The 71,291-nt window shown below is 42.8% G+C and overlaps 4 protein-coding genes across 4 annotated transcripts; all 4 read left to right on the top strand.

The window, feature by feature from the left end:
- Positions 1-4,859: 4,859 nt before the first annotated feature.
- LOC124128037 (ras-related protein Rap-2a-like) lies at positions 4,860-5,495 on the top strand. The gene has a single exon (XM_046491458.2). It carries the CDS (start codon positions 4,860-4,862, stop codon positions 5,493-5,495), a length of 636 nt encoding a protein of 211 aa, XP_046347414.2.
- Positions 5,496-16,158: 10,663 nt separating this feature from the next.
- LOC124128038 (ras-related protein Rap-2a-like) lies at positions 16,159-17,012 on the top strand. The gene is made up of 2 exons (XM_046491460.2): positions 16,159-16,768; positions 16,978-17,012. Exons 1-2 carry the CDS (start codon positions 16,159-16,161, stop codon positions 17,010-17,012), a joined length of 645 nt encoding a protein of 214 aa, XP_046347416.2.
- A 22,082-nt stretch (positions 17,013-39,094) lies between these two features.
- On the top strand, positions 39,095-55,643 carry LOC124112701 (ras-related protein RSR1-like). The gene is made up of 3 exons (XM_048392019.1): positions 39,095-39,563; positions 43,704-43,769; positions 55,592-55,643. The coding sequence occupies exons 1-3, from the start codon at positions 39,178-39,180 to the stop codon at positions 55,641-55,643; spliced, it is 504 nt and encodes a 167-aa protein (XP_048247976.1). The 5' UTR covers positions 39,095-39,177.
- A 3,990-nt stretch (positions 55,644-59,633) lies between these two features.
- On the top strand, positions 59,634-60,269 carry LOC124112703 (ras-related protein Rap-2a-like). Its single transcript, XM_046472833.2, has one exon. It carries the CDS (start codon positions 59,634-59,636, stop codon positions 60,267-60,269), a length of 636 nt encoding a protein of 211 aa, XP_046328789.2.
- Positions 60,270-71,291: the final 11,022 nt, after the last annotated feature.

Here is a 71,291-nt window from a genome sequence, read left to right as displayed (position 1 = left end):
GAATACAGTGAGTGAGTGAGTTGGGTTTAACGCCGCTTTTAACATTATTCCAGTTATATTGAGGCGTGTCAGCTTAATGTGGGAGGAAAGCCCGAAATGATGCAGGTCTTAGACGTTTACTACTTTTGTGAAGCCCAAGAGCACGGGTATGTTGTTGACAAACCTTGAAACTTAATCGGGGTGAACCAGGATTCGAACCCACAATATAGGTTTCTGGCGTGCCCAAGGGACGCAACTCTGCACACCGAATCGTGGCGCCTTAGACGACTGGGCCACCCGTGCCCCCTGGCTTCAGAAGAATATACATGACAATAAAAATATGTTTTAATACCCGACTGAACAACTGTTCAAAGTCAAACAACGTTGTGTCGAAGTAAAAGCTTGGTCCCTGCGTTTTCCTTCTTTATTCATTATTAGTTGTTGTGTCGAACCTCGGATAGCTCGAAGTATTTACGTAGGTCCTTTCAATTTCGAAGCAACATTTGCCTGTATATGAAGGTTTATTTCAACCGACCCAGCTATGTGAGATAAGAAAATGGAAAAAGGAAACGAATTGAAAAAATAAATTACGATAAACCCCAAAAGAGAATTCGAAGAAAAAACAGCCCAGAAAGCTAAATACTAATTAGGTCTTCAGCAACCCATGCTTGCCGTAAAATGCGACTATACTTGTCGTGAGAGGCGACTGACGGGATCGGGGCACCGTTCCACAAAGGGATCTTAGCGCTACGACGACCGTCAGTCAGAGTTAAAGTATGGGAGTTATGATCACCTTAGCGCTAAAATGGCTTTATGGAACGGGGCCCGGGTGGTCAGGCTCGTTGACTTGGTTGATGCATGTCATCATATCCAAATTGCGTGGATCGATGCTCATGATGACACCCACTGGATTGTCTGGTCCAGACTCGATTATTTACAGACCACGGTCATATAGCTGGAATATTGCTGAGTGCGGCGTGAAACATAAAAGAACAACAGGTTTCAGAAAACCAGTCTTAGTAAAAGATTTGCTCATGCTCAAAATAAGAAATTGCTTCCTGAAAACAACAAACAAACAACATAACATAGCAAAAAGTGGAAACAAAGACTCTGCTTTGACATATTCAGACTATTAAGAAATAGTTATAGCCTCGTTCCGGAAAGTAAAGAAAGTTTATTTTTTCTTAAATTGATGATCAAATCTATAATAACCGAAGTGAGTGAGTGCGTATAGTTTTACGCCGCTTTTAGCAATATTCCAGGAATATCGAATCGAATCTGCGTCTTTGGTGTGACGAACGAAAGCTTCAACCGCGAGGCTACCCCGATTACTGTAGGAGTGAAACGTAGAAGTGTCTACTGAAAAAAACCTATTTAAACAGCTAAAACGGAGCTAAGATATTTCCTTCAATATTGATAATAACCGTAATATTTATGAGATAACAAATCCCTCGCAGATGGGATGAATGGATGAACGATACGGTTCCCTGCCCAAGAACGCCAAACAGAAAGAGGCAACCAGGTATACCTAAACGATATTGTCCTTGTCAAATACCATGTGATGAAGTCAAGGAGCTGTTGTACCTGTGTATCAGCAATAAGGTTCTGCGCATCACCATTGTGTTATTCACTTACACACTTTTAAAATAAATATGTTGTTTCATAGAATCCCTGACATATCGAAAGAGGTTTCAGAGAAAACAACACGCATCCAAATTTTGTGATTTTCAGCCTATCGCTGGTGTAATTCTAGCAAAGCCTGCGTTGATCAACCCTTTGACATGTGTGAGTTTGAATGTTGGTTTATGTCTTAGCAGTGAACCCTTCACAGTTTGCCCAGATGGGATAAATAGGGTTGAGCCCACAACGTCTGACTCGCGTATGTAAGACAACTTGACCGTGTTGTGCCCCAAGGACAACTGTTTTATACTTTACTGGTTTCTTATTCAGGCGAATTTTCTCCATGAGTTTAACTTTCGTTTCAGATGGTCTGAAGTGGACATTGCAAGACGTCAGATATTCCTGCATGGTCTTTAGACTACTCATGGTTGGCACGACAGTATCTGGTTCCCGGAGGTTATGATCACTGGGGGTATCCATGACAGTGACACCGGGGTTGTTCGGACAGGGCAGTAGCTGTTGTTCCAACCAGTCTATGAAAACTATTCATTTCCATTTGATAATAAAGTCCTGGGTGTGTCTTTGGACAACCCCTACATTCTTTGTTATATTTACCGAAAAGTAGACTTGTTGGTATGAAAGTCCGGGTAATTCGGTTTGGTAGCTCGGTGATACATCCTGTCTAAACTACTAAATAGTTTCTCTCTCAAGTGTGAAGGACTTGTATACATTTCCTACTACAGACTCAGTGTCGTGTACCATGGCTATGTCTATGCAAGTGTAATGCAAAATGCAACATTGGAAATAGTGATGATGATGATGATGATGATGATGATGATGATGTACAGATTAAAATACAGAAATGCAGCAAGGAGGGTTTGGGTGATCAGTAACCAGGTCAGGTTGGTTAGGCTCATCTTCAGTTCAGGGCCCTTGCCCCCTCTACACGCAGCCCAGACAGCGAATGGGACTTCTCCCAGGAAGCGCTGCCTGGTCAAACCCACCCAGACCTTTTCGGAGAATGTGAATACTCCCCAACACTGCAGCCTTCTGCATTACCCAGATTGTCAGAATGGCTGTATCCCTGGTAGCAAACCCGGGTACTCTCCCAATGCCAGTCAACAGACTGGGAGGTACCAAACCTAAGGTACCGAGAACAATGAGTATTATTATTATGGAGTCACATGCGCATATTTCTAAGATGAAACTTGGCAAAACTGATCATCAAGGTTGAAATTAAAGTGTCAAATGTTCTTAAAATGAAACACAACACCAGTCTCTGAGAAAATGGCATCACAAGTCAGTATCTCGTGTGTCCGCCATGTGCATTGATGACTGTCGTGCAACGTCGATACATGGAATGGATGAGGCGGTTGATGAAGGCCATGGGCACTTGAGCCCACACTCTGAGGAACGGCTGACGCAGTTCAGCTGCAGTTGTTGGCCTTGGTCGGACGCCATTCAGTCGTCTTTGAATCTCGTCCCACAGGTGCTCAATGGGATTTCAATCGGGCTTTATCATGCTGAAATTCGTGGTTATGCGACGTGCCAAATGAGGTACGGCGTGTGGTCTCAAGACTTGACCGGTTCTGGAAGACCACAGGGTCGACCCTCTGTGCAAGACCAATTCCATCCCACGCCATGATGCTCGGACCACCCTAGTCCTGCACCATGACCGTGGAAAATCAAGGAGGATATTGTGTAATATAAGATTTCAGAGACTAAATGTTAGTCTAGGACCACCCCACGAGTCTCTTTCAACAACACAAGCTTCCGAATGACGTTCCCCACGACGTCGCCAGACTCTCTCTCTCTCTCTGCCATCTGCTTGTGAGATACAGTAACGGCTCTCGTCTGAGAAGAGGACTCTTCTCAACTGCTGGTGACGCAAATGCTGGTGCTGTGTTGCCCACTGGAGAAGGTCCCGGCGATGACGTGACAGAATGGGTCCTCGATGTGGCCTGTGACAATCGTCGACGCACGGTGTCCGCACTTATGTGTCGCTGGTGTCCCCATGGTCTGTCGAGCAGTTTCTGCAGCAGTAACAAAGCGATCTTGAAGATGCTGTCGCACAATCTGACGATCCTGACGTCAGGTGGTGACCTTGTTCTTCCACTACGTGGTCGGCCATCTGTAGTGTTGGTGGTCTGGAGCCTGTATATGGTCCTTACGTGGACTTGAAATGCATTGGCTACGTGCCGGGCGGATTCTGCAGCTTTGCAATCGTCCAAGGGCTGATTTCGTGTCAATCTTGGCATGTGGTAGCAATTTAATAACGAATGAATGTTATCCGATCTGCCTGGATTTGTATAGGGGGAGAAATGGAGGAACGCATGCGCATTTCAATTTGCTCGGAACTCACGTGCATAGGGTTACCATGGCCGTTGCCGTGATGCGTTTAGGCGATCAGTTTTATTGTCATTTGCTTTGTTTTATATCATCAAATTTCATTTCCCCGGACAATGTAATGTTAAATTTTAGAAACTTTGATAAAAGTACCCAGATATTTAACTGACAACTTTTCACATAGTGTTACTTGGGATGACGTTTCTTTTGCGGTTTAGTATATTTTATACCACAGATAGTTAGATCAATAGCAACAGTCTGCAAAAATGTTTGTCCTGTTTCTTTAACGGGCAAAACGCATTTTTTCTAGCAATTCCGTTTATATTTTCGACATAGGGTCCTCATTCAAAGTTCACACATGGCTCCTTGTTATTTAGGAATTCGTTTGAACTCTGTTGGATGGTAATTGAAGAGGTGCTGAAACGTGCAATGCACAAGATGGAAATTTTTCGGGATCGGTTGAAGTAAACATCACCTTCCCCTTCGTGTTTTTGTATCGATGGTAGCTGGTTGCCATGGCATGCGGACACACATGGCCACACGTGGCGAAAATTAGAAGGGAGTGACCAACTAGTTCCGCATGGACTGTCTCAGGCGTTGCCCATTGGTGGAGAAAGAACGTCAGCACAGTTGGAGGTGTGAAAAATACACAATTATATAAACGTTCTATTTGAATCCTCTCCGACGTCTTCCACGCTTCAAATATTTATTAGGCATTACGAACAGTGGGGTTTGCCCAAAATAGATATGAAACAGTCTCCCACTGTAAAAGCTCCCTATAAAAGCCCAGACACTCTATGCAACGCTATTTCCGTAGAAGCATCCATTCGATTAGTTTGGTTCCTGGTTTCGGAACAGAAGCTCCTGGTAGTTCTATAATAGTAGAAGAACGCTTTGTAGCTATAGTCTCGGCCATGGCAGCTGCTCATTCCAACCAAACCTTCAAGATCGTTGTCCTTGGTGCTCCTGGAGTTGGGAAGAGCACCATCATCTCCCAGTTCCTGCACCGGAAGTTCCTCGAGTTACACTGGTTCACCATCGAGCTGGAACAACAGACAACTTTGATCAGTAAGGAAGGACGACAAGTCTCCCTCGAGATCGTGGACACTCCAGGTGGATACTGCTTTGGGTCAAGAAGAAGGATTGCAATTGAGTCGGGTGATGCATTTATTCTTGTATTCTCTTTGGAAGATGATTGCTCGTTTGAGACAGTAGCCATGATCAGGGAGGATATCCTTCGTATCAAGAGGAAGAATAAAGTTCCGATCCTTTTGGTAGGAAACAAGACTGACATTGAGGATGATAAAAGAATCACGGGGCAAACTGGTGCTCAACGTTTTGCCAAGAAAGAATGGAACACCAAGTACGTTGAGGCTTGTGGCAAGGACCACAGCAGTGTGAGACGGGTGTTTCAGAAGCTGCTCAAACTGGCAAAGATTAAGGTCGAACTAAGCTCCCATGAACAAGGGGAAACGCGAAGGTTTACCTTCCCTGGAAGCGTGAAGCGAAAACTTAGGGCCATTGGTGAGAGACGAAGTTCTGTTGCATAGTTATTTCATATGTTGAATAAATTGGTATTTTGGTGCATAATTAAATAATTATGATGCTGTAAGACTTGAAAATCGACTTAATAAATCTATTTCTATCATTTTGTTGTCTCTTTTCAGAACATGCGATATCGTGTGACTGGATTTCTGGTCCATCACCTGATTATCTGATTATTTTATGTGCAGCTGTCGCATGGCAGGAGAAGGACTCTGCGGTATGAGGAAGCAAACGCATACATTACTTCTACAATTGAGGGAGTGATGGGTGCTACCTATAGTTCAGGACATGCTTACCATATTCCCGAAGACCGCCTCCGTGGTCTTGTGGTAGAGCGCCCGCCCGTAGAGCGGAAGGTCCGGGGTTCGATCCCCGGTCGCGTCATACCAAAAGACGTTAAAAGAAGGTTCTTGTTGTCTGTCCCTGTCCCCTGTCTGGGGCTCGACATTAAGGGTCTAAAACAAGGTCTGGTCGGCTCGGAGTCAGCTTACTGTGTCTGAGTGAGGTATTCATGTTAAACTGCGGCATGGTATCTCAGTGAGCTTGCACTATAAATCGGCATACAAGCAGCCACACACATACCCACACATACATTCACGTCGCTATTTGAGTGCAACAATCTTGGACGCGACGTTAAATCCAATTTCACCTCACCGTTTTCCCGAAACGTTTGTGTCACCACTGATTTTTCAGTACGTGTTTTACAATGGAATCTGTTTTAGCGGATAGTCGCAACCCGTTCATTTCTGGATCGATGTATCTGCTGATGGACTGAAGTCCCCGAGTTTCAGCTTGAGCATTGTGCTATTTTATCATTTATACTGCGTCAGCTACAAATGATGCAAGAATGCCTTCCTAAATTGACTTAGGTTTGTACTATGTTTGCTGTTTGAAAACAACGACGACATGCATAGCTTAACGTTTCACTCAGCAATATTCAAGCTGCATAACGGTGGCCTGAAGATATTAAGTCGGAACAAGACAATCCAGTTATTGATATTGTGAGCAATGATGTACGTAACCGGGTACGATGACAGGCAATAGTCTGGTGTTTAAAGCGTACGTTCGTCACGCCGAAGGCCTAGGTTCGATTCCCCGACTCGATTGGTACAATGTGTGAAGCTCATTACTGGTATATTACGAAAAGCTGTGTAAAACCGTAGTCAGTCACTCTCGTGGATGGAGCCTGTCCGGATCTAAACGTCTGGTGCCTGTTCCCCGACCGCGTCATCCCAAAAGACAGTGTCAATCCCTAAAATTAGTCTGTCGGACAACAAAATAGACTGAAAAATGTCTGAATAGCAAACTAGCCTTATAGAGTAAAGTCTGTCACTTTGAGTGGCGACCCGTGAAGATTCCGGTGTAGAATTGGGCTTCAGCAACCCATGCTTGCCGTAAAAGGTGACTATGCTTGTCGTAAAAGGCGACTAACGAGATCGGGTGGTCAGGCTCGCTGACTTGGTTGATGCATGTCATCGATCCCAATTGCGTGGATCGATGCTCATGATATTAATCACTGGATTGTCTGGTCCAGACTCAATTATTTACAGACCGCCGTCATGTAGCTGGAATATTGCCGAGTGCGGCGTTAAACAACAAACCAACCAACTAACCAACTTTGACTGGCCAAGGAAATCCTGAATTACTAAAGATTTACAACCAGATTTGTACAATTGAGGTGGCAAAAACGAAAAATACATGAGAAATATCAAAGTATAAGAAAATCGCGCGGTAGCGCGAAAATCAATCGTACTAAAACATTTCCATACTTAATGAGATAGCAAACATATGATATAACATATTTCAAAGATATACATGATAAAAGTATGCGATTTTTCAGCTGGAGAATAAAATTCCCGGGTCACCAATTCTCAATGAACGTGAAGGTCTGGACAACAAACGACCGCCGGACTTTGCCGAATGGTGACGGAAGCCGGACGATTAAGGGGGAGGGAAGTGGTGCCGTCACTGGACCGTGATGAGACATGTTTCATGTCACGATGACACTGGGTTGATCAATATAAACTTTCATGCGTACAACTGTTAAGTTGGGAATTAAAATGTTTAATGTCTTTTTAATTCCTCTTGAAGCTGTTTCGGGTGTGGTCGGGGACCTGCAAACCAAAAACTAAAGAGTCGCCAAAGTGCTATAGTCAGGAGCGAACATGATACCCCCTGATAGTATACACCTCAAAGTTGACAAATGAGCACCACTTTAATATGTACGTGCGTCTTTTGAAAGAGTCAAAGACAATATTGTGTGAACAAAAATCCGTTGTCATGCGCCACATGGTGCCAAAAAGCATGTGACCATTTATCAGGCAGCATACCCTCCTCATAATGAGAGTATCTGACAAAAACTGAAACGTGAAAAACTCGCGAAAACAAATTCATTGTACCCCCCCAAAAAACACAAAATAAAAAACACAAAACAAAACAAACAACAACAAAAAACAACAATAAACAAAAAAACCAAAAAAAACCGACAAACAACCAGAACAAAAAACAGCTAAAAACTCTCCGTAGCGTATGTGATCCACTTGGTGCGATCACAGAATGGCACCCTCGTATCGTGCTTCCAATAAGTGTCTCGGTGGTTGTCAAGGGAAGATTGTCTAACTCTGCAGCAAGAGCATTGAGCATAAACTTTCATGCGTACAACTGTTAAGTTGGGAATTAAAATGTTTAATGTCTTTTTTTATTCCTCTAGAAGCTGTTTCGGGTGTGGTCGTGGGATCTGCAAACTAAAAACTAAAGAGTCGCCAAAGTGCTATAGTCGAACATGATACCCCCTGATAGTATACGCCTCAAAGTTTACAAATGAGCACCACTTTAATATTTATTACGTGCGTCTTTTGAAAGAGCCAAAGACAATATTGTGTGAACAAAAATCCGTTGTCATGTCATGTGACCATTTATCAGTCAGCATACCCTCCTCATAATGAGGGTATCTGACCAAAACTGAAACGCGAAAACAAATTCATTTTACCCCCCCCCCCCCAAAAAAAACAAACCCCAACAACAACCCAAAACAAACAGCAAAACAAACAAAACCAAACAACAAAACCAAACAAACAACAACCCCCCCCAAAAAAACCCAACCAAACAACAACAACAAAAAACCAACAACAAACAACAACAAACTACCAGAACAAAAAACAACAACTAAAAACTCTCCGTAGCGTATGTGATCCACTTGTTGCGATCACTGAATGGCACCCTCGTCTCGTGCTCCCAATAAGTGTCTCGGTGGTTGTCAAGGAAAGATTGTCTAACTCTGCAGCAAGAGCATTGCCGAGTTCCTGTAGAGTAGCCGGAAGGACGGCGTTGTGAGAGGGCGATCTGCAGCTCGTTCCACGTGTGTTCGATAGGGTTTAGGTCTGGTGACACTCTGGTGCTCTAAGAAAGCACGATTATGTGCTTTGTCACCAATGAGGGTGAATCCCCTCTGATTGCACCAGCATACGGTCTGTCCAGAATGTCATCTCTGTAGCGCACACACACACACACACACACCTGCCAACGTGCCCCGCCCTAGATTTCAGTTTAGACATACAATATATCTGGACACATTTCTTAAATCTTTTAAACGTTTGGGTGAAACAGTTTTGTAGAGTTTAAAAATATTTAGCCACAAGTAGTAGTTTTTATTTTATTTGGAATATACAGAATTCTTTGTTGAAGAGGGGGGCGGTCGGGTAGCCTAGTGGTTAAAGCGTTCGCTCGTCACGATTCCTGACATGGGTACAATGTGTGAAGCCAATTTCTGGTGTCCCCCCGCCGTGTTTTTGCTGGAATATTGCTTAAAGGATCATAGAATCATCCTCACTGTTGGAGAAGAGCTCCGCATCTGAAAAGATAGCGAAACTCATCTACTGACTTTGAATCACAGAGCTGACAAAGTCTTTCTTGTCTTCGTATATTCTGTCATCGGCCAGTCTCAGCGGGCAAACAAGGATTTGATTTACATGGGTGAGTTGGGTTTAACGCCGTTTTTAACAGTATTCCAGTTATATCGTGGCGTGTCAGGGAGGAAAGCCCGAAGTGATGCATGCAGGTCTCAGGCGTTTACCATTTCGGCGAAACCCACGAGCACGGGTATGGTGCTAACAAACCTAGAAATATAATCTCCCTCACCCATTCACTCATTCCACTTTTGTATAAACTGACCCTGAAATCTCTGCTCGTCCTTTGAGACCAGCCAATTTGTAGAGCCTTTGTATGGTTTATGAAATATTTCAGTTAGTCTAACATCATTTAGTATCTTTTAAACTCTCACATTCCATGGTCAATTATATGGCTTAATTAATTATGGCTTTGAGATAATGTTGCGGTACAAAAAATAAATGTGAGATTAGTTATGTATGCTATTTGGGCAATTTAGTTTGGCGTTGATTTTCTTAATCCGGCTGAACTAGTCAATGATTATAAGTGTATTGTTTCTATTACTTTTCAAACCCCCATACATCTGAACTATATAAAATGATCGGAGCAACCATAATAACAAATTCAGTTAGATGACAATCGAGTGGAAGGTTTACATTTCTAGCTCTTTTTAATAAACAGTACATCGCTTTCGTTTCACTTCCATCAGAGCTTCTGTTTCTTTGGAATTGTATTCGTAGATATGTATGTCATCTGTTATTTCCAGGGGCCTTTTATTTAAAGAAAATACATATTTGGATGATTTATGTGGTCCACCTCCAAAAACTAAAACTTTTTATGTTAAGATATAGTTACGTTTAGTTTTCACCTTAAACAATATGTTCGAAACACATCTAGTGAGTTTTGTAGACCTTGGGGACAGCATTTAGGAGTAATTTCAAATGTATCCAAATCCGGGTCTCATTCTCCGTTAAGCAGTCGATATTTAATCCTTCGCATTCGTTGTCGATTTAAAAGATTCCAGATCATTAAGTAAGATTGAAAACAAATGGGGTGACAGATTTGTCCCTGGTTATACAGACCCGTGAAGATCCGGGGTAGAATAGGTCTTCAGCAACCACTGCTTGCCGTAAAAGGCGACCAACGGGATCGGGTGGTCAGGCTCGCTGACTTGGTTGATACATGTCATCAATTCCAAGTGCGTGGATCGATGCTCATGATGTCAATCACTGGATTTTCTGGTCCAGACTCGATTATTTACCTCGGCAAGCCTTGGAGTGTATCGAGGCAAATACTCGGATACTGTATTATTTGATTAAACCAAATATTTTGTTATTCATATGTACATATTTTTAACCCAATTAAAAAATCTTCCCTTTATACCTGTTTTTAACATTTTGGTCCAAAGACCAGTTCTACAGTTTTTTCTTTCGAGTTTAAAAAATTGTGTTAACATATGAATAACAAATACATTATCTGTCGATGAAAACTTGTTTCTAAAGCCAGCTTGCGCTGATATTAAAGATCATTTTCTTCTAAAACGAATTTCAATCGGTCATTTAGGATACTTGCAAATAACCTACCGAAGCAATGTTATCGGTCTATATGAATTTGGGTCAGATGGATCACCTCTATGTTTCTGAATTATTTATTTACCATGATTTAGGGATAATACCAGAGGCGAATACCAGATTAAAAAAATCACTATTTAAAGGAGCTAATAAATCGACACTGTCAATGATATAGTCGTTTTCTACATTACCGAGACAAGCTGCTTTGTTCCGTTTCAGATCCTTTGCCGCCTTTATTATTTCGTCGGTAGTGATATCATCATTCAAAATACTGCAAAGATGTACATTTCATTTAAAATGTAATCATTGAAATTATCTTCGTCTTGTATGGGGTTCTCGTTTATTTTTTTGAAAAGTCAAAGAAGCTCGCAATGTCATACGCAATGTTATACGTTGTTTGTTTCATATTCTCCCAACTAGTTTTTGCGAAACGCTTCGGTAAGTTGGCACTTTAATTTCTTTCTGTATTATTTTTCTTAAAACGACGTTTGGCTTTGTTAAACTTTATTTTTCTTGCCTTTTTACATTCATTTCCGAACCATGGTTTATCAGTTTTACTACTGTACACAGCTTTGCCTCTGCAGCTTCTAAAATACTGCATGCGCAGCGCCAGTTAGAACGTGTGCTATGCTGTCTCCAAGATTGTAGACGGAAAATGGGCCAGAAGTTTGGAAACGCGCCGCGTGGGCTGACTGGGTGAGTTATTTATTTGTTCGACATCAATACTTTGGCGGAATAAGTCAGTTTTGTTGCTATCACTTCTCCATTTCCTTATGTATGCTGGTTGGTTGGGTGGGGTCCGGGTTTTCTAAGTTAGGTTTTGTCACAGTGAACGTGAGTGGAAATGTACATGTGAGAAATTCGGGGAGAACTCCTATTTATCAAATGATTATGAAAAGGGGTAGGCACATAGGAGACGTAATGACATAATCAATTACAGGTTGGTCCTTACCTGATGTTTTTCCACTTAGTCTATCTAGTCAATTTAGTCACTGGCCACTGGCGTTCCCATTTTGCTGATTCTTAGCGAGCTTTGATTAGTATATTTGTCTTTATCACCTCCCCAATGACGTTAAACTGCATATCACACGTTGAGGCCTATCCTATTCGACATGGAACGGGGCCCGGGTGGTCAGGCTCGCTGACGTAGTTGATGGAGGTCATCATATCCCAATTGCGTACATTGATTCTCATGATGACAATCACTGGGTTGTCTGGTCAGACTCGATTCTCTATAGAGCTGGAATATTGCTGAGTGCGGCGTCAAACATCAAAGAACAACCGCTTTAAGAAAACCAGTCTAAGTAAAAGATTTGCTCATGCTCAAAATAAGAAACTGCTTCCTGAAAACAACAAACAAACAACATAACATAGCGACTGGTAGCAACGAAGACCCTGCTTTGACATATTCAGACCATTAAGAAACAGTTACAGCATCGTTCTGGAAAGTAAAGAAAGTTTATTTTTTCTAAAATTGATGATCAAATCTATAATAACCGAAGTGAGTGAGTATGGTTTTACGCCGCTTTTAGCAATATTCCAGCAATATTGACTCGAATTTGCGTCTTTGTCGTGACGAACGAAAGCTTTAACCGCGAGGCTACCCCACCGCCCCAATTACTGAAATAGTGAAACGTGGTGGCGTCTACTATTTAAACAGCTAAAATGGAGCTAATATGTTTCTTTCCATATTAATAATAGCCATAATATTTATGCCGATAACAAATCCCTCACAGATGGGATGAATGGATGAACGATACGGTTCCCTGCCCAAGAACGCCAAACAGAAAGAGGCAACCAGGTATACTTAAACGATATTGTCCTTGCCAAATACCATGCGATGAAGTCAAGGAGCTGTTGTACCCGTGTATCAGCAATAAGGTTCTGCGCATCACCATTGCGTTATTCACTTACACACTTTTAAAATAAGTATGTTGTTTCATAGAATCCCTGACATATCGAAAGAGGCTTCAGAGAAAACAACACGCTTCCAAACTTACGGGGGCACGGGTGGCCCAGACGTCTAAGAGGCCGCGATTCGCTGTGCAGCGTTGCATCCCTTGGGCACGCCAGAAACCTATAATTGTGTGTTCGAATCCTGGTTCGCCCCGATTATGTTTCTAGGTTTGTCAGCACCATACCCGTGGTCGTTGGTTTCACCGATGTGGTAAACGTCTGAGACCTGCATCCCTTCTGGCTTTTCTCCCACATGAAGCTGACACGCCGCGATATAACTGGAATACTGTTAAAAGCGGCGTTAAACCCAACTCACTCACTCACTCAAAACGTGATTTTCAGCCTATCGCTGGTGTAATTCTAGCAAAGCCTGCGTTGATCAACCCTTTGACATGTGTGAGTTTGAATGTTGGTTTATGTCTTAGCAGTGAACCCTTCACAGTTTGCCCAGATGGGATAAATAGGGTTGAGCCCACAACGTCTGACTGGCGTACGTAAGACAACTTGACCGTGTTGTGCCCCAAGGACAACTGTTTTATACTTTACTGGTTTCTTATTCAGGCGAATTTTCTCCATGAGTTGAACTTTCGTTTCAGATGGTCTGAAGTGGACATTGCAAGACGTCAGATATTCCTGCATGGCCTTTAGACTACTCATGGTTGGCACGACAGTATCTGGTTCCCGGAGGTTATGATCACTGGGGGTATCCATGACAGTGACACCGGGGTTGTTCGGACTGGGCAGTAGCTGTTGTTCCAACCAGTCTATGAAAACTATTCATTTCCATTTGATAATAAAGTCCCGGGTGTGTCTTTGGACAACCCCTACATTCTTTGTTATATTTACCGAAAAGTAGACTTGTTGGTATGAAAGTCCGGGTAATTCGGTTTGGTAGCTCGGTGATACATCCTGTCTAAACTACTAAATAGTTTCTCTCTCAAGTGTGAAGGACTTGTATACATTTCCTACTACAAACTCAGTGTCGTGTACCATGGCTATGTCTATGCAAGTGTAATGCAAAATGCAACATTGGAAATAGTGATGATGATGATGATGATGATGATGATGATGATGATGTAAAGATTAAAATACAGAAATGCAGCAAGGAGGGTTTGGGTGATCAGTAACCAGGTCAGGTTGGTTAGGCTCATCATCAGTTCAGGGCCCTTGCCCCCTCTACACGCAGCCCAGACAGCGAATGGGACTTCTCCCAGGAAGCGCTGCCTGGTCAAACCCACCCAGACCTTTTCGGAGAATGTGAATACTCCTCAACACTGCAGCCTTCTGCATTACCCAGATTGTCAGAATGGCTGTATCCCTGGTAGCAAACCCGGGTACTCTCCCAATGCCAGTCAACAGACTGGGAGGTACCAAACCTAAGGTACCGAGAACAATGAGTATTATTATTATGGAGTCACATGCGCATATTTCCATAGTCCGTTTCAAAATTCCCTCACTGTTCTAAATCTGAACTTGCTGTTTTCGTTCGATTTCTTCTAATGTAAATTTGTCCATTGGACTTCCTGTGACTAAAATATTCTGAACCGCAAAAGAAACGTCACCATGGATAGATATATAAGAAACCGTATTTGTCCAAACACTGTAAACATACTTTGAGACATATTAAAAAGATGAAACTTGGCAAAACTGATCATCAAGGTTGAAATTAAAGTGTCAAATGTTCTTAAAATGAAACACAACACCAGTCTCTGAGAAAATGGCATCACAAGTCAGTATCTCGTGTGTCCACCATGTGCATTGATGACTGCCGTGCAACGTCGATACATGGAATGGATGAGGCGGTTGATGAAGGCCATGGGCACTTGAGCCCACACTCTGAGGAACGGCTGACGCAGTTCAGCTGCAGTTGTCGGCCTTGGTCGGACGCCATTCAGTCGTCTTTGAATCTCGTCCCACAGGTGCTCAATGGGATTTCAATCGGGCTTTATCACGCTGAAATTCGTGGTTGCAGCGACGTGCCAAATGAGGTACGGCGTGTGGTCTCAAGACTTGACCGGTTCTGGAAGACCACAGGGTCGACCCTCTGTGCAAGACCAATTCCATCCCACACCATGATGCTCGGACCACCCTAGTCCTGCACCATGACCGTGGAAAATATTTATTTTATGAAAAACAGATTTTATGAGTCAAGGAGGAAATTGTGTAATATAAGATTTCAGAGACTAAATGTTAGTCTAGGACCACCCCACGAGTCTCTTTCAACAACACAAGCATCCGAATGACGTTCCCCACGACGTCGCCAGACTCTCTCTCTCTCTCTGCCATCTGCTTGTGAGATACAGTAACGGCTCTCGTCTGAGAAGAGGACTCTTCTCAACTGCTGGTGACGCAAATGCTGGTGCTGTGTTGCCCACTGAAGACGGTCCCGGCGATGACGTGACAGAATGGGTCCTCGATGTGGCCTGTGACAATCGTCGACGCACGGTGTCCGCACTAATGTGTCGCTGGTGTCCCCATGGTCTGTCGAGCAGATACCCAGATATTTAACTGACAACTTTTCACATAGTGTTACTTGGGATGACGTTTCTTTTGCGGTACAGTATATTTTATACCACAGATAGTTAGATCAATAGCAACAGTCTGCAAAAATGTTTGTCCTGTTTTTTTAACTGGCAAAACGCATTTTTCTAGCAATTCCGTTTATATTTTCGACATAGGGTCCTCATTCAAAGTTCACACATGGCTCCTTGTTATTTAGGAATTCGTTTGAACTCTGTTGGATGGTAATTGAAGAGGTGCTGAAACGTGCAATGCACAAGATGGAAATTTTTCGGGATCGGTTGAAGTAAACATCACCTTCCCCTTCGTGTTTTTGTATCGATGGTAGCTGGTTGCCATGGCATGCGGACACACATGGCCACACGTGGCGAAAATTAGAAGGGAGTGACCAACTAGTTCCGCACGGACTGTCTCAGGCGTTGCCCATTGGTGGAGAAAGAACGTCAGCACAGTTGGAGGGGTGAAAAATACACAATTTTATAAACGTTCTATTTCAATCCTCTCCGACGTCTTCCACGCTTCAAATATTTATTAGGCATTACGAACAGTGGGGTTTGCCCAAAATAGATATGAAACAGTCTCCCACTGTAAAAGCTCCCTATAAAAGCCCAGACACTCTATGCAACGTTATTTCTGTAGAAGCATCCATTCGATTAGTTTGGTTCCTGGACTCGGAACAGAAGCTCCTGGTAGTTCTATAATAGTAGAAGAACGCTTTGTAGCTATAGTCTCGGCCATGGCAGCTGCTCATTCCAACCAAACCTTCAAGATCGTTGTCCTTGGTGCTCCTGGAGTTGGGAAGAGCACCATCATCTCCCAGTTCCTGCACCGGAAGTTCCTCGAGTTACACTGGTTCACCATCGAGCTGGAACAACAGACAACTTTGATCGGTAAGGAAGGACGACAAGTCTCCCTCGAGATCGTGGACACTCCAGGTGGATACTGCTTTGGGTCAAGAAGAAGGATTGCAATTGAGTCGGGTGATGCATTTATTCTTGTATTCTCTTTGGAAGATGATTGCTCGTTTGAGACAGTAGCCATGATCAGGGAGGATATCCTTCGTATCAAGAGGAAGAATAAAGTTCCGATCCTTTTGGTAGGAAACAAGACTGACATTGAGGATGATCAAAGAATCACGGGGCAAACTGGTGCTGAACATTTTGCCAAGAAAGAATGGAAAACCAAGTACGTTGAGGCTTGTGGCAAGGACCACAGCAGTGTCACGCGGGTGTTTCAGAAGCTGCTCAAACTGGCAAAGATTAAGGTCGAACTAAGCTCCCATGAACAAGGGGAAACGCGAAGGTTTACCTTCCCTGGAAGGGTGAAGCGAAAACTTAGGGCCATTGGTGAGAGACGAAGTTCTGTTGCATAGTTATTTCATATGTTGAATAAATTGGTATTTTGGTGCATAATTAAATAATTATGATGCTGTAAGACTTGAAAATCGACTTAATAAATCTATTTCTATCATTTTGTTGTCTCTTTTCAGTACATGCGATATCGTGTGACCGGATTTCTGGTCCATCACCTGATTATCTGATTATTTTATGTGCAGCTGTCGCATGGCAGGAGAAGGGCTCTGCGGTGTGAGGCAGCAAACGCATACATTACTTCTACAATTGAGGGAGTGATGGGTGCTACCGATAGTTCAGGACATGCTTACCATATTCCCGAAGACCGCCTCCGTGGTCTTGTGGTAGAGCGCCCGCCCGTAGAGCGGAAGGTCTGGGGTTCGATGCCCGGTCGCGTCATACCAAAAGACGTTAAAAGAAGGTTCTTGTTGTGACCCTGTCTGGCGCTCGACATTAAGGGGCTAAAACAAGGTCTGGTCGGCTCGGAGTCAGCTTACTGTGTCTGAGTGAGGTATTCATGTTAAACTGCGGCATGGTATCTCAGTGAGCTTGCACTATAAATCGGCATACAAGCAGCCACACACATACCCACACATACATTCACGTCGCTATATAAGTGCAACAATCTTGGACGCGACGTTAAATCCCATTTCACCTCACCGTTTTGCCGAAATTTTTGTGTCACCACTGATTTTTCAGTACGTGTTTTACATGGAATCTGTTTTAGCGGATAGTCGCAACCCGTTCATTTCTGGATCGATGTATCTGCTGATGGACTGAAGTCCCCGAGTTTCAGCTTGAGCTTTGTGCTATTTTATCATTTATACTGCGTCAGCTACAAATGATGCAAGAATGCCTTCCTAAATTGACTTAGGTTTGTACTATGTTTGCTGTTTGAAAACAACGACGACATGCATAGCTTAACGTTGCACTAAGCAAAATTCAAGCTGCATAACGGTGGCCTGAAGATACTAAGTCGGAACAAGACAATCCAGTGATTGATATTGTGAGCAATGATGTACGTAACCGGGTACGATGACAGGCAATAGTCTGGTGTTTAAAGCGTTCGTTCGTCACGCCGAAGGCGTAGGTTCGATTCCCCGACTCGATGGGTACAATGTGTGAAGCTCATTACTGGTATATTACGAAAAGCTGTGTAAAACCGTAGTCAGTCACTCTCGTGGATGGAGCTTGTCCGGATCTGAACGTCTGGTGCCTGATCCCCGACCGCGTCATCCCAAAAGACAGTGTCAATCCCTAAAATAAGTCTGTCGGACAACAAAATAGACTGAAAAATGTCTGAATAGCAAACTAGCCTTATAGACTAAAGTCTGTCACCTTGAGTGGCGACCCGTGAAGATTCCGGTGTAGAATTGGTCTTCAGCAACCCATGTTTGCCGTAAAAGGTGACTATGCTTGTCGTAAAAGGCGAGTAACGAGATCGGGTGGTCAGGCTCGCTGACTTGGTTGATGCATGTCATCGATCCCAATTGCGTGGATCGATGCTCATGATATTAATCACTGGATTGTCTGGTCCAGACTCGATTATTTACAGACCGCCGTCATGTAGCTGGAATATTGCCGAGTGCGGCGTTAAACAACAAACCAACCAACTAACCAACTTTGACTGGCCAAGGAAATCCTGAATTACTAAAGATTTACAACCAGATTTGTACAATTGAGGTGGCAAAAACGAAAAATACATGAGAAATATCAAAGTATAAGAAAATCGCGCGGTAGCGCGAAAATCAATCGTACTAAAACATTTCCATACTTAATGAGATAGCAAACATATGATATAACATATTTCAAAGATATACATGATAAAAGTATGCGATTTTTCAGCTGGAGAATAAAATTCCCGGGTCACCAATTCTCAATGAACGTGAAGGTCTGGACAACAAACGACCGCCGGACTTTGCCGAATGGTGACGGAAGCCGGACGATTAAGGGGGAGGGAAGTGGTGCCGTCACTGGACCGTGATGAGACATGTTTCATGTCCCGATGACACTGGGTTGATCAAAATAAACTTTCATGCGAACAACTGTTAAGTTGGGAATTAAAATGTTTAATTTCTTTTTAATTCCTCTAGAAGCTGTTTCGGGTGTGGTCGTGGGATCTGCAAACCAAAAACTAAAGAGTCGCCCAAGTGCTATAGTCAGGAGCGAACATGATACCCCCTGATAGTATACACCTCAAAGTTGACAAATGAGCACCACTTTAATATGTATTACGTGCGTCTTTTGAAAGAGCCAAAGACAATATTGTGTGAACAAAAATCCGTTGTCATGCGCCACACGGTGCCAACAAGCATGTGACCATTTATCAGGCAGCATACCCTCCTCATAATGAGAGTATCTGACAAAAACTGAAACGTGAAAAACTCGCGAAAACAAATTCATTGTACCCCCCAAAAAAACACAAAATAAAAAACACAAAACAAAACAAACAACAACAAAAAAACAACAATAAACAAACAAACAACAAAAAAACGACAAACAACCAGAACAAAAAACAGCTAAAAACACTCAGTACCATATGTGATCCACTTGGTGCGATCACAGAATGGCACCCTCGTCTCCTGCTTCCAATAAGTGTCTCGGTGGTTGTCAAGGGAAGATTGTCTAACTCTGCAGCAAGAGCATTGAGCATAAACTTTCATGCGTACAACTGTTAAGTTGGGAATTAAAATGTTTAATGTCTTTTTTTATTCCTCTAGAAGCTGTTTCGGGTGTGGTCGTGGGATCTGCAAACCAAAAACTAAAGAGTCGCCAAAGTGCTATAGTCAGGAGCGAACATGATACCCCCTGATAGTATACACCTCAAAGTTGACAAATGAGCACCACTTTAATATGTATTACGTGCGTCTTTTGAAAGAGCCAAAGACAATATTGTGTGAACAAAAATCCTTTGTCATGCGCCACACGGTGCCAACAAGCATGTGACCATTTATCAGGCAGCATACCCTCCTCATAATGAGAGTATCTGACAAAAACTGAAACGTGAAAAACTCGCGAAAACAAATTCATTGTACCCCCCAAAAAAACACAAAATAAAAAACACAAAACAAAACAAACAACAACAAAAAACAACAATAAACAAACAAAAAAAACAAAAACGACAAACAACCAGAACAAAAAACAGCTAAAAACACTCAGTACCATATGTGATCCACTTGGTGCAATCACAGAATGGCACCCTCGTCTCGTGCTTCCAATAAGTGTCTCGGTGGTTGTCAAGGGAAGATTGTCTAACTCTGCAGCAAGAGCATTGCCGAGTTCCTGTAGAGTAGCCGGAAGGACGGCGTTGTGAGAGGGCGATCTGCAGCTCGTTCCACGTGTGTTCGATAGGGTTTAGGTCTGGTGACACTCTGGTGCTCTAAGGAGGCACGATTATGTGCTTTGTCACCCATGAGGGTGAATCCCCTCTGATTGCACCAGCATACGGTCTGTCCAGAATGTCATCTCTGTAGCGCACACACACCTGCCAACATGCCCCGCCCTAGATTTCAGTTTAGATATACAATATACCTGGACACATTTCTTAAATCTTTTAAACGTTTGGGTGAAACAGTTTTGTAGAGTTTAAAAATATTTAGCCACAAGAAGTAGTTTTTATTTTTTTTGGAATATACAGAATTCTTTGTTGAAGAGAGGGGGCGGTCGGGTAGCCTAGTGGTTAAAGCGTTCGCTCGTCACGATTCCCGACATGGGTACAATGTGTGAAGCCAATTTCTGGTGTCCCCCCGCCGTGTTTTTGCTGGAATGTTGCTTAAAGGATCATAGAATCATCCTCACTCCGCATCTGAAAAGATAGTGAAACTCATCTACTGACTTTGAATCACAGAGCTGACAAAGGCTTTCTTGTCTTCGTATATTCTGTCATCGGCCAGTCTCAGCGGGCAAACTAGGATTTGATTTACATGGGTGAGTTGGGTTTAACGCCGTTTTTAACAGTATTCCAGTTATATCGCGGCATGTCAGGGAGGAAAGCCCGAAGTGATGCATGCAGGTCTCAGGCGTTTACCATTTCGGCGAAACCCACGAGCACGGGTATGGTGCTAACAAACCTAGAAATATAATCTCCCTCACCCACTCACTCATTCCACTTTTGTATAAACTGACCCTGAAATCTCTGCTCGTCCTTTGAGACCAGCCAATTTGTAGAGCCTTTGTATGGTTTATGAAATATTTCAGTTAGTCTAACATCATTGATTATCTTTTGAACTCTCACATTCCATGGTCAATTATATGGCTTAATTAATTATGGCTTTGAGATAATGTTGCGGTACAAAAAATAAATGTGAGATTAGTTATGTATGCTATTTGGGCAATTTAGTTTGGCGTTGATTTTCTTAATCCGGCTGAACTAGTCAATGATTATAAGTGTATTGTTTCTATTACTTTTCAAACCCCCATACATCTGAACTATATAAAATGATCGGAGCAACCATAATAACAAATTCAGTTAGATGACAATCGAGTGGAAGGTTTACATTTCTAGCTGTTTTTAATAAACAGTACATCGCTTTCGTTTCACTTCCATCAGAGCTTCTGTTTCTATGGAATGTGTATTCGTAGATATGTATGTCATCTGCTATTTCCAGGGGCCTTTTATTTAAAGAAAATACATATTTGGATGATTTATGTGGTCCACCTCCAAAAACTAAAACTTTTTATATTAAGATATAGTTACGTTTAGTTTTCACCTTAAACAATATGTTCGAAACACATCTAGTGAGTTTTGTAGACCTTGGGGACAGCATTTAGGAGTAATATCAAATGTACCCAAACCCGGGTCTCATTCTCCGTTAAGCAGTCGATATTTAATCCTTCGCATTCGTTGTCGATTAAAAAGATTCCAGATCATTAAGTAAGTTTGAAAACAAATGGGTTGACAGATTTGTCCCTGGTTATACAGACCTGTGAAGATCCGGGGTAGAATAGGTCTTTAGCAACCACTGCTTGCCGTAAAAGGCGACCAACGGGATCGGGTGGTCAGGCTCGCTGACTTGGTTGATACATGTCATCAATTCCAAGTGCGTGGATCGATGCTCATGATGTCAATCACTGGATTTTCTGGTCCAGACTCGATTATTTACCTCGGCAAGCCTTGGAGTGTATCGAGGCAAATACTCAGGTAATGTATTATTTGATTATACCAAATATTTTGTTATTCATATGTACATATTTTTAACCCAATTAAAAAATCTTCCCTTTATACCTGTTTTTAACATTTTGGTCCAAAGACCAGTTCTACAGTTTTTTCTTTCGAGTTTAAAAAATTGTGTTAACATATGAATAACAAATACATTATCTGTCGATGAAAACTTGTTTCTAAAGCCAGCTTGCGCTGATATTAAAGATCATTTTCTTCTTTGGGTCAGATGGATCACCCCTATGTTTGTGAATTGGTTTTATTTACCATGATTTAGGGATAATACCAGAGGCGAATACAAGATTAAAAAAATCACTATTTAAAGGAGCTAATAAATCGACACTGTCAATGATATAGTCGTTTTCTACATTACCGAGACAAGCTGCTTTGTTCCGTTTGAGATCCTTTGCTGCCTTTATTTTTTCGTCGGTAGTGATATCATCATTCAAAATACTGGCAAAGATGTACATTTCATTTAAAATGTAATCATTGAAATTATCTTCGTCTTGTATGGAGTTATCGTTTATTTTTTTGAAAAGGCAAAGAAGGTCGCAATGTCATACGTTGTTTGTTTCATATTCTCCCAACTAGTTTTTGCGAAACGCTTCGGTCAGTTGGTTATTATATTTTCATATGCTGTTGGTAGACACTTTAATTTCTTTCTGTATTATTTTTCTTAAAACGACGTTTGGCTTTGTTAAACATAATTTTTATTGCCTTTTTACATTCATTTCCGAACCATGGTTTATCAGTTTTACTACTGTACACAGCTTTGCCTCTGCAGCTTCTAAAACGCCAGTTAGCACGTGCGCTATGCTCCGAGATTGTTGACGGAAAATGGGCCAGAATTTTGAAAACGCGCCGCGTGGGCTGACTGGGGGGAGGGGGGGGGGGGGGGGGGGGGGGTATTTATTTGTTCGACATCAGTACTTTGGCGGAATAAGACATGGTTATATATGACTCGAGACCCGTGAAGATCCAGGCTCGCTGACGTAGTTGATGGAGGACATCGTATCCCAATTGCGTACATTGATTCTCATGATGACAATCACTGGGTTGTCTGGTCAGACTCGATTCTTTACAGACCGCAGCTATAGAGCTGGTATATTGCCGAGTGCGGCGTCAAACATCAAAGAACAACCGCTTTAAGAAAACCAGTCTAAGTAAAAGATTTGCTCATGCTCAAAATAAGAAAATTGCTTCCTGAAAACAACAAACAAACAAACAACATAACATAGCAAAAAGTGGCAACAAAGACTCTGCTTTGACATATTCAAACTAATAAGAAATAATTAGAGCCTCGTTCCGGAAAGTTAAGAAAGTTTATTTTTTCTAAAATTGATGATCAAATCTATAATAACCGAAGTGAGTGGGTGCATATAGTTTTACGCCGCTTTTAGCAATATTCCAGGAATATCGAATCGAATTTGCGTCTTTGGTGTGACGAACGTAAGCTTCAACCGCGAGGCTACCCCGATTACTGTAGGAGTGAAATGTGGTAGCGTCTACTGAAAAAAACACTATTTAAACAGCTAAAACGGAGCTAAGATATTTCCTTCAATATTGATAATAACCCTTAATATTTATGACGATAACAAATCCCTCGCAGATGGGATGAATGGATGAACGATACGGTTCCCTGCCCAAGAACGCCAAACAGAATCAGTCAACCAGGTATACCTAAACGATATTGTCCTTGTCAAATACCATGCGATGAAGTCAAGGAGCTGTTGTACCGTGTACCAGCAATAAGGTTCTGCGCATCACCATTGTGTTATTCACTTACACACTTTTAAAATAAATATGTTGTTTCATAGAATCCCTGACATATCGAAAGAGGCTTCAGAGAAAACAACACGCTTCCAAACTTACGGGGGGACGGGTGGCCCAGTCGTCTAAGAGGCCGCGATTCGCTGTGCAGCGTTGCGTCCCTTGGGCACGCCAGAAACCTATATTTGTGTGTTCGAATCCTGGTTCGCCCCGATTATGTTTCTAGGTTTGTCAGCACCATACCCGTGGTCGTGGGTTTCACCCAAGTGGTAAACGTCTGAGACCTGCATCACTTCGGGCTTTCCTCCCAGTTAAGAAGTTAACGATGAAGACACATGTGATATGGCAGTCATTTTCCATTCTTGCTCCAATGCTGTTGTGCTCGTGGTATGCTGGATCATCTTCCCGAGACAAGGGAGTTAACAGGCTATATTAGTCCAGTTACACTCTACTACTATACTATGACACACAACCTCAATTCTCAACTCTATGGCAATTCCTTAGACACCACAAAGACTAATCCAAGAATCTTGACATTTGTTCATAATTATATGAAATAGGCAAAACTATTGATAATTGATCAGTAAACAAGATTTATAATTTATTACTCGGACCAACACACATTCGTCATATCTACAAGTTATTGCTACCTTAATGTATTTGCATTTGTGATGTAGCGGTATTTATAGTCGTACCAATCTAAACCAGCATAATTGACTGAAATCCAAATATGTTTAACCATATCTGTCCTTGTTTCTTGATGTGAAAACTTAATTAGGGCCTTTGCACAAGCAATGAACGAGGCAGGATGGCCTCAGGTTTTCGCGAACACCCGGTATTTGACAGTTATTTCATTAACAAGTGATTATGATACAGTGGGAATCATACAATGGAGATCTGATTTCTCCTGATTGATGCGACTGTAGTGTACATATATAAAATGGGTATATACAATTTGTTAATACTCTTCATGAAAGGGGCATAGGCGGCCATCTTGTTGAATCTGAAACGCGTAACCTGTATATCTTTTCGAACTGGAGTCCCCATTCAAAGCTCACTTTGGATGAAATAAAGTTTAAGATTTGCTTGTTGGGGGACTCTTTGTTATGATCCCTTGATGTTGTTTACAAATTTATTTGAACTCTGTAGGAGGGTGGCTTAACAGGTGCTAAAAACACGCAATGCCCAAGATGGAACTTCATCGGGAAAGGTTGTAACAAACACCAACTTCTCCTGCGTGTATGGGTATCCATGGTAGCTGGTTGCTATGTGATAAGCTAGAGGGATGACAAGATATTTTATTTTGACAGAAACAAACAACTCCATATAAATTGAAAAAGAGCCACGGCGAGATGGGAGATTCATTACCTGTGGAAAATCTGGGATATTCCTTAAGCTGACTTACTTTGCTTAAGCTACAGCTTTAAGTAAGGTCTGGGTTGAATGGAAAATAATATGGTTCCGGGACTGTAAGACCGACTATGATTTGCCACTGTGCCAGCATTAAACAGAAAAGGCGCCGGGCCTCCAATACAGTGAGTGAGTGAGTTTAGGTTTAACGCCGCTTTTAACATTATTCCAGTTATATTGAAGCGTGTCAGCTTAATGTGGGAGGAAAGCCCGAAATGATGCAGGTCTTAGACGTTTACTACTTTTGTGAAGCCCAAGAGCACGGGTATGTTGTTGACAAACCTTGAAACTTAATCAGGGTGAACCAGGATTCGAACCCACAATATAGGTTTCTGTCGTGCCCAAGGGACGCAACTCTGCACAGCGAATTGTGGCGCCTTAGACGACTGGGCCACCCATGCCCCCTGGCTCCAGAAGAATATACATGACAATAAAAATATGTTTTAATACCCGACTGAACAACTGTTCACAGTCAAACAACGTTGTGTCGAAGTAAAAGCTTGGTCCCTGCGTTTCCCTTCTTTATTCATTATTAGTTGTTGTGTCGAACCTCGGATAGCTCGAAGTATTTACGTAGGTCCTTTCAATTTCGAAGCAACATTTGCCTGTATATGAAGGTTTATTTCAACCGACCCAGCTATGTGAGATAAGAAAATGGAAAAAGGAAACGATTTGAAAAAATAAATTACGATAAACCCCAAAAGAGAATTCGAAGAAAAAACAGCCCAGAAAGCTAAATACTAATTAGGTCTTCAGCAACCCATGCTTGCCGTAAAATGCGACTATACTTGTCGTGAGAGGCGACTAACGGGATCGGGGCACCGTTCTACTAAGGGATCTTAGCGCTACGACGACCGTCAGTCAGTGTCAAAGTATGGGAATTATGATCACCTTAGCGCTAAAATGGCTTTATGGAACGGTGCCCGGGTGGTCAGGCTCGTTGACTTGGTTGATGCATGTCATCGTATCCAAATTGCGTGGATCGATGCTCATGATGACACCCACTGGATTGTCTGGTCATAACATAACATAGCAAAAAGTGGCAACAAAGACTCTGCTTTGACATATTCAGACTATTAAGAAATAGTTATAGCCTCGTTCCGGAAAGTAAAGAAAGTTTATTTTTTCTAAAATTGATGATCAAATCTATAATAACCAAAGTGAGTGAGTGTGGTTTTACGCCGCTTTTGGCAATATTCCAGCAATATTGACTCGAATCTGCGTCTTGGTCGTGACAAACGAAAGCTTTAACCACGAGGCTACACCACCGCCCCAATTACTGAAGTAGTGAAATGTGGTGGCGTCTACTGAAAAACCCCACTTTTTAAACAGCTAAAATGGAGCTAAGATGTTTCTTTCCATATTAAAAATAGCCATAATATTAATGCCGATAACAAATCCCTCGCAGATGAACGATACGGTTCCCTGCCCAAGAACGCCAAACAGAAAGAGGCAACCAGGTATACTTAAACGCTATTGTCCTTGCCAGATACCATGTGATGAAGTCAAGGAGCTGTTGTACCGTGTACCAGCAATAAGGTTCTGCGCATCACCATTGACTTATTGACTTACACACTTTTAAAATAAATATGTTGTTTCATAGAATCCCTGACATATCGAAAGAGGCCTCCTTCATTCCTATTCACAAAAAGAACAGTATTAGTGCATTTGAATTACTTCAGAGATAACAACATGCTTCCAAACTTACGGCGGCACGGGAGGCCCAGTCGTCTAAGACGCCGCGATTCGCTGTGCAGCGTTGGGTACCTTTGGGCACGCCAGAAACCTATGATTGTGTGTTCGAATCCCGGTTCACCCCGATTATGTTTCTAGGTTTGTCAGCACTATACCCGTGCTCGTGGGTTTAACCGAAGTGATAAAAGTCTGAGACCTGCATCACTTCGGGCTTTCCTCCCAGTTAAGAAGTTAACGATGAAGACACATGTGATATGGTAGTCATATTCCATTCTTGCTCCAATGATGTTGTGCTCATGATATGCTGGATCATCTTCCCGAGACAAGGGAGTTAAAAGGCTATATTAGTTCAGTTACACTCTACTACTATACTATGACACACAACCTCAATTCTCAACTCTATGGCAATTCCTTAGACACCACAAAGACTAATCCAAGAATCTTGACATTTGTTCATAATTATATGAAATAGGCAAAACTATTGATAATTGATCAGTAAACAAGATTTATAATTTATTACTCGGACCAACACACATTCGTCATATCTACAAGTTATTGCTACCTTGAATGTATACCCAACTGCTAAAGAAACGCATAACTCAAAGAAACGCAAAATTAATGTTTAATACTTTAGCATAATCAATTTTGGTCGTTACTAATAGATTTGTTATATTCAACATTTTAGCTTCAATCACCTACAAATAATATCTTTCTAGCTCATATAGTTTCAAAGATATAACCCTTCAAACTGATCCGGCATGTGGGTTTCTTTTTTTAGTTGAGTATATTTGCATTTGTGATGTAGCGGTATTTATAGTCGTACGGCTTGTTAACCAATCTAAACCAGCATAATTGACTGAAATCCAAATATGTTTAACCATATCTTTCCTTGTTTGTTGATGTGAAAACTAAATTAGGGCCTTTGCACAAGCAATGAATGAGGCAGGATGGTCTCAGGTTTTCGCGAACACCCGGTATTTGACAGTTATTTCATTAACAAGTGATTATGATACAGTGGAAATCATACAATGGAGATCTGATTTCTTCTGATTGATGCGACTGTAGTGTACATATATAAAATGGGTATATACAATTTGTTAATACTCTTCATGAAAGGGGCATAGGCGGCCATCTTGTTGAATCCTGAAACGCGTAACCTGTATATCTTTTCGATCTTGAGTCCCCATTCAAAGCTCACTTTGGATGAAATAAAGTTTACGATTTGCTTGTTGGGGGACTCTTTGTTATGATCCCTTGATGTTGTTTACAAATTTATTTGAACTCTGTAGGAGGGTGGCTGAAGAGATGCTAAAACACGCAATGCCCAAGATGGAACTTCATCGGGAAAGGTTGTAACAAACACCAACCTCTCCTGCGTGTATGGGTATCGATGGTAGCTGGTTGCTATGGGAAAAGCTAGAGTGATGACCAGATATTTTATCTTGACAGAAACAAACAACACCATACGAATTGAAAAAGAGCCCCGGTGAGATGGTGGATTCATTACCTGTGGAAAATCTGGGATATTCCTTCAGCTGACTTACTTTGTTTTGGCTACAGCTTTAAGTAAGTTCTGGGTTGAATGGAAAATAATATGGTTCAGGGAGTGTAAGACCGACTATGATTTGCCACTGTGCCAGCAGAAAACAGAATAGGTGCCGGGCCTCCAATACAATGTGTGAGTGAGTTGGGTTTAACGCCGCTTTTAACATTATTCCAGTTATATTGAGGCGTGTCAGCTTAATGTGGGAGGAAAGCCCGATATGATGCAGGTCTTAGACGTTTACTACTTTGGTGAAGCCCACGAATCGTGGCGCCTTAGACGACTGGGACAACGTTGCCCCCCACGTTTTGACATAGGACGTCATTTTCGCCAAGGTCAACCTTTGTTGCACTAGTTATGACACCATTTAATGATATTCCAGATTCAGGTTCATAACAATCAGCAGTGCAGCTGGTAGGGGCCGAGTAATAAACTAAAAAAAACTCTCTACGTGATTCATTCGTTAAATTGAACGAGCAAAACGATGGTTATCCAATAATCAACGACACTCAAAGTTGCGTGAGTGAGTGAGTGAGTTGGGTTTAACGCCGCTTTTAACAGTATTCCAGTTATATCGTGGAGTGTCAGCTTCATGTGGGAGAAAAGCCAGAAGGGATGCAGGTCTCAGACGTTTACCACAGCGGGAAACCCACGAGCACGACTATGGTGCTGACAAACCTAGAAACATAATCGGGGCGAACCGGAATTCGAACACACAATTATAGGTTTCTGGCGTGCCCAAGGGACGCAACGCTGCACAGCGAATCGCGGCGTCATAGACGACTGGGCCACCCGTGCCCCCGTAAGTTTGGAAGAGTGCTGTTATCTCTGAAGCCTCTTTTGATATGTCAGGGATTCTATGAAACAACATACTTATTTTAAAAGTGTGTAAGTGAATAACACAATGGTGATGCGCAGAACCTTATTGCTGATACACGGGTACAACAGCTCCTTGACTTCATCGCATGGTATCTGGCAATGACAATATCGTTTAGGTATACCTGGTTGACTGATTCTGTTTGGCGTTCTTGGGCAGGGAACCGTATCGTTCATCCATTCATCCCATCTGCGAGGGATTTGTTATCGTCATAAATATTACGGTTTATTATCAATATTGAAGGAAATATCTTAGCTCCGTTTTAGCTGTTTAAATAGTGTTTTTTTCAGTAGACGCTACCACATTTCACTCCTACAGTAATCGGGGTAGCCTCGCGGTTGAAGCTTACGTTCGTCACACCAAAGACGCAAATTCGATTCGATATTCCTGGAATATTGCTAAAAGCGGCGTAAAACTATATGCACCCACTCACTTCGGTTATTATAGATTTGATCATCAATTTTAGAAAAAATAAACTTTCTTAACTTTCCGGAACGAGGCTCTAATTATTTCTTATTAGTTTGAAAATGTCAAAGCAGAGTCTTTGTTGCCACTTTTTGCTATGTTATGTTGTTTGTTTGTTTGTTGTTTTCAGGAAGCAATTTTCTTATTTTGAGCATGAGCAAATCTTTTACTTAGACTGGTCTTCTTAAAGCGGTTGTTCTTTGATGTTTGACGCCGCACTCAGCAATATTCCAGCTCTGTGACGGCGGTCTGTAAATTATCGAGTCTTGACCAGACAATCAAGTGAGTGTTATCATGAGCATCGATCCACGCAATTTGGATATGATGACATGCATCAACCAAGTCAACGAGCCTGACCACCCGGGCACCGTTCCATAAAGCCATTTTAGCGCTAAGGTGATCATAATTCCCATACTTTAACACTGACTGACGGTCGTCGTAGCGCTAAGATCCCTTTGTGGAACGGTGCCCCGATCCCGTTAGTCGCCTCTCACGACAAGTATAGTCGCATTTTACGGCAAGCATGGGTTGCTGAAGACCTAATTAGTATTTAGCTTTCTGGGCTGTTTCTAATTCTCTTTTGGGGTTTATCGTAATTTATTTTTTCAAATCGTTTCCTTTTTCCATTTTCTTATCTCACATAGCTGGGTCGGTTGAAATAAACCTTCATATACAGGCAAATGTTGCTTCGAAGTTAAAGGGACCTACGTAAATACTTCGAGCTGTCCGAGGTTCGACACAACCGATAATGATGAATAAAGAAGAAATACGCAGGGACCAAGCTTTTACTTCGACACAACGTTGTTTGACTGTGAACAGCTGTTCAGCCGGGTATTAAAACATATTTTTATTGTCATATATATTCTTCTGGAGCCAGGGGGCACGTGTGTCCCAGTCGTCTAAGGCGCCACGATTCGCTGTGCAGAGTTGCGTCCCTTGGGCACACCAGAAACCTATCTTGTGTGTTCGAATCCCGGTTTGCCCCGATTATGTTTCAAGGTTTGTCAGCAACATACCCGTGCTCGTCTTTGGACAACCCCTACATTCTTTGTTATATTTACCGAACAGTAGACTTGTTGGTATGGAAGTCCGGGTAATTCGGTTCGGGGATACATCCCATCGAAACTACTAAATAGTTTCTCTCTCAAGTGTGAAGGGCTTGCATACATTTCCTACTACAGACTCAGTGTCGTGTACCATGGCTATGTCTATGCAAGTGTAATGCAAAATGCATCATTGGAAATTATGATGATGATGATAATGATGATGATGATGATGACGGCTTATATGATAAGTTCCAATCGGCTTACAGGCCAGCTCACTCAACACAAACGTGTCATGAATGTTCTGCTGGCAGCTGCTGATAAGGGCAAGGTAGAACTTCTTGTCCTTCTTGACTTATCAGCGGCATTTGACACCATAGACTATAGCAGGCTACTACGTCGTCTTGAGTCTAATCTTGGTATAACAGATGTTGCACTTGCTTGGTTTACATCATACTTGTGTAACAGAAAGCAGGCTGTTTTGATTGATGGCATGTCATCTGAAGATTCAATCCTTTGTTATGGAGTCCCCCAGGGTTCTGTATTGGGACCTATGTTGTTTGTGATTTATATTTCTCAGTGAAACAAAGTTACAGACACTTTTGACACTAGTCGTCATGGTTATGCTGATGATAATCAGCTCCTGAAAGTCTTCACACCTGGTGACTCAGCACAGGTGATAGCAGAACTGCGAATGTGCACATCTGCGATCCAGACATGGATGACACAGAATCGTCTGAAGCTCAACCCTGATAAGACCGAGGTCATACTCACTGGGAGTAGCCGATCTGTTGCATCAATATCCGAATCATTCTTGACTGTTGATGGAGTTGATATCCCCCTTTCTTTGACTGTCAAAGACCTTGGAGTCATCATTGACCAAAACCTGACCATGTATTGTCAGGTAAACAATATCTGCAAAAGTTTCTACTTCCACATTCGAAATATCAGTCAGATAAGACCCATGTTGACATACGATGCGGCACATCAGCTCGTGATATCACTTATCTTATCCAGGTTGGACTATGCTAACAGTCTGCTTATTAATATCAAACAGGATCTATGTAGCAAATTGCAACGTGTGCAGAATGCTGCTGCCAGATTGATATGTAGACGGAATAAGCGTGCACATGTCACTCCTTTATTAAAATCATTACACTGGCTTCCAATAAGATCTAGGATTGAATACAAAGTCGTGTGCATTGCCTACCAGTGCTACTATAGTACAGCACCTTCCTATCTGAGTGAACTTCTTACCCTACACCAGCCAGCACGAGATCTCAGATGAGCACATAAACTCCAGTTTAGTGTCCCTATGGTCTCACTCAAAGCATTCGGCAACAGAAGTTTTGCTCACACTGCATCTGTGCTCTGGAATTCCCTTCCAGTGGAAATTAGACAATCTCCAACTCTGGACACTTTCAAGACAAAACTAAAGACTTATCTCTTTAGATGTGTCTATGACCCTGTGTGAGGCGCTATGAGCGACTACGTAGACGGAAATGGCGCTGAAGAAATGGACTTTATTATTATTATGATGATGTAAAGATTAAAATACAAAAATGCAGCAAGGAGGGTTTGGGTGATCAGTAACCAGGTCAGGTTGGTTAGGCTCATCATCAGCTCAGGGCCCTTGCCCCCTCTACATGCAGCCCAGACAGCGAATGGGACTTCTCCCAGGAAGCGCTGCCTGGTCAAACCCACCCAGACCTTTTCGGAGAATGTGAGTACTCCTCAACACTGCAGCCTTCTGCATTACCCAGATTGTCAGAATGGCTGTATCCCTGGTAGCAAACCCGGGTACTCTCCCAATGCCAGTCAACAGACTGGGAGGTACCAAACCTAAGGTACCAAGAACAATGAGTATTATTATTACGGAGTCACATGCGCATATTTCTATAGTCCGTTTCAAACTTCCCTCACTGTTCTAAATCTGAACTTGCTGTTTTCGTTCGATTGTTTCTAATGTAAATTTGTCGATTGGACTTCCTGTCACTAAAATAGTCTGAACCGCAAAAGAAACGTCACCAAGGATAGATATATAAGAAACCGTATTTGTCCAAACACTGTAAATATACTTTGAGACATATTAAAAAGATGAAACTTGGCAAAACTGATCATCAAGGTTGAAATTAAAGTGTCAAATGTGTGTCACATGAGCCTACACTCTGAGGAACGCCTGACGCAGTTCAGCTGCAGTTGTCGGCCTTGGTCGGACGCCATTCAGTCGTCTTTGAATCTCGTCCCACAGGTGCTCAGTGGGTTTTCAATCGGGACTGAGGGCAGGTCACTGCATGGTTCTGATGCAATTCTGCTGGAGGAAGTCTCTTGTTGCTCTCGCAGAGTGGGCACGGGCGTTATCATGCTGAAACTCGTGGTTGTGGCGACGCGCCAAATGAGGTACGGCGTGTGATCTCAAGACTTGATCAAAGTACCGAGGTGCCGTGACACCATTGCCTGTCCCAGGACCGATGTTCTGGAAGACCACAGGGCCACCCTCTGTGCAAGACCAATTCCACTCCACACCATGATGCTAGGACCACCTCTCGAGTCTCTTTCAACAACACAAGCGTCCGAATGACGTTCCCCACGACGTCGCCAGACTCTTTCTCTCTGCCATCTGCTTGTGAGATACAGTAACGGCTCTCGTCTGAGAAGAGGACTCTTCTCCACTGCTGGTGACGCAAATGCTGGTGCTGTGTTGCCCACTGAAGACGGTCCCGGCGATGACGTGTCAGAATGGGTCCTCGGTGTGGCCTGTGGCCTGCGACGCACGGTGTCCGCACTAATGTGTCGCTGGTGTCCCCATGGCCTGTCGAGCAGTTTCTGCAGCAGTAACAAAGCGATCTTGAAGATGCTGTTGCACAATCTGACGATCCTGACGTCAGGTGGTGACCTTGTTCTTCCACTACGCGGTCGGCCATCTGTAGTGTTGGTGGTCTGGAGCCTGTATATGGTCCTTACGTGGACTTCCATTGGCTTTTTGCCGGGCGTTTGTCCAGCTTGCAATCGTCCAAGGGCTTGGTGTCGCTGATTTCGTGTCAATCTGGGCATGTGGTAGCAATTTAATAACGAATGAATGTTATCCGATCTGTCTGGATTTGTATAGGGCGAGAAATGGAGGAACGCATGCGCATTTCAATTTGCACGGAGCTCACTTGCATCGGGTTACCATAGCCGTTGCCGTGATGCGTTTGGGCGATCGGTTTTATTGTCATTTGCTTTGTTTTTTTATCATCAAATTTCATTTTCCCGGACAATGTAATGTTAAATTTTAGAAACTGATGAAAACTACCCAGATATTTAACAGACAACTTTTCATGCAATGTTACTTGGGGTGACGTTTCTTTTGCGGTTCAGTATATTTTAAACCACAGATAGTTAAATCAATAGCAACAGTCTGTAAAAATGTTTGTCCTTTTTTTAAACGGGCAAAAAGCATTTTTTCTAGTATTTCCGTTTATATTTTCGACATGGGGGTCCTCATTCAAAGTTCACCCATGGCTCCTTGTTGTTTAGGAATTTGGGGCGGTCGGGTAGCCTAGTGGTTAAAGCGTTCGCTCGTCACGCCGAAGACCCGGATTCAATTCCCGACATGGGTACAATGTGTGAAGCCCATTTCTGGGCACGGGTGGCCCAGTCGTCTAAGGCGCCGCGATTACCTGTGCAGAGTTGCGGACCTTAGGCACGCCAGAAACCTATGATTGTGGGTTCGAATCCCGGTTCGCCCCAATTATGTTTCGAGGTTTTATCAGCACCATACCCGTGGTTGTGGGTTTCACCGAAGTGGTAAACGCCCGAGACCTGCATCACTCTGGGCTTTCCTCCCACATGAAGCTGACACGCCGCGATATAATAGGAATACTGTTAAAAGCGGCGTTAAACCCAACTCACTCACTCACCCAATTGTTAGTGTCGTTGATTATTTATATCACCATCGTTTTCCTCGTTAAATATAACTAATGAATCACGTAGAGAGTTTTTTTAGATTATTACTCGGCCTCGACACACCTGCACTGCTGATTGTTATGAATCTGTAATATCATTAAATGGTGTGATAACTAGTGCAACAAAGGTTGACATCTGCTCCGTCACCTTGGCGAAAATGACGTCCTATGTCAAAATGTGAGGGGCACCCTGTGGTAACAGTGACCTGCATCACTTCGGGCTTTCCTCCCAGTTAAGAAGTTAACGATGAAGACACATGTGATATGGTAGTCATATTCCATTCTTGCTCCAATGATGTTGTGCTCGTGATATGCTGGATCATCTTCCGGAGACAAGGGAGTAATTAACAGGCTATATTAGTCCAGTTACACTCTACTACTATACTATGACATACGAGCTCAATTCTCAACTCTATGGCAATTCCTTAGACACCACAAAGGCTAATCCAAGAATCTTGACATTTGTTCATAATTATATGAAATAGGCAAAACTATTGATAATTGATCAGTAAACAAGATTTATAATTTATTACTCGGACCAACACACATTCGTCATATCTACAAGTTATTGCTACCTTGAATGTATTTGCATTTGTGATGTAGCGGTATTTATAGTCGTACCAATCTAAACCAGCATACTGGACTGAAATCCAAATATGTTTAACCATATCTGTCCTTGTTTGTTGATGTGAAAACTTAATTAGGGCCTTTTCACAAGCAATGAATGAGGCAGGATGGCCTCAGGTTTTCGCGAACACCCGGTATTTGACAGTTATTTCATTAACAAGTGATTATGATACAGTGGAAATCATACAATGGAGATCTGATTTCTTCTGATTGATGCGACTGTAGTGTACATATATAAAATGGGTATATACAATTTGTTAATACTCTTCATGAAAGGGGCATAGGCGGCCATTTTGTTAAATCTGAAACGCGTAACCTGTATATCTTTTCGATCTGGAATCCCCATTCAAAGCTCACTTTGGATGAAATAAAGTTTACGATTTGCTTGTTGGGGGACTCTTTGTTATGATCCCTTGATGTTGTTTACAAATTTATTTGAACTCTGTAGGAGGGTGGCTGAAGAGATGCTAAAAACACGCAATGCCCAAGATGGAACTTCATCGGGAAAGGTTGTAACAGACACCAACCTCTCCTGCGTGTATGGGTATCGATGGTAGCTGGTTGCTATGGGATAAGATAGAGTGATGACAAGATACGTGATTTTCAGCCTATCGCTGGTGTAATTCTAGCACAGCCTGCCTTGATCAACCCTTTGACATGTGTGAGTTTGAATGTTGCTTTATGTCTTTGCCATGAACCCTTCACAGTTTTCCCAGATAGGATAAATAGAGTTAAGCCCACAATTTTATGACTGGCGTATGTAAGACAACTTGACCGTGTTGTGCCCCAAGGACAACTGTTTTATACTTTACTGGTTTCTTATTTAGGCGATATTCTCCATGAGTTGAACTTTCGTTTCAGATGGTCTGAAGTGGACATTGCAAGACGTCAGATATTCCTACATGGTCTTTAGACTACTCATGGTTGGCACGACAGTATCTGGTTCCCGGAGGTTATGATCACTGGGGGTATCCATGACAGTGACACCGGGGTTGTTCGGACTGGCAGTAGCTGTTGTTCCAACCAGTCTATGATCACTATTCATTTCCATATGATAATAAAGTCCAGGTTTTGTCTTTGGACAACCCCTACATTCTTTGTTATATTTATCAAGCAGTAGTCTTGTTGGTATGAAAGTCCGGGTAATTCGCTTCGGTAGTTTAGTGATACATCCCATCTAAACAACTAAATAGTTTCTCTCTCAAGTGTGAAGGACTTGTATACATTTCCTACTACAAACTCAGTGTCGTGTACCATGGCTATGTCTATGCAAGTGTAATGCAAAATGCAACATTGGAAATAGTGATGATGATGATGATGATGATGATGATGATGATGATGATCTACAGATTAAAATACAGAAATGCAGCAAGGAGGGTTTGGGTGATCAGTAACCAGGTCAGGTTAGTTAGTCTCATCATCAGCTCAGGGCCCTTGCCCCCTCTACATGCAGCCCAGACAGCGAATGGGACGTCTCCCAGGAAGCGCGCCTGGTCAAACCCACCCAGACCTTTTCGGAGAATGTGAATACTCCTCAACACCGCAGCCTTCTATTTTACGCATGTGCATTGATGACTGCCGTGCAACGTCGATACATGGAATGGATGAGGCGGTTGATGAAGGCCATGGGCACTTGAGCCCACACTTTGAGGAACGCCTGACGCAGTTCAGCTGCAGTTGTCGGCCTTGGTCGGACGCCATTCAGTCGTCTTTGAATCTCGTCCCACAGTTGCTCAATGGGATTTCCATCGGGACTGAGGGCAGGCCACTGCATGGTTCTGATGCCATTCTGCTGGAGGAAGTCTCTTGTTGCTCTCACAGTGTGGGCACGGGCGTTATCATGCTGAAATTCGTGATTGCGGCGACGTGCCAAATGAGGTACGGCGTGTGGTCTCAAGACTTGACCGGTTCTGGAAGACCACATGGCCGACCCTCTGTGCAAGACCAATTCCACTCCACACCATGATGCTCGGACCACCCTAGTCCTGCACAATGACTGTGGAATATATTTATTTTATGAAAAAGAAATTTTATGAGTCAAGAAGGATATTTTGTAATATAAGATTTCAGAGACTAAATGTTAGTCTAGGACCACTCCACGAGTCTCTTTCAACAACACAAGCATCCGAATGACGTTCCCCACGACGTCGCCAGACTCTCTCTCTCTCTCTCTCTCTGCCATCTGCTTGTGAGATACAGTAACGGCTCTCGTCTGAGAAGAGGACTCTTCTCCACTGCTGGTGACGCAAATGCTGGTGCTGTGTTGCCCACTGAAGACGGTCCCGGCGATGACGTAGTGTCAGAATGGGTCCTCGGTGTGGCCTGTGACAGTGGAGGTGTCTGCTCGTCAATCGTCGACGCACGGTGTCCGCACTAATGTGTCGCTGGTGTTCCCATGGTCTGTCGAGCAGTTTCCACAGCAGTAACAAAGCGATCTTGAAGATGCTGTCGCACAATCTGACGATCCTGACGTTAGGTGGTGACCTTGTTCTTCCACTACGTGGTCGGCCATCTGTAGTGTTGGTGGTCTGGAGTCTCTAGATGGTCCTTACGTGGACTTGAAATGCATTGGCTACTTGCCGGGCGGTTTGTCCAGCTTGCAATCGTCCAAGGGCTGATTTTGTGTCAATCTTGGCATGTGGTAGCAATTTAATAACGAATGAATGTTTTCCGATCTGGGTGGATTTGTATAGGGCGAGAAATGGAGGAACGCATGCGCATTTCAATTTGCTCGGAACTCAAGTGCATAGGGTTACCATGGCCGTTTCCGTAATGCGTTTAGGCTATCAGTTTTATTGTCATTTGCTTTGTTTTTTTATCATCAAATTTCATTTCCCCGGACAATGTAATGTTAAATTTTAGAAACTTTGATAAAATTACCCAGATATTTAACTGACAACTTTTCATGCAATGTTAGGGGCGGTCGGGTAGCCTAGTGGTTAAAGCGTTCGCTCGTCACGCCGAAGACCCGGGTTCGATTCCCGACATGGGTACAATGTGTGAAGCCCTTTTCTGGTGTCCCCCGCCGTGATATTGCTGGAATATTGCTAAAAGCGGCGTAAAACCAAACTCAATCACTCACTCATGCAATGTTACTTGGGATGACGTTTCTTTTGCGGTTCAGTATATTTTATACCACAGATAGTTAAATCAATAGCAACAGTCTGCAAAAATGTTTGTCCTTTTTCTTTAACGGGCAAAACGCATTTTTTCTAGCATTTGCGTTTATATTTTCGACATAGGGTCCTCATTCAAAGTTCAGCCATGGCTCCTTGTTATTTAGGAATTCGTTTGAACTCTGTTGGATGGTAATTGAAGAGGTGCTGAAACGTGCAATGCACAAGATGGAAAATTTTCGGGATCGGTTGAAGTAAACATCACCTTCCCCTTCGTGTTTTTGTATCGATGGTAGCTGGTTGCCATGGAAATCAAACAGATATTACTGATGTCAGACAGGACAACACCGCTTACACAAATGGCGGACACACATGGCCACACGTGGCGAAAATTAGAAGGGAGTGACCAAATAGTTGCCCACGGACTGTCTCAAGCGTTGCCCATTGGTGGAGAAAGAACGTCATCACAGTTGGAGGGGTGAAAAATACACAATTTTATAAACGTTCTATTTCAATCCTCTCCAACGTCTTCCACGCTTCAAATTATTATTAGGCATTGCGAACAGTGGGGTTTGCCCAAATAGATATGAAACACTCCCACTGTAAAAGCTCCCTATAAAAGCCCAGAACACTCTATGCAACGTTATCTCTGTAGAAGCATCCATTCGATTAGTTTGGTTCCTGGACTCGGAACAGAAGCTCCTGGTAGTTCTATAATAGTAGAAGAACGCTTTGTAGCTATAGTCTCGGCCATGGCAGCTGCTCATTCCAACCAAACCTTCAAGATCGTTGTCCTTGGTGCTCCTGGAGTTGGGAAGAGCACCATCATCTCCCAGTTCCTGCACCGGAAGTTCCTTGAGTTACACTGGTTCACCATCGAGCTGGAACAACAGACAACTTTGATCGGTAAGGAAGGACGACAAGTCTCCCTCGAGATCGTGGACACTCCAGGTGGATACTGCTTTGGGGCAAGAAGAAGGATTGCAATTGAGTCGGGTGATGCATTTATTCTTGTATTCTCTTTGGAAGATGATTGCTCGTTTGAGACAGTAGCCATGATCAGGGAGGATATCCTTCGTATCAAGAGGAAGAATAAAGTTCCGATCCTTTTGGTAGGAAACAAGACTGACATTGAGGATGATAAAAGAATCACGGGGCAAACTGGTGCTGAACATTTTGCCAAGAAAGAATGGAAAACCAAGTACGTTGAGGCTTGTGGCAAGGACCACAGCAGTGTCACGCGGGTGTTTCAGAAGCTGCTCAAACTGGCAAAGATTAAGGTCGAACTAAGCTCCCATGAACAAGGGGAAACGCGAAGGTTTACCTTCCCTGGAAGGGTGAAGCGAAAACTTAGGGCCATTGGTGAGAGACGAAGTTCTGTTGCATAGTTATTTCATATGTTGTATAAATTGGTATTTTGGTGCATAATTAAATAATTATGATGCTGTAAGACTTGATAACGACTTAATAAATCTATTTCTATCATTTTGTTGTCTCTTTTCAGTACATGCGATATCGTGTGACTGGATTTCTGGTCCATCACCTGATTATCTGATTATTTTATATGCAGCTGTCGCATGGCAGGAGAAGGGCTGTGCGGCGTGAGGCAGAAAACGCATACAATATTTCTGCAATTGAGGGAGTGGTGGGTGCTACCGATAGGTCAGGACATGCTTACCATATTTCCGAAGACCGCCTCCGTGGCCTAGTGGTAGAGCGTCCGCCCGTAGAGCGGAAGGTCCGGGGTTCGATGCCCGGCCGCGTCATACCAAAAGACGTTAAAAGAAGGTTCTTGTTGTGAACCTGTCTGCCGCTCGGCATTAAGGGGCTAAAACAAGGACTGGTCGGCCCTGAGTCAGTATACTGTGTCTGAGTGGGGTATTCATGTTAAACTGCGGCATGGTATCTCAGTGAGCTTGCACTATAAATCGGCATACAAGCAGCCACACACATACACACACGTACATGCACGTCGCTATATAAGTGCAACAATCTTGGACGCGACGTTAAATCCCATTTCACCTCACCGTATTGCCGAAATTTTTGTGTCATCACTGATTTTTCAGTACGCCTTTTAAGACAAATGGAATCTGTTTTAGCGGATAATCGCGACCCGTTCATCTCTGGATTCATGTATCTGCTGATTGACTGAGGTCCCCGAGTTTCAGCTTGAGCTTTGTGGTATTTTATCATTTATACTGAGTCAGCTACAAGAGATGCAAGAATGCCTTCCTAAATTGACTTAGGTTTGTACTATGTTTGCTGTTTGAAAACAACGACGACATGCATAGCTTAACGTTGCACTCAGCAATATTCAAGCTGTATAACGGTGGCCTGAAGATATTAAGTCGGAACTAGGCAATCCAGTGATTGATATTGTGAGCAATGATCTACGTAACCGGGTACGATGACAGGCAATAGTCTGGTGGTTAAAGCGTTCGCTCATCACGCCGAAGGCCTGGGTTCGATTCCCCACATGGGTACAATGTGTCAAGCCCTTTTCTGGTATATTACGAAAAGCTGTGTAAAACCGTAGTCAGTCACTCTCGTGGATGGAGCCTGTCCGGATCTAAACGTCTGGTGCCTGATCCCCGACCGCGTCATCCCAAAAGACAGTGTCAATCCCTAAAATAAGTCTGTGGGACAACAAAATAGACTGAAAAATGTCTGAATAGCAAACTAGCCCTTATAGACTAAAGTCTGTCACTTTGAGTGGCGACCCGTAAATATTCTGGGGTAGAATTGGCCTTCAGCAACCCATGCTTGCCGTAAAAGGTGACTATGCTTGTCGTAAAAGGCGACTAACGGGATCGGGTGGTCAGGCTCGCTGACATTGTTGATGCATGTCATCGATCCCAATTGCGTGGATCGATGCTCATGATATTAATCACTGGTTGTCTGGTCCAGACTCGATTATTTACAGACCGCCGTCATATAGCTGGAATATTGCTGAGTGCGGCGTTAAACAACAAACCAACCAACTAACCAACTTTCATTGACCAAGGAAATCCTGAATTACTAAAGATTTACAACCAGATTTGTACAATTGAGGTGGCAAAAACGAAAAATACATGAGAAATATCAAAGTATAAGAAAATCGCGCGGGAGCGAAAATCAATCGTACTAAAACATTTCCATACTTAATGAGATAGCAAACATATGATATAACATATTTCAAAGCAATACATGATAAAAGTATGCGATTTTTCAGCTGGAGAATAAAATTCTCGGGTCACCAATTCTCAATGAACGTGAAGGTCTGGACAACACACGACCGCCGGACTTTGCCGAATGGTGACGGAAGCCGGACGATTAAGGGGGAGGGAAGCGGTGCCGTCACTGGACCGTGATTAGACATGTTTCATGTCCCGATGACACTGGGTTGATCAAAATAAACTTTCATGCGTACAACTGTTAAGTTGGGAATTAAAATGTTTAATGTCTTTTTTATTCCTCTAGAAGCGGGTGTGGTCGTGGGATCTGCAAACCAAAAACTAAAGAGTCGCCCAAGTGCTAAAGTCAGGAGCGAACATGATGCCCCCTGATAGTTTACACCTCAAAGTTGACAAATGAGCACCACTTTAATATGTATTACGTGCATCTTTTGAAATAGCCAAAGACAATATTGTGTGAACAAAAATACGTTGTCATGCGCCACACGGTGCCAACAAGCATGTGACCATTTATCAGGCAGCATACCCTCCTCATAATGAGAGTATCTGACAAAAACTGAAACGTGAAAAACCCGCGAAAACAAATTCATTGTACCCCCCAAAAAAACACAAAATAAAAAACACAAAACAAAACAAACAACAACAAAAAACAACAATAAACAAAAAAAATTTAAAAAATGACAAACAACCAGAACAAAAAACAGCTAAAAACACTCAGTAGCGTATGTGATCCACTTGGTGCGATCACAGAATGGCACCCTCGTCTCGTGCTTCCAATAAGTGTCTCGGTGGTTGTCAAGGGAAGATTGTCTAACTCTACAGCAAGAGCATTGCCGAGTTCCTGTAGAGAAGCCGGAAGGACGGCGTTGTGAGAGGGCGATCTGCAGCTCGTTGCACGTGTGTTCGATAGGGTTTAGGTCTGGTGACACTCTGGTGCTCTAAGGAGGCACGATTATGTGCTTTGTCACCCATGAGGGTGAATCCCCTCTGATTGCACCAGCATTGGTCTGTCCAGAATGTCATCTCTGTAGCGCACACACACACACACCTGCCAACGTGCCCCGCCCTAGATTTCAGTTTAGATATACAATATATCTGGACACATTTCTTAAATCTTTTAAACTTTTGGGTGAAACATTTTTGTAGAGTTTAAAAATATTCAGCCACAAGTAGTAGTTTTTATTTTTTTTGGAATATACAGAATTCTTTGTTGAAGAGGGGGGCGGTCGGGTAGCCTTGTGGTTAAAGCGTTCGCTCGTCACGCCGAAGACCCGGGCTCGATTCCCGACATGGATACGATGTGTGAAGCCAATTTCTGGTGTCCCCCGCCGTGATATTGCTGGAATATTGCTGAAGGGGCGTAGAACCATACTCAACGTTGGAGAAGAGCTCCGCATCTGAAAAGATCATCTACTGACTTTGAATCACAGAGCTGACAAAGTCTTTCTTGTCTTCGTATATTCTCAGCGGGTCTCAGCGGGCAAACTAGGATTTGATTTACATGGGTGAGTTGGGTTTAACGCCGTTTTTAACAGTATTCCAGTTATATCGCGGCGTGTCAGGGAGGAAAACCCGAAGTGATGCATGCAGGTCTCAGACGTTTTACCAATTCGGTAGACCAACGAGCACGGGTATGGTGCTAAGAAACCTAGAAATATAATCGGGGCGAACCGGGAATCGAATATGAACAATCATATGTTTCTAGCGTGTCGCGAATCGCTCTGCGAATCGCGGCTGGGCCACCCGTGCTCCCAAAAGTGGAATGAAGTACTCACTCACTCACTCATTCCACTCTTGTATAAACTGACCCTGAAAATCTCTGATCGACCTTTGAGACCAGCCAATTTGTAGAGCATGTGTATGGTTTATGAAATATTTCAGTTAGTCTAACATCATTTAGTATCTTTTGAACTCTCACAATCCATGGTAATTTTTTTTCTATATTCCGCTGGCTTTGAGATAATGTTCCGGTACAAAATGTTATATTAGTTATTTATGCTATCCGGGCAAATTAGTTTGTGCAAGTAAGTTATCATACGTTTAAACAGTTTGATATGAATTGGTTCCGTCAAGTCCCCATATACCATATACTTTGGCGTTGATTTTCTTAATCCGACTGAACGGGTCAATAATTATAAGTGTATTGTTTGTGAACTAAGCGGCAAAAGAAAGTATAGGTTGGCAATTTGTAATTTTCCTAAAAACAGCGACAATTAGTGGAAAGTGGGTATTGGGAATATGACTGCCCAGGAACAGGTACCAAAAAACACCTCACCCGAACGCGCCACCTTTGACGGCGCTCGTGCGGTGACAAAAAAATTGTGAAACAGGTTTCCCGCCTATGGTATAAACTGCGCGTGCATGTTAGCTGTATAAATGCGTTCGTCTGCAGGGTATAACCACACGTGATGAAAGCACACAAAAGAAATGTCATGACTGTCACAGAAGCAGAGAGAGAGAGAGCCATCGGTATGGTCGAAATGGGGGCAACATAGGTCCAAATTGCCAGAAGGTTTGGTTGTACACCATTGACAGTAGCCAGGCTGATTCAACGGTACAGGCAGACAGGGAGGACACAGGACAGGCCTAGAACCGAACGACCCCGGGTGACAACATCACTGGAAGACGGTCAGATACGGCTCATTCACCTGCGAAACAGATTCGTAACGGCGATGGCGACGGCAGCAAAAGCGTTGGGACATCCCATTAGCCAACGTACAGTACTACGACGACTTCGTGCTGCTGGAATCCGAGCGTTTCGTCCTTTCCGAGGAATGGTACTGACTGCTCAACATCGACGCCTGAGACTGCGATGGGCGAGGCAGGTTCGACGCTGGCAAGTGAGAAATTAGTTTCGAGTGCTGTTTACTGATGAAAGTCGGTTTAACGTGTTTCGAAATGACGGCAGAAAACGAGTTTATCGACGCAGAGGGGAACGTTTGGCTCCGGCGTGTATTCAAAAGGTCCATCCATTCGGCGGGGGTGGTGTCATGGTGTGGGGTGGTATTTGTGGAGATCAGAAGACTGATTTGGTGATTATACAGGGAAACCTGAACGCTGTGCAGTACAGAGACCAAGTGTTGCAGCCAGTTGTGCTTCCGTTCTGACAAAACCAACAGCAGGGGACATTGTTTCAACACGGCAATTTCAGGCCCCATATTGCAAGACTGACTCGGAACTTTCTAAACCAGCAGAACGTTGACGTTTTGCCCTGGCCTGCCCACTCACCCGATATGAATCCTATTGAACATATGTGGGACCATCTTGACAGACAGATTAGAGCACGCCATCAGCCTCCCGTCAACAGACAAGAATTGCAGCAGGCCCTGAGAAACGACTGCCAACGGATTCCAGTCCACATCATCAGAAGACTGATGTCATCGATGAGGCGGCGTATCACAGCATGCATTGAGGCAGCTGGAGGTCATACACGCTATTGAAGGCAACTGTGTCGACAATGAACTTGTAGTGTGTCTGACAATTTTTTGGTGACATTTCAGACAACTTTTGAAAATGAAATTTCTTACCCCACCATTGTTTACCTTGAGCTTACATTACCTGTGATTGCACAATTTCATTCAAACTGTTTATCAATCATTTGTTACCCCTCCCTAGATTATATTATAATTCTCAACAAAACCTCTACTTTCTTTTGCCGCCCAGTTTATTACATCTAACTTTTCAAACCCCCATACATCTGAACTATACTCAACAACAAAAGTTCCTGTGACACCAATATTTTAGTGTATTTTTCAAACAAGTAAAGTTTGGTTTTCAATATTGTAGTACATGTATGGGATCAAGTCACAAAAACGCAACTACTACAGAAAAGCATGCATTCCATGCAAAAGTAGACTTTTATTCAAGCCCCATGCATTTCACTACCTAAGAATGGGTATAAAAACATGTGCGTTAAGGGGATTCCATATGCATTGTTTAGCATCGTGCTAACAACAACCACTCAGAAAAACAACAAAATTACGCAATTATTCAACATTATGAAATGCCACGCCTGTACGAAAATGAGCGTCTGCGAGCCATTGGTATGCTTGAAGCAGGATCGAGTGAACGTGATGTTGCAAGACAATTTAACGTCCACAGAAACACCATTTGATGTTTATGGCAATGTTGGCAACAGACGAATGCAGTCAGAGACCATCCTCGGAGTAGCAGGCCACGCGTAACCAATAATCGAGAAGACAACTGGATTCGAACAACACACCTACGAAATCGATTCCAGCCAGCAAGAGTGACTGCAAGAAGCATCCCTGGCCTTCGACGAATATCGACACAAACCGTACGTCGTCGCCTGAGGTGTGCAGGGATTGTCGCCAGAAGACCCGCCAGGCGTCCCATTTTTGACAGGAAACCACCGTCAAGCACGTCTACAGTTGTGCAGACAGAGCCTACGCTGGACGGCCATGCAGCGGGGACAAGTTCTATTCACTGACGAGTCTCGTTTTCACCTCAGCCACAGCGATGGACGGGTTCGAGTGTAGCGACGTCGAGGTGAACGTTACGTCAATCATTGTGTCATGAAAGAAGATCGTTTCTGGGGGCGGCAGCGTTATGGTATGGGGTGGGATTACAGCAAGACAGAGGACCCGTTTGATAGTGGTAGAGGGAAATCTCAATGGACAGCGCTACCGCGATGAGATAATCGGCCCTGTTGTTCTACCGTTTTTGCGTCGTCATGGCCCAGGCATTAACTTTCAACATGACAACGCCCGGCCTAATATTGCTCGAGTTGTTCAGGATTCTCTTCAACAAAACAACGTGAATGTCATCCCCTGGCCGGCTCGCTCCCCTGATCTCTCACCAATCGAGCACATGTGGGATAAGATGGATCGGTGCCTTCGACGTCAACCACATGTTCTACAGACACTCCAGGCACTTCGAAACATGCTCCAGCAGATATGGACAGATATCCCACAGGACTTTGTGCGACTTCTGGTTCATTCCATCAGACGAAGATGTGTTGCTTGCATCGCAACCAGAGGTGGACACACACGCTATTGATTTGTAAATTGACATTTTGGCATGTTCATGTTCTTTATGAAATCACGCCATTTCTGGTGTCAGTATGACAATAAACCATTTGAACACTAACAGGAGTCTTTTATCTGTTGCAAACCGAAATTGTTTCAGATTTGGTAAAAATCATAACTTTGCATTAAATCTTATTCAATGTCACATGAACTTTTGTTTTTCAGTATATATATTCACACGCAAAAGAAACGCAAGTGGTTTTAAGCAAATAGGTAACAAACACAGAACCTTAAATTGATACGAGTTTCAGCCTGATGGCTTTATCAATATTTTTGATTGCATTTTGGAAGCCCCGAGTAAAAACACAACACCAAAAACGAATCGCCAAAACGTACCATTCCAATGAATATGTAGGTATCATGCACCCATTTCTCGCGAAATCGAAATTGCACGAACTGTCACGAACCGTAGTGGGTATAAAACTGTGGCCGATTCTTGGACCTACCACTCCTTGGTCAACAATGCCACGCCTAACTCAAATTCAGAGAAACCAGGCTATCGGACGTTTGGAAGCTGGAGAGTCTGTCAAAGATGTTGCCCGTCATTTCAACGTTAACATAACCACAATTTACCGTCTCCTGCATCAATACAATGCTACACAGACCACAGATGACCTCCCTCGGAGCGGTCGTCCTAGGGTCACCACAGCTCGACAAGATTGGCAGATTACCCGAGAACACCAACGACATCCGTTCCTAACTGCAAGTGAAAGTGCTCGACAGACCATAGGAACACATAATCGATACATTAGCCGGAACACTGTGATCCGACGTCTCCGTTCCAACAACCGCAGATGTCGCCGACCAGCACGTCGTCCTGTTCTCCAACCACGGCATCGACAAGCACGACTTCAGTGGGCACAGTGTCATCACAATTGGCGTCATCGTGAGTGGAGGCGTGTCATCTTCTCTGATGAAAGTCGCTTTTGTGTCTCCCTTGCAGACGGAAGGGTCAGAATTTGGCGGCGTCGAGGTGATCGTTTCGCTGACAGAAACGTTGTGGAAAGGGATTCATGGGGTGGACCTAGCGTCATGATAAGGGCAGGGATTGGACTTAATGCGAGACTTGGACCCATGTGCTTTCTGAATGTTGGTCAAGGTCGGGGACATTTTTGGCACAACATCAACAACACATTTTCCAGCAGGACAACGCTCGTCCCCATGTTGCCAGAGCTACCATGGCCTTTCTGCAACAACACAACATCCGTGTTCTACCGTGGCCAGCCCTCAGCCCTAAACTGAACCACATCGAACACTTGTTGGGTGAGGTTAAAAGGCGTCTGCACAATGTGCGCCGAGTCCCTAGAACTTTCGATGAACTACGCACAGCTGCTCTGGATGTGTGCAGGAGGATCCCTAGGGCCTTCACAAATCCTCTGATCCACTCAATGTACAGGAGACGTGTGGCAGTGATCAATGCTAATGGTGGTCACAACAGGTATTGACTGACATTTTGGGTATTGACCCGAAACTGTGTAAGCCCTTAACATTTGATTTTTTTTAATGTCATCTGCCTTTTAATCCATTAAACTGTCTTCAGTCAAATTTTTGTCAATCTTGCCCTATTAGTATTTCTTGTCTTTACTGTTGAAAATAAATACCATGTATACTGCATACTCGACTTGCGTTTCTTTTGCGTGTGAGTATATAAAATGATTGGAGCAACCATAATATCAAATTCAGTTAGGCTGACAGGCCAAGAACAGGCAGACCCAGGGTGACCACGCCCCACGATGATCGGTACTTGCGTACCTTGCACCTCCGAAATCGCTTCCTGGCAGTGACGTAATCGGCGACAAATGCCTTAGGTCACAGGGTTAGTCGACAGACAGTGGCCAGGAGACTCAGGGCTCATGAAATCAGGGCTTTTAGACCATACAGAGGACAGCTATTGACAGCGCAACATCGTCGTCTGCGATTGAGATGGGCCCGGACTGTACGACGTTGGCAACGACGTGACTGGCAGAGGGTTGTCTTCACTGACGATTCTGTATGTTTAGGGCTGATGGAAGAGAACGTGTTTACCGCCGAAGGGGTGAACGAACGGCGGCGTGTTGCGTGCAGGAGGTCGTACCATATGGTGGAGGGAGTGTCATGGTGTGGGGAGGTATCTGTGGGCAGGAGAGGACATCGCTGGTCATCGTTGACGGATACTTGACAGCTCAGCGTTACATGGATAACAATCTTCGTCCAGTTGTCCTACCATCTCCCCAACGGCAGCCACGTGGTGTCATTTATCAGCATGACAACGCTAGAGCCCATACAGCCAGAATTGTCACTAACTTCCTCGCAGCCAACAACGTCAACGTCATGCCGTGGCCTGCACGCTCACCCGACATGTCCCCCATAGAACACCTCTGGGACTTGATGGATCGTCGTGTTCGACAACGACCACACTCTCCAGCCAACCGGCAAGAACTGATCTTGGCCCTCCAAGAAGAATGGCGTCAAATCCCACGTGACCTCATCAGGCGACTGACTTTTTCTGTGCGTCGAAGAGTTTTTGCGTGTATTGAGGCATTTGGTGGTCACAGACGCAACTAATGACTTGTTATTGAACGTCAGCGATTGTTTATGTACTCTGCCTGTTGTCCATGATTCTGAAAGCTCGAGTTTTGTACCACACCCAACTTTGGGGGGCTCTGACGTCATTCTTAGTCGCGGTATGATTGTCATTTTCAGTGTTGATTATGTTGATATATTGATCTTCTCAATACGCTTTACTTCATGCATGTATGTTTTATTGTTTTTGAGCAAGAGTGAGTTCAAACTCTGGTAAAGTTTCTTTTGGACGTCAGTTTATTTGAAACACATCTAGTGAATTTTGTAGACCTTGGAGACAGCATTTGGGAGTAATATCAAATGTTTCCAAACCCGGGTCTCATTCTCCGTTAAGCAGTCGATATTTAATCCTGCGCATTCGTTGTCGTCTAAAAAGATTCCAGATCATTAAGTAAGTTTGAAAACAAATGGGTTGACAGATTTGTCCCTGGTTATACAGACCTGTGAAGATCCGGGGTAGAATAGGTCTTCAGCAACCACTGCTTGCCGTAAAAGGCGACCAACGGGATCGGGTGGTCAGGCTCGCTGACTTGGTTGATACATGTCATCAATTCCAAGTGCGTGGATCGATGCTCATGATGTCAATCACTGGATTTTCTGGTCCAGACTCGATAATTTACCTCGGCAAGCCTTGGAGTGTATCGAGGCAAATACTCGGATAATGTATTATTTGATTATTCCAAATATTTTGTTATTCATATGTTCATATTTTTAACCCTATTAACAAATCTTCCCTTTATACCTGTTTTTAATATTTTGGTCCAAAGGCCAGTTCTACAGTTTTTTCTTTCGAGTTTAAAAAATTGTGTTAACATATGAATAACAAATACATTATCTGTCGATGAAAACTTGTTTCTAAAGCCAGCTTCCGCTGATATTAAAGAAAATTTTCTTCTAAAACGAATTTCAATCGGTCATTTAGGATACTTGCAAATAACCAACCGAAGCAATGTTATCGGTCTATATGAATTTGGGTCAGATGGATCACCTCTATGTTTCTGAATTATTTATTTACCATGATTTAGGGATAATACCAGAGGCGAATACCAGATTAAAAAAATCACTATTTAAAGGAGCTAATAAATCGACACTGTCAATGATATAGTCGTTTTCTACATTACCGAGACAAGCTGCTTTGTTCCGTTTGAGATCCTTTGCCGCCTTTATTATTTCGTCGGTAGTGATATCATCATTCAAAATACTGCAAAGATGTACATTTCATTTAAAATGTAATCATTGAAATTATCTTCGTCTTGTATGGGGTTCTCGTTTATTTTTTTGAAAAGTCAAAGAAGCTCGCAATGTCATACGCAATGTTATACGTTGTTTGTTTCATATTCTCCCAACTAGTTTTTGCGAAACGCTTCGGTCAGTTTTCATATGCTGTCGGTAGACACTTTAATTTCTTTCTGTATTATCTTTCTTAAAACGACGTTTAGCTTTGTTAAACTTTATTTTTCTTGCCTTTTTACATTCATTTCCGAACCATGGTTTATCAGTTTGACTACTGTACACAGCTTTGCCTCTGCAGCTTCTAAAATACTGCATGCGCAGCGCCAGTTAGCACGTGTGCTATGCTGTCTCAAAGATTGTAGACGGAAAATGGGCCAGAACTTTGGAAACGCGCCGCGTGGGCTGACTGGGTGAGTTATTTATTTGTTCGACATCAATACTTTGGCGGAATAAGTCAGTCTTGTTGCTATCACTTCTCCATTTCCTTATGTATGCTGGTTGGTTGGGTGGGGTCCGGGTTTTCTAAGTTAGGTTTTGTCACAGTGAACGTGAGTGGAAATGTACATCTGAGAAATTCGGGGAGAACTCCTATTTATCAAATGATTATGAAAAGGGGTAGGCACATAGGAGACGTAATGACATAATCAATTACAGGTTGGTCCTTACCTGATGTTTTTCCACTTAGTCTATCTAGTCAATTTAGTCACTGGCCACTGGCGTTCCCATTTTGCTGATTCTTAGCGAGCTTTGATTAGTATATTTGTCTTTATCACCTCCCCAATGACGTTAAACTGCAAATCACACGTTGAGGCCTATCCTATTCGACATGGTTATATATGACTCGAGACCCGTGAAGATCCAGGCTCGCTGACGTAGTTGATGGAGGTCATCGTATCCCAATTGCGTACATTGATTCTCATGATGACAATCACTGGGTTGTCTGGTCAGACTCGATTCTTTACAGACCGCCGCTATAGAGCTGGAATATTGCTGAGTGCGGCGTCAAACATCAAAGAACAACCGCTTTAAGAAAACCAGTCTTAGTAAAAGATTTGCTCATGCTCAAAATAAGAAATTGCTTCCTGAAAACAACAAACAAACAACATAACATAGCGACGGGTAGCAACGAAGACCCTGCTTTGACATATTCAGACCATTAAGAAACAGTTACAGCATCGTTCCGGAAAGTAAAGAAAGTTTATTTTTTCTAAAATTGATGATCAAATCTATAATAACCGAAGTGGGTGAGTATGGTTTCACGCCGCTTTTAGCAATATTCCAGCAATATTGACTCGAATTTGCGTCTTTGTCGTGACGAACGAAAGCTTTAACCGCGAGGCTACCCCACCGCCCCAATTTCTGAAATAGTGAAACGTGGTGGCGTCTACTGAAAAACCCCACTATTTAAACAGCTAAAATGGAGCTAATATGTTTCTCTCCATATTAATAATAGCCATAAAATTTATGCCGATAACAACTCCCTCGCAGATGGGATGAATGGATGAACGATACGGTTCCCTGCCCAAGAACGCCAAACAGAAAGAGGCAACCAGGTATACTTAAACGATATTGTCCTTGCCAAATACCATGCGATGAAGTCAAGGAGCTGTTGTACCCGTGTATCAGCAATAAGGTTCTGCGCATCACCATTGAGTTATTCACTTACACACTTTTAAAATAAGTATGTTGTTTCATAGAATCCCTGACATATCGAAAGAGGCCTCCTTCATTCCTATTCACAAAAAGAACAGTATTAGTGCATTTGAATTACTTCAGAGATAACAACACGCTTCGAAACTTACGGCGGCACGGGTGGCCCAGTCGTCTAAGACGCCGCGATTCGCTGTGCAGCGTTGGGTACCTTTGGGCACGCCAGAAACCTATGATTGTGTGTTCGAATCCCGGTTCACCCCGATTATGTTTCTAGGTTTGTCAGCACCATACCCGTGCTCGTGGGTTTCACCCAAGTGGTAAACGTCTGAGACCTGCATCACTTCGGGCTTTCCTCCCAGTTAAGAAGTTAACGATGAAGACACATGTGATATGGTAGTCATTTTCCATTCTTGCAATGATGTTGTGCTCGTGGTATGCTGGATCATCTTCCCGAGACAAGGGAGTTAACAGGCTATATTAGTTCAGTTACACTCTACTACTATACTATGACACACAACCCCAATTCTCAACTCTATGGCAATTCCTTAGACACCACAAAGACTAATCCAAGAATCTTGACATTTGTTCATAATTATATGAAATAGGCGAAACTATTGATAATTGATCAGTAAACAAGATTTATAATTTATTACTCGGACCAACACACATTCGTCATATCTACAAGTTATGGCACCTTGAATGTATTTGCATTTGTGATGTAGCGGTATTTATAGTCGTACCAATCTAAACCAGCATAACTGACTGAAATCCAAATATGTTTAACCATATCTGTCCTTGTTTGTTGATGTGAAAACTTAATTAGGGCCTTTGCACAAGCAATGAACGAGGCAGGATGGCCTCAGGTTTTCGCGAACACCCGGTATTTGACAGTTATTTCATTAACAAGTGATTATGATACAGTGGGAATCATACAATGGAGATCTGATTTCTTCTGATTGATGCGACTGTAGTGTACATATATAAAATGGGTATATACAATTTGTTAATACTCTTCATGAAAGGGGCATAGGCGGCCATCTTGTTGAATCTGAAACGCGTAACCTGTATATCTTTTCGAACTGGAGTCCCCATTCAAAGCTCACTTTGGATGAAATAAAGTTTAAGATTTGCTTGTTCGGGGACTCTTTGTTATGATCCCTTGATGTTGTTTACAAATTTATTTGAACTCTGTAGGAGGGTGGCTTAAGAGGTGCTAAAAACACGCAATGCCCAAGATGGAACTTCATCGGGAAAGGTTGTAACAAACACCAATTTCTCCTGCGTGTATGGGTATCCATGGTAGCTGGTTGCTATGTGATAAGCTAGAGGGATGACAAGATATTTTATCTTGACAGAAACAAACAACTCCATATAAATTGAAAAAGAGCCACGGCGAGATGGGAGATTCATTACCTGTGGAAAATCTGGGATATTCCTTTAGCTGACTTACTTTGCTTAAGCTACAGCTTTAAGTAAGGTCTGGGTTGAATGGAAAATAATATGGTTCAGGGACTGTAAGACCGACTATGATTTGCCACTGTGCCAGCATTAAACAGAATAGGCGCCGGGCCTCCAATACAGTGAGTGAGTGAGTTGGGTTTAACGCCGCTTTTAACATTATTCCAGTTATATTGAAGCGTGTCAGCTTAATGTGGGAGGAAAGCCCGAAATGATGCAGGTCTTAGACGTTTACTACTTTTGTGAAGCCCAAGAGCACGGGTATGTTGTTGACAAACCTTGAAACTTAATCGGGGTGAACCAGGATTCGAACCCAAAATATAGGTTTCTGGCGTGCCCAAGGGACGCAACTCTGCACAGCGAATCGTGGCGCTTTAGACGACTGGGCCACCCGTGCCCCCTGGCTTCAGAAGAATAAACATGACAATAAAAATATGTTCTAATATCCGACTGAACAACTGTTCACAGTCAAACACCGTTGTGTCGAAGTAAAAGCTTGGTCCCTGCGTTTTCCTTCTTTATTCATTATTAGTTGTGTCGAACCTCGGATAGCTCGAAGTATTTACCTAGGTCCTTTCAATTTCGAAGCAACATTTGCCTGTATATGAAGGTTTATTTCAACCGACCCAGCTATGTGAGATAAGAAAATGGAAAAAGGAAACGAATTGAAAAAATAAATTACGATAAACCCCAAAAGAGAATTCGAAGAAAAAACAGCCCAGAAAGCTAAATACTAATTAGGTCTTCAGCAACCCATGCTTGCCGTAAAATGCGACTATACTTGTCGTGAGAGGCGACTAACGGGATCGGGGCACCGTTCCACAAAGGGATCTTAGTGCTACGACGACCGTCAGTCAGTGTTAAAGTATGGGAGTTATGATCACCTTAGCGCTAAAATGGCTTTATGGAACGGGGCCCGGGTGGTCAGGCTCGTTGACTTGGTTGATGCATGTCATCATATCCAAATTGCGTGGATCGATGCTCATGATGACACCCACTGGATTGTCTGGTCCAGACTCGATTATTTACAGACACGGGCATATAGCTGGAATATTGCTGAGTGCGGCGTCAAACATAAAAGAACAACAGGTTTAAGAAAACCAGTCTTAGTAAAAGATTTGCTCATGCTCAAAATAAGAAATTGCTTCCTGAAAACAACAAACAAACAACATAACATAGCAAAAAGTGGCAACAAAGACTCTGCTTTGACGTATTGAGACTATTAAGAAATAGTTATAGCCTCGTTCCGGAAAGTAAAGAAAGTTTATTTTTTCTTAAATTGATGATCAAATCTATAATAACCGAAGTGAGTGAGTGCGTATAGTTTTACGCCGCTTTTAGCAATATTCCAGGAATATCGAATCGAATCTGCGTCTTTGGTGTGACGAACGAAAGCTTCAACCGCGAGGCTACCCCGATTACTGTAGGAGTGAAACGTAGAAGTGTCTACTGAAAAAAACCTATTTAAACAGCTAAAACGGAGCTAAGATATTTCCTTCAATATTGATAATAACCGTAATATTTATGAGATAACAAATCCCTCGCAGATGGGATGAATGGATGAACGATACGGTTCCCTGCCCAAGAACGCCAAACAGAAAGAGGCAACCAGGTATACCTAAACGATATTGTCCTTGTCAAATACCATGTGATGAAGTCAAGGAGCTGTTGTGCCTGTGTATCAGCAATAAGGTTCTGCGCATCACCATTGTGTTATTCACTTACACACTTTTAAAATAAATATGTTGTTTCATAGAATCCCTGACATATCGAAAGAGGCTTTAGAGAAAACAACACGCTTCCAAATTTACGTCATTTTCAGCCTATCGCTGGTGTAATTCTAGCAAAGCCCGCGTTGATCAACCCTTTGACATGTGTGAGTTTGAATGTTGGTTTATGTCTTAGCAGTGAACCCTTCACAGTTTGCCCAGATGGGATAAATAGGGTTGAGCCCACAACGTCTGACTGGCGTACTGTTTTATACTTTACTGGTTTCTTATTCAGGCGAATTTTCTCCATGAGTTTAACTTTCGTTTCAGATGGTCTGAAGTGGACATTGCAAGACGTCAGATATTCCTGCATGGTCTTTAGACTACTCATGGTTGGCACGACAGTATCTGGTTCCCGGAGGTTATGATCACTGGGGGTATCCATGACAGTGACACCGGGGTTGTTCGGACAGGGCAGTAGCTGTTGTTCCAACCAGTCTATGAAAACTATTCATTTCCATTTGATAATAAAGTCCTGGGTGTGTCTTTGGACAACCCCTACATTCTTTGTTATATTTACCGAAAAGTAGACTTGTTGGTATGAAAGTCCGGGTAATTCGGTTTGGTAGCTCGGTGATACATCCTGTCTAAACTACTAAATAGTTTCTCTCTCAAGTGTGAAGGACTTGTATACATTTCCTACTACAAACTCAGTGTCGTGTACCATGGCTATGTCTATGCAAGTGTAATGCAAAATGCAACATTGGAAATAGTGATGATGATGATGATGATGGTGATGATGATGATGATGATGATGATGATGATGATGTACCGACTGGGAGGTACCAAACCTAAGGTACCGAGAACAATGAGTATTATTATTATGGAGTCACATGCGCATATTTCCATAGTCCGTTTCAAAATTCCCTCACTGTTCTAAATCTGAACTTGATGTTTTCGTTCGATTTCTTCTAATGTAAATTTGTCGATTGGACTTCCTGTGACTAAAATATTCTGAACCGCAAAAGAAACGTCACCATGGATAGATATATAAGAAACCGTATTTGTCCAAACACTGTAAACATACTTTGAGACATATTAAAAAGATGAAACTTGGCAAAACTGATCATCAAGGTTGAAATTAAAGTGTCAAATGTTCTTAAAATGAAACACAACACCAGTCTCTGAGAAAATGGCATCACAAGTCAGTATCTCGTGTGTCCACCATGTGCATTGATGACTGCCGTGCAAGGTCGATACATGGAATGGATGAGGCGGTTGATGAAGGCCATGGGCACTTGAGCCCACACTCTGAGGAACGGCTGACGCAGTTCAGCTGCAGTTGTCGGCCTTGGTCGGACGCCATTCAGTCGTCTTTGAATCTCGTCCCACAGGTGCTCAATGGGATTTCAATCGGGCGTTATCATGCTGAAATTCGTGGTTGCAGCGACGTGCCAAATGAGGTACGGCGTGTGGTCTCAAGACTTGACCGGTTCTGGAAGACCACAGGGTCGACCCTCTGTGCAAGACCAATTCCATCCCACACCATGATGCTCGGACCACCCTAGTCCTGCACCATGACCGTGGAAAATATTTATTTTATGAAAAACAGATTTTATGAGTCAAGGAGGAAATTGTGTAATATAAGATTTCAGAGACTAAATGTTAGTCTAGGACCACCCCACGAGACTCAGTGTCGTGTACCATGGCTATGTCTATGCAAGTGTAATGCAATAGTGATGATGATGATGATGATGATGATGAAGATGATGATGATGATGATGTACAGATTAAAATACAGAAATGCAGCAAGGAGGGTTTGGGTGATGAGTAACCAGGTCAGGTTGGTTAGGCTCATCTTCAGTTCAGGGCCCTTGCCCCCTCTACACGCAGCCCAGACAGCGAATGGGACTTCTCCCAGGAAGCGCTGCCTGGTCAAACCCACCCAGACCTTTTCGGAGAATGTGAATACTCCCCAACACTGCAGCCTTCTGCATTACCCAGATGGTCAGAATGGCTGTATCCCTGGTAGCAAAACCGGGTACTCTCCCAATGCCAGTCAACAGACTGGGAGGTACCAAACCTAAGGTACCGAGAACAATGAGTATTATTATTATGGAGTCACATGCGCATATTTCTATAGTCCGTTTCAAAATTCCCTCACTGTTCTAAATCTGAACTTGCTGTTTTCGTTCGATTTCTTCTAATGTAAATTTGTCGACTGGACTTCCTGTGACTAAAATATTCTGAACCGCAAAAGAAACGTCACCATGGATAGATATATAAGAAACCGTATTTGTCCAAACACTGTAAACATACTTTGAGACATATTAAAAAGATGAAACTTGGCAAAACTGATCATCAAGGTTGAAATTAAAGTGTCAAATGTTCTTAAAATGAAACACAACACCAGTCTCTGAGAAAATGGCATCACAAGTCAGTATCTCGTGTGTCCGCCATGTGCATTGATGACTGTCGTGCAACGTCGATACATGGAATGGATGAGGCGGTTGATGAAGGCCATGGGCACTTGAGCCCACACTCTGAGGAACGGCTGACGCAGTTCAGCTGCAGTTGTCGGCCTTGGTCGGACGCCATTCAGTCGTCTTTGAATCTCGTCCCACAGGTGCTCAATGGGATTTCAATCGGGCGTTATCATGCTGAAATTCGTGGTTATGCGACGTGCCAAATGAGGTACGGCGTGTGGTCTCAAGACTTGACCGGTTCTGGAAGACCACAGGGTCGACCCTCTGTGCAAGACCAATTCCATCTCACGCCATGATGCTCGGACCACCCTAGTCCTGCACCATGACCGTGGAAAATCAAGGAGGATATTGTGTAATATAAGATTTCAGAGACTAAATGTTAGTCTAGGACCACCCCACGAGTCTCTTTCAACAACACAAGCTTCCGAATGACGTTCCCCACGACGTCGCCAGACTCTCTCTCTCTCTCTGCCATCTGCTTGTGAGATACAGTAACGGCTCTCGTCTGAGAAGAGGACTCTTCTCAACTGCTGGTGACGCAAATGCTGGTGCTGTGTTGCCCACTGAAGACGGTCCCGGCGATGACGTGACAGAATGGGTCCTCGATGTGGCCTGTGACAATCGTCGACGCACGGTGTCCGCACTTATGTGTCGCTGGTGTCCCCATGGTCTGTCGAGCAGTTTCTGCAGCAGTAACAAAGCGATCTTGAAGATGCTGTCGCACAATCTGACGATCCTGACGTCAGGTGGTGACCTTGTTCTTCCACTACGTGGTCGGCCATCTGTAGTGTTGGTGGTCTGGAGCCTGTATATGGTCCTTACGTGGACTTGAAATGCATTGGCTACGTGCCGGGCGGATTGTCCAGCTTTGCAATCGTCCAAGGGCTGATTTCGTGTCAATCTTGGCATGTGGTAGCAATTTAATAACGAATGAATGTTATCCGATCTGCCTGGATTTGTATAGGGGGAAAAATGGAGGAACGCATGCGCATTTCAATTTGCTCGGAACTCACGTGCATAGGGTTACCATGGCCGTTGCCGTGATGCGTTTAGGCGATCAGTTTTATTGTCATTTGCTTTGTTTTTTTATCATCAAATTTCATTTCCCCGGACAATGTAATGTTAAATTTTAGAAACTTTGATAAAAGTACCCAGATATTTAACTGACAACTTTTCACATAGTGTTACTTGGGATGACGTTTCTTTTGCGGTTCAGTATATTTTATACCACAGATAGTTAGATCAATAGCAACAGTCTGCAAAAATGTTTGTCCTGTTTCTTTAACGGGCAAAACGCATTTTTTCTAGCAATTCCGTTTTTTTTTTGACATAGGGTCCCCATTCAAAGTTCACACATGGCTCCTTGTTATTTAGGAATTCGTTTGAACTCTGTTGGATGGTAATTGAAGAGGTGCTGAAACGTGCAATTTTTCGGGATCGGTTGAAGTAAACATCACCTTCCCCTTCGTGTTTTTGTATCGATGGTAGCTGGTTGCCATGGCATGCGGACACACATGGCGAAAATTAGAAGGGAGTGACCAACTAGTTCCGCACGGACTGTCTCAGGCGTTGCCCATTGGTGGAGAAAGAACGTCAGGACAGTTGGAGGTGTGAAAAATACACAATTTTATAAACGTTCTATTTCAATCCTCTCCGACGTCTTCCACGCTTCAAATATTTATTAGGCATTACGAACAGTGGGGTTTGCCCAAAATAGATATGAAACTGTCTCCCACTGTAAAAGCTCCCTATAAAAGCCCAGACACTCTATGCAACGTTATTTCTGTAGAAGCATCCATTCGATTAGTTTGGTTCCTGGACTCGGAACAGAAGCTCCTGGTAGTTCTATAATAGTACAAGAACGCTTTGTAGCTATAGTCTCGGCCATGGCAGCTGCTCATTCCAACCAAACCTTCAAGATCGTTGTCCTGGGTGCTCCTGGAGTTGGGAAGAGCACCATCATCTCCCAGTTCCTGCACCGGAAGTTCCTTGAGTTACACTGGTTCACCATCGAGCTGGAACAACAGACAACTTTGATCGGTAAGGAAGGACGACAAGTCTCCCTCGAGATCGTGGACACACCAGGTGGATACTGCTTTGGGGCAAGAAGAAGGATTGCAATTGAGTCGGGTGATGCATTTATTCTTGTATTCTCTTTGGAAGATGATTGCTCGTTTGAGACAGTAGCCATGATCAGGGAGGATATCCTTCGTATCAAGAGGAAGAATAAAGTTCCGATCCTTTTGGTAGGAAACAAGACTGACATTGAGGATGATCAAAGAATCACGGGGCAAACTGGTGCTGAACGTTTTGCCAAGAAAGAATGGAACACCAAGTACGTTGAGGCTTGTGGCAAGGACCACAGCAGTGTGAGACGGGTGTTTCAGAAGCTGCTCAAACTGGCAAAGATTAAGGTCGAACTAAGCTCCCATGAACAAGGGGAAACGCGAAGGTTTACCTTCCCTGGAAGCGTGAAGCGAAAACTTAGGGCCATTGGTGAGAGACGAAGTTCTGTTGCATAGTTATTTCATATGTTGTATAAATTGGTATTTTGGTGCATAATTAAATAATTATGATGCTGTAAGACTTGAAAATCAACTTAATAAATCTTTTTCTATCATTTTGTTGTCTCTTTTCAGTACATGCGATATCGTGTGACTGGATTTCTGGTCGATCACCTGATTATCTGATTATTTTATGTGCAGCTGTCGCATGGCAGGAGAAGGGCTGTGCGGTGTGAGGCAGCAAACGCATACATTACTTCTACAATTGAGGGAGTGGTGGGTGTTCAGGACATGCTTACCATATTCCCGAAGACCGCCTCCGTGGTCTTGTGGTAGAGCGCCCGCCCGTAGAGCGGAAGGTCCGGGGTTCGATCCCCGGCCGCGCCATACCAAAAGACGTTAAAATAAGGTTCTTGTTGTCACCCTGTCTGGCGCTCGACATTAAGGGGCTAAAACAAGGTCTGGTCGGCTCGGAGTCAGCTTACTGTGTCTGAGTGGGGTATTCATGTTAAACTGCGGCATGGTATCTCAGTGAGCTTGCACTATAAATCGGCATACAAGCAGCCACACACATACCCACACATACATTCACGTCGCTATATAAGTGCAACAATCTTGGACGCGACGTTAAATCCCATTTCACCTCACCGTTTTCCCGAAATTTTTGTGTCACCACTGATTTTTCAGTACGTGTTTTACAATGGAATCTGTTTTAGCTGATAGTCGCAACCCGTTCATTTCTGGATCGAGATATCTGCTGATGGACTGAAGTCCCCGAGTTTCAGCTTGAGCTTTGTGCTATTTTATCATTTATACTGCGTCAGCTACAAATGATGCAAGAATGCCTTCCTAAATTGACTTAGGTTTGTACTATGTTTGCTGTTTGAAAACAACAACGACATGCATAGCTTAACGTTGCACTCAGCAATATTCAAGCTGCATAACGGTGGCCTGAAGATATTAAGTCGGAACAAGACAATCCAGTGATTGATATTGTGAGCAATGATGTACGTAACCGGGTACGATGACAGGCAATAGTCTGGTGTTTAAAGCGTTCGTTCGTCACGCCGAAGGCCTAGGTTCGATTCCCCGACTCGATGGGTACAATGTGTGAAGCTCATTACTGGTATATTACGAAAAGCTGTGTAAAACCGTAGTCAGTCACTCTCGTGGATGGAGCCTGTCCGGATCTGAACGTCTGGTGCCTGATCCCCGACCGCGTCATCCCAAAAGACAGTGTCAATCCCTAAAATAAGTCTGTCGGACAACAAAATAGACTGAAAAATGCCTGAATAGCAAACTAGCCTTATAGCCTAAAGTCTGTCACTTTGAGTGGCGACCCGTGAAGATTCCGGGGTAGAATTGGTCTTCAGCAACCCATGCTTGCCGTAAAAGGTGACTATGCTTGTCGTAAAAGACGACTAACGAGATCGGGTGGTCAGGCTCGCTGACTTGGTTGATGCATGTCATCGATCCCAATTGCGTGGATTGATGCTCATGATATTAATCACTGGATTGTCTGGTCCAGACTCGATTATTTACAGACCGCCGTCATGTAGCTGGAATATTGCTGAGTGCGGCGTTAAACAACAAACCAACCAACTAACAAACTTTGACTGGCCAAGGAAATCCTGAATTACCAAAGATTTACAACAAGATTTGTACAATTGAGGTGGCAAAAACGAAAAATACATGAGAAATATCAAAGTATAAGAAAATCGCGCGGTAGCGAAAATCAATCGTACTAAAACATTTCCATACTTAATGAGATAGCAAACATATGATATAACATATTTCAAAGCAATACATGATAAAAGTATGCGATTTTTCAGCTGGAGAATAAAATTCCCGGGTCACCAATTCTCAATGAACGTGAAGGTCTGGACAACAAACGACCGCCGGACTTTGCCGAATGGTGACGGAAGCCGGACGATTAAGGGGGAGGGAAGTGGTGCCGTCACTGGACCGTGATGAGACATGTTTCATGTCCCGATGACACTGGGTTGATCAAAATAAACTTTCATGCGTACAACTGTTAAGTTGGGAATTAAAATGTTTAATTTCTTTTTAATTCCTCTAGAAGCTGTTTCGGGTGTGGTCGGGGATCTGCAAACCAAAAATTAAAGAGTCGCCCAAGTGCTGTAGTCAGGAGCGAACATGATACCCCCTGATAGTATACGCCTCAAAGTTTACAAATGAGCACCACTTTAATATTTATTACGTGCGTCTTTTGAAAGAGCCAAAGACAATATTGTGTGAACAAAAATCCGTTGTCATGTCATGTGACCATTTATCAGTCAGCATACCCTCCTCATAATGAGGGTACCTGACCAAAACTGAAACGCGAAAACAAAGTCATTTTACCCCCCCCAAAAAAAACAAAACAACAAACCACGACAACAACCCAAAACAAACAGCAAAACTAACAAAACCAAACAACAAAACCAAAGAAACAACAACCCTCCCCCCAAAAAAAACCCCAACCAAACAACAACAACAAAAAACCAACAACAAACAACAACAAACTACCAAAACAAAAAACAACAACTAAAAACTCTCCGTAGCGTATGTGATCCACTTGTTGCGATCACTGAATGGTACCCTCTTCTCGTGCTCCCAATAAGTGTCTCAGTGGTTGTCAAGGGAAGATTGTCCAACTTTTCAGTAAGAGCATTGCCGAGTTCCTGTAGAGAAGCCGGAAGGACGGCGTTGTGAGAGGGCGATCTGCAGCTCGTTCCACGTGTTCGATAGGGTTTAGGTCTGGTGACACTCTGGTGCTCTAAGGAGGCACCATTATGTGCTTTGTCACCCATGAGGGTGAATCCCCTCTGATTGCACCAGCATCGGTCTGTCCAGAATGTCATCTCTGTAGCGCGCACACACACACACCTGCCAACGTGCCCCGCCCTAGATTTAAGTTTAGATATACAATATATCTGGACACATTTCTTAAATCTTTTAAACGTTTGGGTGAAACAGTTTTGTAAAGTTTAAAAATATTTAGCCACAAGTAGTAGTTTTTATTTTTTGGGGAATATACAGAATTCTTTGTTGAAGAGAGGGGGCGGTCGGGTAGCCTAGTGGTTAAAGCGTTCGCTCGTCACGATTCCCGACATGGGTACAATGTGTGATTTCCGCCGTGTTTTTGCTGGAATATTGTTTAAAGGATCATAGAATCATCCTCACTGTTGGAGAAGAGCTCCGCATCTGAAAAGATAGTGAAACTCATCTACTGACTTTGAATCACAGAGCTGACAAAGTCTTTCTTGTCTTCGTATATTCTGTCATCGGCCAGTCTCAGCGGGCAAACTAGGATTTGATTTACATGGGTGAGTTGGGTTTAACGCCGTTTTTAACAGTATTCCAGTTATATCGCGGCATGTCAGGGAGGAAAGCCCGAAGTGATGCATGCAGGTCTCAGACGTTTACTATTTCGCGAAACCCACGAGAACAGGTGTGGTGCTAACAAACCTAGAAATATAATTTCCCTCACCTGCTCACTCATTCCACTTTTGTATAAAATGACCCTGAAATCTCTGCTCGTCCTTTGAGACCAGCCAATTTGTAGAGCCTTTGTATGGTTTATGAAATATTTCAGTTAGTCTAACATCATTTAGTATCTTTTGAACTCTCACATTCCATGGTCAATTTTATGGCTTAATTAATTATGGCTTTGAGATAATGTTGCGGTACAAAAAATAAATGTGAGATTAGTTATTTATGCTATTTGGGCAATTTAGTTTGGCGTTGATTTTCTTAATCCGGCTGAACTAGTCAATGATTATAAGTGTATTGTTTCTATTACTTTTCAAACCCCCATACATCTGAACTATATAAAATGATCGGAGCAACCATAATAACAAATTCAGTTAGATGACAATCGAGTGGAAGGTTTACATTTCTAGCTCTTTTTAATAAACAGTACATCGCTTTCGTTTCACTTCCATCAGAGCTTCTGTTTCTATGGAATTGTATTCGTAGATATGTATGTCATCTGCTATTTCCAGGGGCCTTTTATTTAAAGAAAATACATATTTGGGTGATTTATGTGGTCCACCTCCAAAAACTAAAACTTTTTATGTTAAGATATAGTTACGTTTAGTTTTCACCTTAAACAATATGTTCGAAACACATCTAGTGAGTTTTGTAGACCTTGGGGACAGCATTTAGGAGTAATATCAAATGTTTCCAAACCCGGGTCTCATTCTCCATTAAGCAGTCGATATTTAATCCTTCGCATTCGTTGTCGATTAGAAGATTCCAGATCATTAAGTAAGATTGAAAACAAATGGGTTGACAGATTTGTCCCTGGTTATACAGACCCGTGAAGACCCGGGGTAGAATAGGTCTTCAGCAACCACTGCTTGCCGTAAAAGGTGACTATGCTTGTCGTAAAAGGCGACCAACGGGATCGGGTGGTCAGGCTCGCTGGTTTGATGCATGTCATTGATTCCAAATGCGTGGATCGATGCTCATGATGTCAATCACTGGTTTGTCTGGTCCAGACTCGATTATTTACAGACAGCCGTCATATAGCTGGAATATTGCCGAGTCCGGCGTCAAACAACCAGCCAACCAACCAACCTGGTTGTACACCTGATTCACGTGGGAAATACTCGGATAATGTATTATTTGATTTTACCAAATATTTTGTTATTCATATGTACATATTTCTAACCCAATTAAAAAAATCTTCCCTTAATACCTGTTTTTAACATTTTGGTCCAAAGACCAGTTCTACAGTTTTTTCTTTCGAGTTTAAAAAATTGTGTTAACATATGAATAACAAATACATTATCTGTCGATGAAAACTTGTTTCTAAAGCCAGCTTGCGCTGATATAAAAGATCATTTTCTTCTAAACCGAATTTCAATTGGTCATTTAGGATACTTGCAAATAACCTACCGAAGCAATGTTATCGGTCTATATGAATTTGGGTCAGATGGATCACCCCTATGTTTGTGAATTGGTTTTATTTACCATGATTTAGGGATAATACCAGAGGCGAATACAAGATTAAAAAAATCACTATTTAAAGGAGCTAATAAATCGACGCTGTCAATGATATAGTCGTTATCTACATTACCGAGACAAGCTGCTTTGTTCCGTTTGAGATCCTTTGCTGCCTTTATTATTTCGTCGGTAGTGATATCATCATTCAAAATACTGCAAAGATGTACATTTCATTTAAAATGTAATCATGGAAATTATCTTCGTCTTGTATGGGGTTATCGTTTATTTTTTTGAAAAGGCAAAGAAGCTCACAATGTCATAAGCAATGTTATACTTTGTTTGTTTCATATTCTCCCAAATATTTTTTGCGAAACGCTTCGGTCAGTTGGTTATTATATTTTCATATGCTGTTGGTAGACACTTTAATTTCTTTCTGTATTATTTTTCTTAAAACGACGTTTGGCTTTCTTAAACATAATTTTTATTGCCTTTTTACATTCATTTCCGAACCATGGTTTATCAGTTTTACTACTGTACACAGCTTTGCCTCTGCAGCTTCTAAAATGCTGCATGCGCAGCGCCAGTTAGCACGTGCGCTATGCTGTCTCCAAGATTGTTGACGGAAAATGGGCCAGAATTTTGGAGGTGTATTAATTTGTTCGACATCAATACTTTGGCGGAATAAGTCAGTTTCGTTGCTATCACTTCTCCATTTCGTTATGTATGCTGGTTGGTTGGGTGGGGTCCGGGTTATCTAACTTAGGTTTTGTCACAGTGAACGTGAGTGGCAAAGTACATGTGAGAATTTCGGGGAGAACTCCTATTTATCAAAGGGGTAGGCACATAGGAGACGCAATGACATATTCAATTACAGGTTGGTCCTTACATGATGTTTTTCCACCAGTCAATTTAGTCACTTGCCACTGGCGTTCCCATTTTGCTGATTCTTAGCGAGCTTTGATTAGTATATTTGTCTTGATCACCTCCCCAATGACGTTAAACTGAAAAATCACACGTTGAGGCCCATCCTATTCGACATGGTTATATATGACTCGAGACCCGTGAAGATCCAGGCTCGCTGACGTAGTTGATGGAGGACATCGTATCCCAATTGCGTACATTGATTCTCATGATGACAATCACTGGGTTGTCTGGTCAGAATCGATTCTTTACAGACCGCAGCTATAGAGCTGGAATATTGCTGAGTGCGGCGTCAAACATCAAAGAACAACCGCTTTAAGAAAACCAGTCTAAGTAAAAGATTTGCTTATGCTCAAAATAAGAAATTGCTTCCTGAAAACAACAAACAAACCACACTAACATAGCGACGGGTAGCAACGAAGAACCTGCTTTGACATATTCAGACCATTAATAAAGAGTTACAGCATCGTTCCGGAAAGTAAAGAAAGATTATTTTTTTCTAAAATTGATGATCAAATCTATAATAACCAAAGTGAGTGAGTGTGGTTTTACGCCGCTTTTAGCAATATTCCAGCAATATTGACTCGAATCTGCGTCTTTGTCGTGACGAACGAAAGCTTTAACCACGAGGCTACACCACCGCCCCAATTACTGAAGTAGTGAAATGTGGTGGCGTCTACTGAAAAACCCCACTTTTTAAACAGCTAAAATGGAGCTAAGATGTTTCTTTCCATATTAATGATAGCCATAATATTAATGCCGATAACAAATCCCTCGTAGATGAACGATACGGTTCCCTGCCCAAGAACGCCAAACAGAAAGAGACAACCAGGTATACCTAAACGCTATTGTCCTTGCCAGATACCATGTGATGAAGTCAAGGAGCTGTTGTACCGTGTATCAGCAATAAGGTTCTGCGCATCACCATTGAGTTATTCACTTACACACTTTTAAAATAAGTATGTTGTTTCATAGAATCCCTGACATATCGAAAGAGGCCTCCTTCATTCCTATTCAGAAAAAGAACAGTAATAGTGCATTTGAATTACTTCAGAGATAACAACATGCTTCGAAACTTACGGCGGCACGGGTGGCCCAGTCGTCTAAGACGCCGCGATTCGCTGTGCAACGTTGGGTACCTTTGGGCATGCCAGAAACCTATGATTGTGTGTTCGAATCCCGGTTCACCCCGATTATGTTTCTAGGTTTGTCAGCACAATACCCGTGCTCGTGGGTTTAACCGAAGTGATAAAAGTCTGAGACCTGCATCACTTCGGGCTTTCCACCCAGTTAAGAAGTTAACGATGAAGACACATGTGATATGGTAGTCATAATCATTCTTGCTCCAATGATGTTGTGCTCGTGGTATGCTGGATCATCTTCCCGAGACAAGGGAGTTAACAGGCTATATTAGTTCAGTTACACTCTACTACTATACTATGAGACACAACCTCAATTCTCAACTCTATGGCAATTCCTTAGACACCACAAAGGCTAACCCAAGAATCTTGACATTTGTTCATAATTATATGAAATAGGCAAAACTATTGATAATTGATCAGTAAACAAGATTTATAATTTATTACTCGGACCAACACACATTCGTCATATCTACAAGTTATTGCTACCTTGAATGTATACCCAACTGCTAAAGAAACGCATAACTCAAAGAAACGCAAAATTAATGTTTAATACTTTAGCATGATCAATTTTGGTCGTTACTAATAGATTTGTTATATTCAACATTTTAGCTTCAATCACCTACAAACAATATCTTTCTAGCTCATATAGTTTCCAAGATATAACCCTTCAAACTTATCCGGCATGTGGGTTTCTTTTTTTAGTTGAGTATATTTGCATTTGTGATGTAGCGGTATTTATAGTCGTACTGCTTGTTAACCAATCTAAACCAGCATAATTGACTGAAATCCAAATATGTTTAACCATATCTTTCCTTGTTTGTTGATGTGAAAACTTAATTAGGGCCTTTGCACAAGCAATGAATGAGTCAGGATGGTCTCAGGTTTACGCGAACACCCGGTATTTGACAGTTATTTCATTAACAAGTGATTATGATACAGTGGGAATCATACAATGGAGATCTGATTTCTTCTGATTGATGCGACTGTAGTGTACATATATAAAATGGGTATATACAATTTGTTAATACTCTTCATGAAAGGGGCATAGGCGGCCATCTTGTTGAATCCTGAAACGCGTAACCTGTATATCTTTTCGATCTTGAGTCCCCATTCAAAGCTCACTTTGGATGAAATAAAGTTTAAGATTTGCTTGTTGGGGGACTCTTTGTTATGATCCCTTGATGTTGTTTACAAATTTATTTGAACTCTGTAGGAGGGTGGCTGAAGAGATGCTAAAAACAAGCAATGCCCAAGATGGAACTTTATCGGGAAAGGTTGTAACAAACACCAACTTCTCCTGCGTGTATTGGTATCGATGGTAACTGGTTGCTATGGGAAAAGCTAGAGTGATGAAAAGATATTTTATCTTGACAGAAACAAACAACTCAATAAAAATTGAAATGAGCCCCGGTGAGATGGGAGATTCATTACCTGTGGAAAATCTGGGATATTCCTTAAGCTGACTTACTTTGTTTCGGCTACAGCTTTAAGTAAGTGCTGGGTTGAATGGAAAATAATATGGTTCAGGGACTGTAAGACCGACTATGATTTGCCACTGTGCCAGCATTAAACAGAAAAGGCGCCGGGCCTCGAATACAGTGAGTGAGTGAGTTGGGTTTAACGCCGCTTTTAACATTATTCCAGTTATATTGAGGCATGTCAGCTTAATGTGGGAGGAAAGCCCGAAATGATGCAGGTCTTAGACGTTTACTACTTTGGTGAAGCCCAAGAGCACGGGTATGTTGTTGACAAACCTTGAAACTTAATCGGGGTGAACCAGGATTCGAACCCACAATATAGGTTTCTGGCGTGCCCAAGGGACGCAACTCTGCACAGCGAATCGTGGCGCCTCAGACGACTGGGCCACCGGTGCCCCCTGGCTTCAGAAGAATAAACATGACAATAAAAATATGTTCTAATATCCGACTGAACAACTGTTCACAGTCAAACACCGTTGTGTCGAAGTAAAAGCTTGGTCCCTGCGTTTTCCGTCTTTCTTCATCATTAGTTGTTGTGTCGAACCTCGGATAGCTCGAAGTATTTACGTAGGTCCTTTCAATTTCGAAGCAACATTTGCCTGTATATGAAGGTTTATTTCAACCGACCCAGCTATGTGAGATAAGAAAATGGAAAATGGAAACGATTTGAAAAAAATAAATTAGGATAAACCCCAAAAGAGAATTCGAAGAAAAAACAGCCCAGAAAGCTAAATACTAATTAGGTCTTCAGCAACCAATGCTTGCCGTAAAATGCGACTATACTTGTTTTGTGAGAGGCGACTAACGGGATCGGGGCACCGTTCCACAAAGGGATCTTAGCGCTACGACGACCGTCAGTCAGTGTTAAAGTATGGGAGTTATGACCACCTTAGCGCTAAAATGGCTTTATGGAACGGGGCCCGGGTGGTCAGGCTCGCTGACTTAGTTGATGCATGTCATCATATCCCAATTGCGTGGATCGATGCTCATGATGTCACTCACTGGATTGTCTGGTCCAGACTCGATTATTTACAGACCACGGTCATATAGCTGGAATATTGCTGAGTGCAGCGTCAAACATCAAAGAACAACAGGTTTAAGAAAACCAGTCTTTGCCAAAGATTTGCTCATGCTCAAAATAAGAAATTGCTTCCTGAAAACAAGAAACAAATAACATAACATAGCAAAAAGTGGCAACAAAGACTCTGCTTTGACATATTCAGACTATTAAGAAATAGTTATAGCCTCGTTCCGGAAAGTTAAGAAAGTTTATTTTTTCTAAAATTGATGATCAAATCTATAATAACCGAAGTGAGTGAGTGCATATAGTTTTATGCCGCTTTTAGCAATATTCCAGGAATATCGAATCGAAAGCTTCAACCGCGAGGCTACCCCGATTACTGTAGGAGTGAAACGTAGAAGCGTCTACTGAAAAAAACCTATTTAAACAGCTAAAACGGAGCCAAGATATTTCCTTCAATATTGATAATAACCGTAATATTTATGACGATAACAAATCCCTCGCAGATGGGATGAATGGATGAACGATACGGTTCCCTGCCCAAGAACGCCAAACAGAAAGAGGCAACCAGGTATACCTAAACGATATTGTCCTTGCCAAATACCATGCGATGAAGTCAAGGAGCTGTTGTACCCGTGTATCAGCAAAAAGGTTCTGTTGTTTCATAGAATCCCTGACATATCGAAAGAGGCTTCAGAGATAACACCACGCTTCGAAACTTACGGGGGCACGGGTGGCCCAGTCGTCTAAGACGCCACGATTCGCCGTGCAGCGTTGCGTCCCTTGGGCACGCCAGAAACCTATGATTGTGGGTTCGAATCCAGGTTCACCCCGATTATGTTTCTAGGTTTGTCAGCACCATACCCGTGCTCGTGGATTTCACCTAAGTGGTAAACGTCTGACACCTGCATCCCTTCTGGCTTTTCTCCCACATGAAGCTGACACGCCACGATATAACTGGAATACTGTTAAAAGCGGCCTTAAACCAAACTCACTCACTCACTCAATTGTTAGTGTCGTTGATTATTGCATAACCATCGTTTTGCTCGTTAAATATAACGAATGAATCACGTTGAGAGTTTTTTTAGTTTATTACTCGGCCTCGACCCACTTGCACTGCTGATTGTTATGAACCTGAATCTGGAATATCATTAAATGGTGTAATAACTAGTGCAACAAAGGTTGACATCTGCTCCGTCACCTTGGCGAAAATGACGTCCTATGTCAAAACGTGGAGGGCACGGGTGGCCCAGTCGTCTAAGGCGCCGCGATTCGCGGTGCATAGTTGCGTCCCTTGGGCACGCCAGAAACCTATGATTGTGTGTTCGAATCCCGGTTCGCCCCGATTATGTTTCTAGGTTTGTCAGCACCATACCCGTGCTCGTGGGTTTCACCGAAGTGGCAAACGTCTGAGACCTGCATCACTTCGGGCTTTCCACCCACATGAAGCTGTCACGCCGCGATATAACTGGAATACTGTTAAAAGCGGCGTTAAACCCAACTCACTCACTCACTCAAAACGTGA

The sequence above is a fragment of the Haliotis rufescens genome, unplaced genomic scaffold (genome assembly GCF_023055435.1).
Source record: "Haliotis rufescens isolate VD_foot unplaced genomic scaffold, xgHalRufe1.0.p SCAF_105, whole genome shotgun sequence".
NCBI classification, from domain to species: domain Eukaryota; kingdom Metazoa; phylum Mollusca; class Gastropoda; order Lepetellida; family Haliotidae; genus Haliotis; species Haliotis rufescens.
The sequence above is the reverse complement of the archived record's forward strand: the minus strand, read 5'-3'. Positions and strand labels throughout refer to the sequence as shown.

Coding starts and splice junctions, on each gene's coding strand:
- LOC124128037 (XM_046491458.2), top strand. CDS start 4,860: ATGGCAGCTGCTCATTCCAACCAAACCTTCAAGATCGTTGTCCTTGGT.
- LOC124128038 (XM_046491460.2), top strand. CDS start 16,159: ATGGCAGCTGCTCATTCCAACCAAACCTTCAAGATCGTTGTCCTTGGT. Junction 16,769..16,977: donor GCGAAAACTTAGGGCCATTG/GTGAGAGACGAA, acceptor TTTTATGTGCAG/CTGTCGCATGGCAGGAGAAG.
- LOC124112701 (XM_048392019.1), top strand. CDS start 39,178: ATGGCAGCTGCTCATTCCAACCAAACCTTCAAGATCGTTGTCCTTGGT. Junction 39,564..43,703: donor AACAAGACTGACATTGAGGA/TGATAAAAGAAT, acceptor TGGCGTTGATTT/TCTTAATCCGACTGAACGGG. Junction 43,770..55,591: donor GAACTAAGCGGCAAAAGAAA/GTATAGGTTGGC, acceptor CTTTCGTTTCAG/ATGGTCTGAAGTGGACATTG.
- LOC124112703 (XM_046472833.2), top strand. CDS start 59,634: ATGGCAGCTGCTCATTCCAACCAAACCTTCAAGATCGTTGTCCTGGGT.